Source organism: Cibotium barometz, chromosome 27 (assembly GCF_041138505.1).
Source record: "Cibotium barometz isolate CiBa-2024 chromosome 27, ASM4113850v1, whole genome shotgun sequence".
Lineage (NCBI taxonomy): Eukaryota > Viridiplantae > Streptophyta > Polypodiopsida > Cyatheales > Cibotiaceae > Cibotium > Cibotium barometz.
The window spans coordinates 51,135,566-51,205,996 of record NC_141072.1 but is presented as its reverse complement, the minus strand read 5'-3'; the positions used below and the strand labels follow the sequence as shown (position 1 = coordinate 51,205,996).

General features: G+C 42.2%; 2 protein-coding genes across 8 annotated transcripts; both read right to left on the bottom strand.

Annotated features, from left to right (window-relative positions):
• Positions 1 to 15,227: 15,227 nt before the first annotated feature.
• On the bottom strand, positions 15,228 to 21,076 carry LOC147623497 (uncharacterized). The gene is made up of 2 exons (XM_086821781.1): positions 20,474 to 21,076; positions 15,228 to 15,874 (listed from the first exon to the last, which is right to left on the bottom strand). Exons 1-2 carry the CDS (start codon positions 21,074 to 21,076, stop codon positions 15,479 to 15,481), a joined length of 999 nt encoding a protein of 332 aa, XP_086677907.1. The 3' UTR covers positions 15,228 to 15,478.
• Positions 21,077 to 33,982: 12,906 nt separating this feature from the next.
• On the bottom strand, positions 33,983 to 40,372 carry LOC147623496 (uncharacterized). Of its 7 annotated transcripts, XR_015269389.1 has the most exons (7): positions 40,166 to 40,372; positions 39,915 to 40,073; positions 39,712 to 39,831; positions 39,532 to 39,612; positions 39,373 to 39,444; positions 34,495 to 34,548; positions 34,236 to 34,362 (listed from the first exon to the last, which is right to left on the bottom strand). XR_015269389.1 is itself a non-coding variant. In XM_086821666.1 (6 exons), exons 2-6 carry the CDS (start codon positions 40,028 to 40,030, stop codon positions 34,214 to 34,216), a joined length of 537 nt encoding a protein of 178 aa, XP_086677792.1. In that variant the 5' UTR covers positions 40,031 to 40,073; positions 40,166 to 40,371; the 3' UTR covers positions 33,983 to 34,213. The 7 variants fall into 7 exon arrangements, 6 of the variants coding, with proteins under 6 accessions (XP_086677792.1, XP_086677793.1, XP_086677794.1 ...); XM_086821666.1 differs by lacking the exon at positions 34,495 to 34,548 and having other exon boundaries at positions 33,983 to 34,427; positions 39,712 to 39,765; positions 40,166 to 40,371; XM_086821667.1 differs by lacking the exon at positions 34,495 to 34,548 and having other exon boundaries at positions 33,983 to 34,427; positions 39,712 to 39,765; positions 39,915 to 39,998; positions 40,166 to 40,371.
• Between the last annotated feature and the right edge of the window lie 30,059 nt (positions 40,373 to 70,431).

The window sequence follows — 70,431 nt, the reverse complement described above, 5'->3', positions numbered from 1 at the left end:
CCTTACACACGTGAACGCGCCCTTAAGGTAAAAAATGGTTTTTTGAGGGGTTCTATGCCTGTAAAAAATGGTTTTTTGAGGGGTTCTATGCCTGTAAAAATGACCCTAGTGAGTCGGGGAGGTAGGCCATAAGCATCACTAAAGATTTGGAAATTTTAAAAAGTTTAAATTGTTTTCAGGGAAGGTACGTCCATACGCTTAGGTTGGTACGGCCGTACACTTAGGTTGGTATAGCCGTATGCTTAGGAAAGTACGACCGTGGCAATGTTTTATTAATTTTTTTGAAAAAAAAAGTTTTTTTTAGGTTGGTACGGTCGTACGCTTAGAAGCGTACGTATGCCCATGGCCTTAGGTGTGAACGGCCTTGGGGCAATTTTGAAATTTGAGATTTAAATTTGAATTTCAAATTTCGAGAGAAGTGAGTGGGAGACAACTAAGTTCCCCTCATTAATGCAAGGTAGGTGGGAAAAGGCTAAAGCTAATGGCTATCTCTAAATTAGTGGGTTTCGACTAATTTAGAGGTACTTTAACTTAACTAATGATTAATCTTCTTAATCCAATTGTTAATCACCTTTTAACCCTCTTCTTTGCCCACTAATTATTTACTCCTAAATGGTGAGGAGTTTAGGGATGGAGATTTGATAGGTAGATTAGCAATGTTTAGACTCCTAATTAATCTTTATAATTAGGTCTCTAATTAACCCTCTCAAAAAAATTAGATAAATTAGACTTAATTAATACTAATTCTTGCTAATTAAGGTCTAATGGGAGTGGACTAAACATAGATTTGGGTCAAGGCAAGTGTTTAGAACTCTAATGCCACTCCAATTAGTCTAATTACAAGAAACCAAGCTTAATTTTTAAGTTTTTTGCTCTCTTTAAGTTCACTAATCACACTAACCCCAATAGATTAGTGATAATTAGTAAAAATTAAGAGAGTTTATAAATTTTAGGGATTTTTTGATGGATTAGAGTTCCATCTAACAATGCTAACCTACCTATACAATGATGGATTAGGGTTCCATCTAACAATGCTAACCTACCTTTACAAAGTAATTAAGCAAAAGGAATTAGGGTTCTATCTAACAATGCTAACCTACCTATACAAAGTAATTAAGCAAAAAGGAACAAGATTAAGCTAAAAATTAAGAAAATAAACCCTCTTGATTAGGCTCTCTAATCACCCAAATGTCAAGGTTTTTCACTCAAACAAGTAGTAATCCTACTCTAGACACAAAACTATGCAGAAATCCCAACAAAAACATAAAAACCAACCATACAAAACATTAAAAAAAAACCAGACAAAACATAAAAAAAACCAAAAAACCGCATGCCAAAGAGCTTACTTGGCATCTAGCTATGGAGACTCCATCAGATTCGAATCAAAGATGGCTTTGACAAGTGGATTAGCGCCGCTGCCGTTAGCGCTCCTGGACAGTGGCGCCAAAGATGTTAAGGAAACCCTACCCTAACGTGTTGTGGGGGAATTTGCTTGTTTGCCAAGCTCGAGCAAGGCTTAAGAGCTCCACTGTAGCTGCTCATCACCACCGTCCTCCTGCACTTGTTGTAGCCCCAAGGCGGTTGCTCTAATCCAATGGGTGATGTAACCTCTCTCGCAAAGATCATGTGGAATCTTTGTAGAAGATGATCACATGGGTAGCCTAATTACTCAAGCAAGAGAGAAGCATGAGGAAACAAGTGATTAGCACTAATCACTTGTTAGCAAGAGGAAAGCATGAGGAAATAAGTGATTAGCACTAATCACTTGTTAGCAAGAGGGAAGCATGAGGAAATAAGTGATTAGCACTAATCACTCCCAAACCCTAATCCTAAGCACACCACACATGCTAGATTAGAGTTGCAAAAGAGAGGGAGAGAGAGACAAGTGATTAGCACTAATCACTCCCAAACCCTAACTTTAACCACACCACACATGCTAGATTAGAGTTTCAAGGCTCAAGAGCTCCACCATAGCTGCTCGTCACCATCGTCCTCCCCGCACTCATTGTCACCCCAAGGTGGTTGCTCTAATCCAACGGGTGATGCAACCTCTCTCACAAAGATTGTGTGGGATCTCCACATAAGATGATCATGTTGGTAGCCTAATCACTCAAGCAAGAGGGAGAGAAGAAGCAAGTGGGAAGCTTGAGGAAACAAGTGGTTAGCACTAATCACTCCCAAACCCTAACCCTACGCACACCACACATGCTAGATTAGAGTTACAAGAGAGAGGAGGAGAGATAACACTCCACTTCTATTGCAAAAATGGGAGAATGGGTTGCAACAAACAAGAGAAATTGGCTTTTATAGTTCCAAGCCTTTTTCCACTAGGCTGCCTGGGAGTAAGTGATCTGGGGCTCCCAAAACAAGGCTTTTCTCTATGGTTTGGCCAACCGACAAAGATTCTCTTATCTCTCTTTCGAAGCTCAATACTTGGGAGCGTCTTTAGGACGTTTCCCTCATCAAATGACGGGATTTACAATATAGTATGGGTGCCCATTACATAAGTGTGCGGCGGACATAGTTTTCGTAGGAATGTGTTATCCAATCCGCTCATTGTAGTCTGTGAGACGTCAAAATACTCTTCCATGGCTTCCACCTATTTCTCCACAGCCTCGCCCAGGTTCTCCCCTTCTCCTTTGAAGGGTCCTGGCGGCGGCTGAGTCCTATGAAGGGTCCTGGCTGAGTCCTATGTGAAGAGCCTTGCAAACATCAGGGTCAAGCTCGTCATCTTCAGAGAGAGGGTCTGACTGACAGCCACGGTTTCCTCGTCTCATGATTCTTCCAAAAATTTATATATTATGGAATTTTTATTTTGATATCATCCACGAGATCCTAAGACTTAAGAGGCTCGAAAAATAATTTCTTTAAACAAGACAATGATCTTATTGGAGATCTATGACATGTCTGATAACATATTTTTCTTTATCAGATCGTCCAATAAACAATCACTTATACAACAGGGAATTTTTCTCCGGAAAACATTTCTTTATTTATATAAAAGTTGCAATATGTACATAGAGCAGCTCGGCTCTAGAATTCAAAATCTCCTCGGGAGACGTATAAGAGGACGGTACTGGGCCATAGTCATGCCCTGTTACATAAGTTCTCTAATTGCGAAGGGAGCTATTATTTTCTCCTTAGGGATAAATCAACTAAGGAGTCTATAAATTCGGCATGAAAGTCTGAAATTCCGAGGTGTGGAATGATATAGAATGACACCACGTGTCATTTTCAGCTTTATCAAAATCATGGCCAATGAGAGGTTCTGCCTCAGCATTGCACGCCGGTCGCAAGAGGCATGGACAAATTGCCCTGCAAACCACTTATGTTGTCGTCTCTCCGCTGGGTTGTCAGGAAAATATAAATCCTCGAAATGGCGTGCGAGTCTTGCTCGGCTTGTTCGAGTTGAAGCGGAAGAGATGAGATGTTCAAAGGCGAACGCAGTCATATCTTGAGTCTGGGTGAGGTCGGAAATACCAGATAAATAGGGAACTTCTATCTATAAAAACAATTTCTTTGATTGAAAATTCTTCATTAAAGAAGCTTACGAAATGAAAATACATTATGAAAAATGCTTTTTATGAGTTTTTATTATCAATTTTTGATAAGAATTTGTAAGGTTCCCCCTTCTAAAATAGGAGAAACACTTAAGATAGTCCACTAAGTCTTAACTTGGAGAAAATTTTGTATTTATCGACACCTTGACCATGTAGAGATTCAAGGATACAATTCATAGGTAAGGCCTAGTCCTATCCCACAGGGGAAGCGTGATCTTCTAAAAGTCAAATCACCCATAGGGTAATTTATCATAAATTGGGCAACTACTAGACTTGATTTCTAGAGGCAACGCTTTTTTCCTCATCCATGCAAGGCACAGGGGAAGCGTGATCTTCTAAAAGTCAAATCACCCATAGGGTAATTTATCATAAATTGGGCAACTACTAGACTTGATTTCTAGAGGCAACGCTTTTTTCCGCTGACCTAGTCTTCTAGAACAGAGTTGCCCAAGAACCTAATTATCTAGCGTAGGGCTTTTACTTAATCTGTTGGAAAGCTACCCGACTAATCGGGTCCACCCGTCCATAGGATGGTGCCATCGGGGCATTCCATCCTCCCACTTTCCACCTTACTCACGCGTCAATTTGTTTTCTAATTAATCCTACCACACTGTTTGACATAAATAAACATGTTCCTTAATTACGGCCCTTTTCACAAGGTTTATTAAAATAGCCTTTTTACACAATACAATCATGCCAAAGACAAGATATATATATAAAAGTTGATACATGAATCAATTCCATACAAGCCAAATTGGCTATCTTATTCTTTTCCTTTATTCTGTCGATGATCTAGAATTCGGCCTTCCAGCCTCTACATGCTAGGCAAAACCCTACGGGACCATACACCTCATCGTCGGCCGCTGGCGAGGACTTAAGCCGACCTGTCGCCCTCTCAGGCTCCATCGCTCGATCCTCCCGCCCCTCAGAGGGATGTCTGCACACTAGGGTGGGCTTATTCACCGCACTAGCCTGGGCCCTCAGAACTAGGCAACATCATAACCTCTCGCCTCAATTGGCGAACCTTATTCTCCCAATGGTATGAGGGATACCTTGGGCCAATCCCGGGCTTTGCTAACGACGTCGCCCGAATACACAAGCACGGAACGGAGTTAGCGTTGAAGCCAGGAAAACTTGCACTCTTTAAAGATAACAATTTCAATGCAATTTATTAAATACAGCATCACACAATTTGTAACTTCATACAATTTTATGTCATTATTTCAAAAAGAAAAAGATACACATTTATTAGCAATATATTTTAAAAAAAACTTTTCTTTAAAATATAACCAAGCTAACCTGGCCACCATTTCCTTGAGGAGCTTGAAGAGGGAGGGTTGGAGCTGCATCGGGAGCATCTTCCCTAATTTCGTTGTTGCGTGCTCCTCTCAGGGCAATATTCTGATGTTTCCGGGATGGGGCCATCTTGGACGTCGACTTGTAGGACTCGCTGTCGCGATCGAAACGCTTCAGTCGGATCTCAATTCTGAGATCGTTTGCTCATCGTTGAGCAAACGACTATAGCGTATGAACCCTTTCTAAAGGTAAAAATCCCTTATTAAAGTCTACGCAAATGGGGGGGGGAATTGTGAGATGTCCTTAAGACCAACAACGTGGAGGAGGGCTGTGAGGGCTGCTGTAAGTCTATTCACACGGGGGGGAGAAGAGTTAAGGACACTGCCTCCTAGCAACAAGAGGGGGGTGGAGGAAAATTGGCTTATCTGAAAAGAGGCAAATGAGGGATTGTGAGAGGGGTGGCTGCAAGGGCGGCTGTACTGCAGCAAGTACGCTACACAGGGATGGACGGCGGTACGGACGACGGTACAATAGGTCATACACTACACAGAAATGCATGCTGCCTATGGAGCACCCCGAGGGTTTATATAGCTGAGGGGTGAGGGTACGGGCGCTGCGCAAAGCAAGGACGAAAGGACGGTGTACCATCAAAGGCTATGGATCAGTGGCCTACATGGGTCTAGGGGAAAGATACGGTGCCGGTTACCAGGGAAAGGAGTGGTACGCATGTACCTTATCTGGTCTGGGGCAGCATGTGTCCACGTAAGGGTACGTGTGGACCACACAATGGGCGACCGTCCTTTGGTTCTTGGACGGCCATCGTACGAGCGCCCTAGTAAGTGTGTACGGCCTAAATTTTGGGATGAGGTATCCAAATTTGGAACGCTCGCCTCGATTTGCGTGTCGAACCGTCCCGAGGGGCGGGATTTTTTTTTGTCCGGGAGGTTCTCCTGGTCGTTGGGGTTCAGATCGTTCGTCAATCGGACACCCGGTCATGCATTTATTAAGGTTTAAATAATAAATGGTACACATGATTGCTATATATGTAGGTACATATCCTTAAATGAGATAGATCCTACATCCATTGAGATAGCTTGTCTCAATGCTATTGAGGCAGCGTGTATGATTGAGAAGAAAAACTTTCCTAGAACGATTCTCATTAGCCAATAACATCTTGTGGTACATTTGGTTGATGAAGTGGCGATTTTTGGTGTTGTGCATGTTCGATGGATGTTTTTTCTTCAATGGTTCATGAAAACCTTAAAGGACTTTGTGAGATAAAGAGCAAGGCTAAAAGCAAACATGGCAAATGGATGGTTGATGCAAGAGTCTCTTGTGTATATCTCAAAACATCTCTCTCACATAGATTCTTTCATGCCACGATTGTGGAGCAATGAGAAGGACAACCGACTAATCACTAATGTACCACGGAAAAGGAAGGCAACGAAGATTGGATGAAGCATTAGACCAAAAGGTGAATTCATTTTGTATTCTAAATAGTCCCATCATGGATAAGTGGATTGGGAGATACAAGTATACAATCAATAGATGAAATAATGAGAGAAGATCTTTTAGAAGAGCAAATAGACGCTTGCCATTCCCGCCTAGCTTAGAACCTCTACCAAATGTGATCAATATAGAATGGCTTCGTATGGCAATATCGATGGCATCATCCTAATTAACTAGATAATGGGCTCATAAACTTGATGGATTCTAGGCTTGGCTCTGATGCCATGTTAAGATTACAGCAATGTGATGAGCTATGGTGGATCAAATGCTAGAATCAATATCATTAACAAAGAGATTAAATGATAATTAAAATTAGTGAGAGTAATTAACTAATAGCTTAAAGTAGGCATGGATAATCAAAAACCAACAAATTCTCATTAGGCCAATGCCTCAATTTATAGAGTTTACATCCAAGCATCTAATCCCACTGATTTCTCCTTGATTCACTCCACCTCTTTTGCTTGATTCTCTCCACCTCTCCCAGAATATCTCCACACTTCCTAAATCTTCTCATGCTACCCTTTATTCTCTCCCAGTAGATTCTTCTCACCTTTTCACAAGTTCTCTCACATTTACACATTCTCTTTTACAGCCTCTATCCAAGGGCTTGTTCTCGCACACACCCTATTCACTTGTGTATTTCAACATAAGCCCACCCTAGTGCGCAGACATCCCTTTGAGGGGCGGGAGGATCGAGCGACGGAGCCTAAGAGGACGACAGGCCGGCTTAAGTCCTCGCCAGACCGATGATGAGGTGTATGGTCCCGTAGGGTTTTGCCCAGCATATAGAGGCTGGAAGGCCGAATTCTAGATCATCGACATTATAAAGGAAAAGAATAAGAGAGCCGGTTTGGCTTGTATGGAATTGATTCATGTATAAACTTTTTTTATAAATCTTGTCTTTGGCATTATTGTACTGTGGAAAAAGGCTGTTTTAGCAAACTTTGTGCAAACTTTGTGAAAAAGGCTTTAATTAAGGAACATGTTTATTTATGTCAAATAGTGTAGTATAATTAATTAGAAAACAAAATTGACGCGTGAGTAGGGTGGAAAGTGGGAGGATGGAATGCCCCGATGGCACCATCCTATGGATGGGTGGACCCGATTAGTCGGGTAGTTTTCCAACAGATTAAGTGAAAGTCCTATGCTAGATAAATAGGTTCTCGGGCAATTCTATTCTAGAAGACTAGGCTAGCAGTTGTGCCTTGCATGGATGAGGAAAAAAGCACTGTCTCTCTGAGAATAAAGACTAGTAGTTGCCCAAATTATGATCAATTACCCTATGGGTGATTTGATTTTTAGAAGATCATGCTCCCCCTGTGGTCTTACCTATGAATCGTATCCTTGAATCTCTTTATGGTGGTTAAGGTGTCGATGAATAGGAAATTTTCTCCAAGTTAAGACTTAGTGGACTATCTTAAGTGTTTCCTCTATTTTGGAAGGGAGGAACCTTACAAGGGTGTGCTGTAAACAAATGAGTGGCTTGGCAGAAAAAGGAGGTGCTAAGAAGAGGAGGATAAAGCTAGCTCAAAATGTTGTTGAAAATGTAGTAGGTTACAATCTTCAAGATGCCAATGATAGAATTGTTATGCTTAAATCTTCAATGAAAAACTCTGATTTCCTTAATTTGCTTAAGCTTTTAAATAGTGAATACCCTCAAAGGATGGTTGTTAAAGAAGTTTTACAAGATATGAATGGGTAGGTCAAGCTAGGTGATAGAGGCTTGTGATACAATTGGCGTGAGTAGGAGAGGGTATTGTGCTATCTCCAAGCTTTATTTCAAAGGTCTTTGGCCCCATCGGCTACTATAGGTATTTGGTCTACCATGCCCATATAGTGTCAGCAGCATCAAGGTAAGACATTAATAAAACTTGGCTATTCCTAGCCTAATAGGTGAATATAAATACATTGAGGGACCTATGCCACTATAAAAGGCTAAAAAGAAGAATTTCATATTCGAATATAATACATATAATAATATCTTTGTAAACATGCAAAGAGTTCATGTTGCCATAGTAAAGTATTACTAAATGATGTTACTGAGTGCAATAATGGAAAGCCAATCTTTGTCCTTAAGCTTGATGAGGCTCAGGTCCTTAAGCACCAAAAGATGAAAGGGATTAGTATTAGTTTGATGAATAGAGCTTTGGATTACTCCAAAGGCAAGATAGATGCTCCAGGTTATAGTGTACATTAAAAAATGAAACTATGATGGATAGGGTCACCTCAGGTCCTAAATGAAAGTCAAGCAAATCTCAAATGGTTATTCTCACACACTAAAATTCCATCACTTATTACTGCACATAATAGGAGCTTCTTCATGTGGAAGATGTTGGCTCCTTCATTATAGAGTGGCATCTGAGTGTAGATTTGAAGGCATTGAAATGCATGCATGGAATATGTGGTGGTGCAAATACAATACACCCATGCTTGTATTGCATGGAAAGCATGAATATAGTCGATTCGTACGGGCCTATTCTTGCTATAGATAGATCTCCAATTGGAGATAAGGTGAAGATTGGTGCACCCTTATACTTGCTCTAGATAAACCTGCAACAACAAGAGGTAAGGTGAAGAAAGTAGAGTTAGAGAGAAAGAATTCAAAGAGCAGAGGCAAATCAAAGAACATGAAGCAATCGCAACCAGAGCTTGTACCTGAAGATCCTGATTTGTTTACAATATTACCTATAAATCTAGAGAGAGTGCACATTTGTACATTACATGCAGAGCTAAGGATACTTGATAAGATACTATAGCTTCATCTTGATGATGCGTATTCTATAAAGACATCAAAGTTATCCAATATATACATTGGATAATATGAAACTCTACTCTTAAGCATGGGATTACATGATGGGGGACATGTGTAGTTGAAGATGGATGAAAAGAAATCAAGAACCACAAGGAATGTACTAGTAGATGTATTAATGGGAGAAGAAAAAGCTAGAAGATTTCTCTCTAAGTATGATAGCAAGCAAATGACAACTATGGAAATGTTGGAAACCTTTATGCAAGCACATAGCCAATCAAGCAAGCAATCCAAAGATGGCCAATCTACGAATGGAAGTATGGGTGGAACTTGATAACTTCATCAAGCTCTTAATAAAGCTAAGAGCTGAAGAAACTATATAGATGATTGCACAATCACCCCATCAAGAAGCTAATACTAGCTATTGTGGAGGCATGGAGAGTTAAAGGCATAACATATTATTTGGTAAAATTAATTATATGTTGCATTTGATAAAAATGAATATAACATCACTAATGTATATCCTTTTTGTTTATGAAGCACATTCTTTATGCGCATGGACCATATTTTGTCAAGGAGAGAGGATCGCTAGCTGTATCGAACACACAAGGCATGGAGAGATCACACTGTCAAGCACAAACTTCATATTTCCAATCTACAAGGCATGGTGGTGGAAAAACAAGAAGCAATCCATTGCGAGAATTATTTAATTAATTTTATAAATGCATGGTCCAAAGGATCAAGGCACAATCGAAGAGATTTTAGTTCAACCATGTAATGAATATCTTTTTCTTCTAATGAAATTTGTTTTATCATATTTTTTTAACCACATGTTGATAACTTTTATTAGAAAGAGTAGTTTAGATCGTCACAAGTTGCTTTAAAAATATTAAAAGCTAAAAGTTTTTTTTAAAAAAGCAAGACAAATGAACAATGTTATACATATATCAAAAACATATTGGCAAACAGAGTTGTAGCAAAAACTGGACTATCTCATATTAAAATGTTTCACAAGCTTGAATCTATTAGGCATCTTTCTTTTTGTGCCCAAGTGCCCCCTGCTGGAGCTCTAGCCTGTAACCGCTGAAAAAGAAGCTCCTTCCAAGGCTCAACGCCTGGAAGCAGCCCCCGAACAATAAGCTTCCCCAACAAGGCTCTACTCTGATCAGCTGGATCTATAATGCCCAAGCCCCCCTGGGCCAGCGGAAGAGTAATAACTACCCAAGCAACCTTAGCCCGGGCTGGCTGACCATCCCGTCCCCCAGACCAAAGAAAGTTCCTGATCAGCCTCTGTACCTGGCTGACGCAAGAGCTCGAGAAAATCCAACAAGACGTGATATACCACATAGTCGCTAAAAGCACCTGATTTGTCACCACCACCCTCCCAGCCAAGGAAAGCCGAGCTTTACTCCAATATAAAAGCTTCTTTCGAATGCTCAGAAGAAGCGGGGCGATCTGCTACTCAGGTGACAAATCAAGTCCAATCTGGCATTCCAGATACCGCACTGCTATGCTAGGAGGAATCCATCTAAAACCCGAGTCTGGGCTCCATGCCGGAGCGGGGGCGCTACTATTGATCCAAAAAGCCACTGTATTGCGCCAATTGATCAATGCTCCCAAAGCCACACCAAAAACCTGTAGAGATTTGTAATCTCCAAGTAGCTCACACGGTGAGAAAACTCAACTGCATGTGTCTACAAAATACTAAGAGCAAGATCCAGAGTCCACTCCCGGTCGCGAGTGCCACAAAGAGGGAAGGAGAAGGCCACCGCTGAATTAAGTGCCTCCTCCCCTCGGGCCGGAAGTATCACCACATGAACTCTGATAAGTGCTAGCTCATGGGGGCCCTCCGCTCCAAATAGGCGTGTAAAGGAGTAGTCGAAAGCCTCCGAGCGCTGTCTAGTGTCGAGACTACTCAGCTGATTGCGGATAGAGGATATCCGTGAAGCACGAATCGACATGGTAGGTCTCCTCTCTGCGGTACACGAGCAAGGTCGGTGCTCAGTGCCCGCCGGGGACTGCAGGTGAGCGCCAGGGCACTGCCAGTGTCTCCCGGGGAGTTGAGATGAGCAGAGGGGGAGGGTGAGCCAGCAAGTCACTTCTTGGGTGCAGCAAACAGCCAGAGCCTGAGTTGGAGGTTCCCAACAAGCAAACCTCCGGGTAGGTGTCAGAGTCAAGTTTGTTAAAAGCTCGGCCTAAACTTCAATTTCAAGATAATGTAACAATTGTTACTGATGGGTTGCAGCCAGATCAGCGGGGTTCCCACACAGGATAAGCCAATTTTGGATGATGCAGTTCAGGAAAATGATGAATGGGCGGGCTTGTTAGAAGCCCCTCTACAAATTAAATTGGGGCAATTACTGAAGCTGGTTCCTAATTTCCATAAAGCATTACTCTCTACAGAGAATAGCAGTGTGATTGCCAAGGACACTGCGAAGCAATCCGTGCAAGCGGCACATCTGGATGCAGTTTCTGCTGTTCCCGTGTGTGACGGATAGTCGTATACCAAAAATAACTGTCAAATTCAAAGGGCTACCAATCGACCAAGTGTTCAATTGATGGAGGGTTTGGAGTGAATATTGCTACTACGGAAGACACTTGTCGTCGCAAGGGGTGGCTTGAATGGGACCCAGGTCCATTTTTGGTCCGTAGAGCTGATCAAAGGCGAGTTCGCCCTTTGGGCATCCTCAAAGGAGTGATAATCGAAGTGGCCGGCATACTGTTTGTGATGTCATTTGTGGTCCTTTGCATGGAAGATTCTGCCGAAGAATACAATTTGTTACTGGGTAGACCCTGGTTGCGCCAGGCCAAGGTCAGACACAATTGGGAATATAATCAAATGACTATCCACCACCGTGGCCGCAGGAAAGTCAAGTTTACTTTGCGAAAGCATCGTCAGTTGAGTAATCCTGTTTGGCCAGTCATTGCGGAGACAGTAAACATGGCCAAGGGATGAGATGATGATGAAGAAGAAAAATTCCTTCGGGACAATGCAGTACGCTTCCATTTTGCTATGTGGATGTCGCCTGTATCGTGGCTGAATATGTGATGCCTACCATGGGAGTAGGCCCATGAATCCAAGGAAGAACTTTGGAAAACAAGAGCTGCGCACAGAGGAATATGCCCCCGATGATGATTTGGGCACTATCCTAGTCAAGGAAAGGGAGTTTGAGGCACAAATGTCTCGCATCACCAGAGTAAAAGAGGACGTTTTGGAAACAATCTTTCTCAGTGAAGATAAAAAGTCACAGCCTGTCAAGGTCAGCATGCTGTTAGAGCCCGCATTCAGACTGGAGTTGGTCCAACTATTGTGGGAATTCAAGGATGTTTTTGCCTGGGATTATGCAGATATGAAGGGATTGGATCCTAAGTTTTATCAACATCACATCTATTTGCGGCGGCTAGATGCGATTCCCTCTCGGCAGCAGAGCAGAGGTATCGTATGAATCCACATGTAGCTAAACAAGTCAAGGAGGAGCTCGACCACCTGCTGCGAGTGGGGTTTATTGCTCCTATTGAGAATCCTAATTGGATCTCCCCTATTGTCATCGTCCCCCCAAAAAAAATAAAAAACTCCGCATTTATGTGGACTATAGGAAGCTGAATGCGGCTACAATTCCAGATCCTTTTCCTTTGCCTTACATGGATTCAATTCTGGATGAGGTTGCTGGAAATGAAATATACTCCTTTCTGGATGGATTCAATGGGTACAATCAAATTCAGATGGCACCTAAAGATCAGGCTAAGATGGCATTCACTGCATGGGGGGTATTTGTCTGTGTACGGTCATGTGGTTCAGCTTGAGGAATGCCCCTTCAACTTTTCAGGGGGATATGTATGAAATTTTTGGCCCTTTTCTTACGGATTTCATGTGCATCTTCTTGGATGATTTGTCTGTGCTCAGCTGCATCAGGCATTTGCGGCTTTGCTTTTAGAGCTGTGTCGGGAAGTATCTTTCAGCTTGAACCCACTTAAAACTGTGTTCGCGGTGCACAGTGGCAAGTTGCTTGGTCATGTCATTTCCAAGGAAGGCATCACAGTGGACCCAGACAAAGTTGCGGCAATTATGCAAGCACCAACTCCTATGGACCCAAAGGGTTGTATGCGTTTTTGGGGCTAGATTCGTTGGCATGGTCGCCATTTGTAGTTTCGGCACATCTTGCAATCCCTTTGAATGCGGCCGCTCATGTTGATCGCAACAAATTTCAATGGTCAGAAGATTGCAATTTCGTCGACTGTCTACTACGGAGAAAAACTATTTAGTTACAGAGTGGGAATGATTTATTCAGTGCGAAAATTTTAGCATTATCTACTGGGTCGTAGATTCTTTTTTCATGTCGACCATTCGGCCTTGCTGTACTTGGTACGACAACAGCATTTAACAGGCCGGTTAGCTCGCTGGGTGCTTCTATTACAAGAATTTGATTTTGAGGTCATTCATCGCCCTGGCACAGAGCATGTGGTGGCCGACTATCTTTCATGCCTTGATTCAGGAGAACCAGGGATTGGCGTAGATGATGAATTTCCAGATGCAGCTCTGTTTGCGGTTCAGTCAGAAGAGACGGGCGGGGAGCAGGATCAGCAAGCTGTAGCCCTTCCTGGTCTTCCATGGACTTGGTATGAAGAGATGTTTTCTGTTATTTCCACTAGGGAAATGCTTGCTCACTTAACTGGAGATCAACGGAGACGCCTCGCCTTGCGGAGTCGGTGATTTGTAGTTTGCATTGGTGAGCTATACTATTGCAATATTGCGGATGTGCTATTGCGGTGTGTACTGCCCCAAGATTAGGAAGCAGTATTATGGGAAGTTCATTGCGGGGTTGTGGGCGGCGGTCACTTTTCAGGCAAACTTACTGCAAAGATTATCTTACAGAGTGGTTTATGGTGGCCTTCGGTTCATAGGGATGCTCAACAGTTTGTTTTGCATTGCGATGTTTGTCAGAGGATGGGCCAGCCTTCGCAGCGGGGATCGCATGCCTCTACATGACATTCTTCCATTAGAGCCATTTCAAAAATAGGGGTTAGATTTTATTGGTCCGATTAAACCAACAGAGCAGCCAAAACTTGCCAATCGGTATATCCTCACAGAGGCTACGGATTACTGCACAAAGTGGGTAGAAGCTTGGGCTTTGAGAGATAATATTGCGAATTCTGTCGCACAATGTCTTTTTAAGGATGTGTTTACCAGGTTTGGCTGTCTGGTAGAATTAGTCAGTGATCGGGGCGGCCATTTCATTAACAAAGTCATTAAGTGCATGACGGGGTTTTATATGGTGCTTCATCGCAAGTCGTCCCCATATTACCCTCAAGCGAATGGCCAGGCAGAGTCTTCAAACAAGCAGATAGTCTGTATCTTAACCAAAGTGGTAAGTCTTCACCACACACGGATTGGGATGAGAAGTTGCCAGCAGCACTCTGGGCTTACCGCACGGCATTTAAAGTAGCAACGCGGTTAACACCCTTTAAGCTGGCCTTTGGTATGGAGGCAATCACTCCGGCGGAATTTGTGGTTTCTAGTTGGCGGGGGCTTGCGATTGCGGATCTCGGCTACTTCCAGAAGATTCTCTCACATATCGCTTAGAGGCTATTCAAGAATTAGATGAAGACCGGATGAAAAGATTTCACTGGGCACAGGAAATACAAAGTCGCAGAAAGAAATAGGTTGATCGGCATTCACGGAAGCGCCTTTACACAAGGGGGCAGTTGGTCCTGATTTTTATGACCCGCATGTTTAAGAAGCCTGCCAAGTTAACAGTGCGTTGGAGTGGTCCATTTTGGGTGTATGCTCCTTCCGGTCCCACTTCCTATTTCTTGGCCAATCTGAAAGGTGAAGTGCTGTCATCTTCAGTTAATGCATTTCGTATGCGGCACTATCATGCGGCGGCACCTATTCAATGCCCCTTTCCAACTTCTGAGGCAACTGCACTCCCGGTCATGATGTTTGCATCAATTTTAATATTGACTTAAGTTTAGGAATCAATTCTTTGACACCTATCATACAGGCATGCATCGAAAAGGGTGCACGGATTTAAATTTTACATGCGCAATGGGGCTCATTCTGATTTTTGCCCTTCCTGCGCTCTTCTTTGCTGTCAGAGCTTCTTTTTTTTTTTTTAAGTTAAAACGGTGGAATATATTAGAAAAAAATATGGTTACAAGATCCCATGTGGAAGGTCCATGGGGAGACACTACGACCTGATGAAACCTTCAGCAAAAGAGGGTAAAAACCCTGAAACAAAATCAGAAACTGTACTAAATCATATCATGAACTGTTCGGCCAGCCAGCACCAGTAAAGGTAAAGATCTTCAGAAAAGGAATAACAGAAAATCCTGATGTATCAGTTCACGGCGGCCAGCCCCTCTTCTAATCCGTGAGAGAGGATGATGAAACATAATGAGCATAACAATTTTGATGCACCAGTTTGACAGACAAATCCTGAATCACAGACTGAGGCACTAGGCAGTGGCCAGCCAGCCCCAGTGGAGCTAGCCTGAGAGGATGGTAGAATATCATGAGCAGAAAATTGAGGCCATGAGGGCTTAAAGAACCCCACAGAAGCTCTCTGAAGCCTGGACGTAGAACTCGGAATTCTACAGCCTTCTTTGACATTCCAGATGGAGCCCTTGTAACATAACTTCCTTTGATTGGCAATGCGAGGAGACATGGAATCTCTTCCATTTCCTCCAAGGTAGGTCTTGCCACCGGTCCACCTCCATGGGAACACCACTCGGCTGGAGTTGATGGATAAGCTTGAGTACACTGTCAAGAAAAACATAAAAGTGGTGATTAGTTTTAATTTCATATAGCGCTTCATTACGTTGCTTCCATACATGCCAAAGAAACAAAATTCTGACGGACTGCCACGTTAAGGGGTCCATAGAGTGGCATTCTCCTAGGAGGATTTCTTTCCAACTCAAAGGGATTTTCCTAATTTTCTTAAAGGCCTTGTTCAGAACATCCAAGAATTGCCTAGTGTCTAGGCAAGAGAAGAAGAGATGGGGGACAGTTTCTAGCTTGGTATTACAGCGGGGACAAAGGCCGTTCCCATGTCCAAACTTCAGGGCCTTCTCAAGGGTCCAGGTCGCTTTGTGCATGACCAGCCAGGCCAAAATGGCGTGTTTCCTTTCATGAGCGAAGGCCCAAATAAGCTTAAATCAGAAGGCCCATTGATGTTTGTTCCAGGCCAAGGACCATCTCTTATTGAGCTTAAGAATCAGATTCTTTGCATGAAAAGTGTTAGGTAACTTGACAAGATTACTGGAGTCGCCCCACCGGATGGCTTTGGAAAAGGTAATACAGTCACAAATCAGCCCCGGGGGAATGGAGACCTTAAGAGCATTACACCTCTGAATGACCAACTCAACTCCACCACGGGATAAGATGAATTTATTGCAGAGTTGTTCCCTATTTAATATGCCAGTTGAGTCACATAAGTCACCCCAAACCTTTATACCAGAGCTTTGAAACAAGAAAGACTGGTCTGGACCTGTTCATTGGAGATCGGAGATACGAGATGCCCAAACCACACAGAGTCAGCAGCATAGGCATACCTACCTCTCTTAGTAAAGGTTTGGAAGCAGAAGAGCTTTTTGTATTTCATCCAAGACTCCCACATCCTACAGCACAGTTTGCTGCCTATAGGGGAGAGATAGGCCTTTGAGAACAAAACATCATTGAGAGAGAAACCCTTCCAAGATCTTTTACCTTTGAGCCAAAATTTATTAATATCCCTTTTGAGTAAGTCTGCCCAGACATCATTAGACAAGATGGCTCTATGCACCCATTTAGCTGCAAGCTTCTCAGCAAGCAAACCAATGTTGATGATGCCAAGACCCCCTTGCTCTTTTTCCAAGCAACATGTCTGAAAAGCTACTTTGCTGATCCTCTTACTTCCCAGAGATCCCCCCCACAGATAATTCCCCATGATCGAGTTAAGGGATTGGAGTTGGGTCTCAGAGGGTCTCCAACAGGCCAGGAAGTAAACAACAGAGGGGATAATGAAGTGATTGAGGACAAAGGCTCTTGAAGCCACCCCTGTGTTGATGTGACTCCATTTCTTGACCTGATTCTTGAGTTTATCAAGCACATAGTCCCACCTTTGTTTGGAAGAGATGTTAAAGCCCATGGGGATTCCTAGAAGCCTGAACACAACACCATCCTGGATACTCTTACAACCAGCGGACAGGATCGAGGGGGGGGGGCACCCCTTCAAAGACTCTGAAGCTCGTCTTGGAGTGGTTAACCTGCGAGCCACTGGCAAGGCAGAAGGTCTCCAGGCAGGACATAAAGTGGGCAGCAGTCTGCACATCGTTCCGGAGCAGCACATTCGTGTCATCAGCAAAAAGCTGCAGACATAAAGGATCAGTCCTGTTGGGGATCTCAATACCCTTGATATTATTATCAGTTATATCCTTGTTAACAAGCCATCCCAGAGCATCCGCAACAATAGCAAAAAGAAGAGGGGACAGGGGACAGCCTTGCCTTATAGATTTCCTCAGAGGAAAGGCACCAGTGAGAGACCCATTGACGGCCACCTTGGAAGAAGCATTTCCAAGCAAGGTTTGGACATACTTTATGAATTTCCTATTGAGACCAATATCTTGAAGGGATTGGAAGAGGAATGACCAGTCTATTCTATCATAGGCTTTATCAAAGTCTATTTTGAGGAAGATGTAGTTCTGACCAGAGTTTTCAGCATGCTCCATACCCTCCCAAAGACTAATGATAGCATCAAGAATATACCTTCCCTTTATAAAGCCCTTTTTCTCCTTGAGGATCCACTCATCCATATAGGGGTTGATTCTGCTAGTCAGGATATGAGCAAAAACTTTGTAAAGGGACGAGAGACATGTTATGGGTCTCCAATTACCAAGATCTTCTTTCTCATCCTTTTTGTGAATCAGCTTGATAACTCCCATATTTGTCTTTTCAGCTAAACCTCCCTTCCTCATGGCTTCCCTCCAGATGTCAAGGATGTGAGGGGACAGTTCATCTTTGAAAACAAGAAAGAATTCGTTGGGAATCCCATCTTCCCCCGGAGATTTGCATTTTTTGAGATGAGAGATAGCCTCCTTGACCTCCTTTTCAGTGAAGGGGGAGTCAAGCTTAAGGGCTAAAGCGGGGTTAACAACCTTTCTCCTAATGCTGGCAATTTTGGCCCTAGCAGCAGAAACTTCGTGAGAGGGAGGGAGGGCTGTGGAGAACAAGTTAAAAAAGTGGTCCTTAATAACCTGCAAGTTTTCCACATCATCTAAAGCAAGGTGACCATTGGGCTTCTTAACCATAGGGATGAGATCTCTACCTTTTTTCCTTTTAAGGAGCGCAAACATCTTAGGGTGAGGAGTATCAATTTTCCCAGCCCAAACCTCCCTGAACCACAATCTAGTGGCCTTAGCCGCTAACAACTCCTCGAGTCTGAGCTGGTTCTTTAGCTCAATCAAAGAGTGGTTAACAGCACCATTTTTAGACAGATAAATGTCTTGAATCTGGTTCCTGATTTGAACTCTACGATTCAGACGGATCGTAGAAACTTGCAGCTTATACTCCTTGTAGATAGAATGAACCTTATTCACCAGACTTTCCCATCCCTTGGATGGGGAAACGAATTGATTGAAAGCATCCGCAATGGAGGCTTTGATCATCTGTTGGATGCAAGGGAGACGGAAGAGGGAGGGGTCAAGATGGGGCCATCCAGCCCTACCTTTGGCCTGGCCTAAGGACAGGTTGCAGATCAAAGGGATGTGATCTGAGATGGTTAGGGAGGGGTCCGTAGTAACTTTGGTTTTTAAGAACATATCAATCAAACTCCCCGAGGCATACAGTCTGTCCAATCTGGCAGCTCTGTGAGACAGGAGCCTTTTTGATTGTTAGACCAAGAGAAACCAGTTTTCGAAGAAAGATCAAAGAGATCTTTCTCCCCCTTTAACCCATCCCATTTAACCTTTTCATAACCACTAATGGTACTGCCCAGAAGTCTGCTTCTGTCAACCTGGGCCTCTACCATGTTAAAGTCACCAATGAGAAAGATGGGTCCCACAATCTGAGTGATAGACTGCCAGGTAGTGGCTCTCAAGCTAGCCAAGCAGGGGGCATACACCGAAACCAAAGTGAAATTGAAGGGGTTGCCCATCCTAACAGCGGTCCAAGAGTGGTTCACATCAGACCAAGCATCTAAAATGGCGTGTTCCCACTTCATGTGGATGCCAATCGCCGCCCCACCTTTCCCAGAGTGGTGATTGGTAAAAAACCACCGAGAATTCCTAGAGATTTTTTGAAGGTTCATATGAAGCTGCTGGCCCCCGATTTTGAGCTCTTGAAGACTGATAAGGTCAAATTCAAAAGTAGAGTCCCTTAACCACATATTAATAGCCACAGCCCTCTCCGGGTTGGTGAGCCCTTTACAATTGAACGAGAGAAGGTTCAGAGAATTCATTTCTTACTCGTTTTTGAAGGTTTCCCCGTAGATACAGAGGTTCTTAGGACATCTTGGCTTTTTTCCTTTTTCCTCTTCATTTTCGAACCCATAAGAAGGGGAGAGAAGTCCTCCTCATCATGCTGTTTCATTGGTGAGAGGGACATCCTCTTCATCAAAGAAGCATCTTCTTCGTCCAGTTGGGCTTTGAAAACTTCATCAACACGCTGGGTTTTGTCAATGAAATCCTCATCTGATTCCATCGGGGAATCAAGATCTTGACTAACTAAAACACGGTCCTTGTTGGGGACCCTTCCCGGGGATGGTTGATCAGCCCCTATAAGGGCTGAGCAGCCAGCCTCTTTGGCCTGAAATTGCACTTCTAGACCGTCTTGTACCTCAGCTAAGAGGGGGGCATATCTGTTGGCTGGGATATGCCAATTAGATTTGTTGTTTTTAGCCTTGGACACATGTTTTCTCTGAGGCAGGACAAAAGCCTCCTCTTTGGCTGGGGTTTTATCATTAGAAGCTGGTTGATGGAGATCAGGGCAATCTCTAATGAGATGCCCTTGTTTATTGCAATTAAAGCAGGCGTTCGGGAGGTTCTTGTAGGTCAAAATTTGCTCATAGATAATCTGCCCCTCTCTGTTTTTCAGGGGAACTTTCTCTTTGAGGGGTTTAGAGGTGTCAACCTCAATGAGCATTTGATGAGCCCATTGAGGATTAACGACTTGAAAAGGTTTTTGACCTAGAACCTTGCCTACAGCACCCCCTATCCTCTTAGCCCATATAGAAAACTTGGTGGGCATATCTGTAAATTCTACCCAGACAGGGATTTTGGTGGGTTTGGGTCCTTTGGGGTCAAACGAATCGTACCATCTAAAAAAAGAAATGGGGGTATTTCTGATAATCCACTGTCCGCTGTTTATGACAGAAGAGGCGCTTACCTGATCTTCAAAAAGGAACATATAGTACGCATTAGGCAGATGTTGAACAGAGGCAACTTTGATTCCCTTTTGTTCCCAATTAGATCTAATCCAGAATTTCAGGGTGTCTACAGGCGGTCTCGCACCATGACAGAGACCAATCAGGGCGTGGGAAGACAGATGGTCCTGCCACGCTGCCAATTCTTCATCATCGCAAATTACAGCACCATCATTGTCAACATCAAAATCACTAGTTTTTTCCTCAAAGGTAGGGTTCTGTGACAGATTAATCATTGGATTATCAACTGCTTTAGGGGGAAAAGATGGAACAACATGACCTGATAAAGGCAGACGAACAGCTTCCGCGAAAGAAGTCGGGGGAGACGAGCGTGCCTGGCCAGCATGGCCCTGTGGGGGGCCGTCGAGAAGGGACCCCCGAGAACCTTCAGAAACGCCCAGTCCTCCCGGTCCTTTGTGCTGACGAGAGAAAGGAGCAGTAGCCTTGAGTGTAGCGAGCGAGCCCTCCAGAGGCCTTGATGGCACCTGAATGCAGGACCAGAGACGGAGGAATAGCTGCTTCGCGAGTGGAATATGAGGAAGACGAGGTCCCAGCAAGAACAACATCCTGCAGGGACATCCTTGAACAGAGTTCCCCCCTCTCGGGGGGGAGGAGGAATAGCGCCAGGATGCTCAGCAGGAAGACTGACGAGGGAATCAGGGCAAAGTCGAAAGGGGTTTAGCATGCAGACGGAGAGGGCATGGACGACACCTGGTGTCGAACGACAGGAGAGCAGAGGACCGTTGCATGCGAGCTTCCCTAAGCTTCTCGATTTTCTTTTCTTTTTTGATATTGTTGTGCTGTCAGAGCTTCTTGCGTTCTTACTTTCTGCGACAACCATGACGACTTCTCCTGTGCAATTTCAGCCTCTCACGCCTATTTCCCATCTGGATCAGCCAGCCCTATTGATGCATGGCTTATGGATAAGCACATCAGGATATATTCAAACCTCCATTGGGAGCGTGTGCCTGTGCACCCTCAAGCACTTTCTTTATTGTGCCAACTCGCTGTGGGGGATTCTGTGCAGATACAAGATGAGGAGCAGGTATTATCTGAGGAGCGCATCCAGCAGCGTCTACAGTTACCTACGGATGGGGCCTTTGTGGCCAACAAGACTGTTGCTGTCAACACTGCTGAGATGGAGGCGTTTGGGGTGAAAGTCAGTGGAGAATATAAGCTTTCTAGATGTACAGATGCAGCTGTCAAAGAATGCTATCGATGGTTTTTGGATTCCATTTGGCTGCAGGCCAAAACCTATACTCTCTCTGTGAGAATTAAACATTTACTTAAGACAGCAGAGATAGAATCTGTCTCCTAGGCCCACATCCTGAAAGATAGAATTAGGGGGGAGGTGCAGCGGGTTTGTGTCCAGGTGCAACGTGGCCAATCTGTTCACTACTCCAAAGTGGGCCAAATATTGCAGATTCTATTTCCTCTGATGACAAATAGCTTTCTGGTTTCCTTGCAGCCCTCTTGTCATTTTTCTACACCACTTTCTTCAAGTGTTGCAGTGCAGATTTTGGTTCTTCTGATGGTGAGAGAATTGCCAGTGGTTCGGGCAGGAGTTCGAAGAGGTCTCGTCTCTGGAGGTGCCTATGGATGCTCAAGATAGGGATGTTTCAGTGGGAGAGATTACGCCTACGGTATCACTTATTGCACCTATACGTCCATCAGTGGGTGTTTCACCACAGGCAGTGTCTGCGCTGATGGGCAGGTGGCGTCAACAAATTCAAAGCCGAATGCTTATCCCGTCTTCTGGACTGTCGACCTCTGCTAGCCCTGTTCTTGATGTTTCTGAAGGCACTCCCCAGATTACTTCGCCTTTGGCTTCCACTGTAGACACTACGATCGCTACTGATGCAGTCATTACAACTACAGTCCCCTTTCCTTGTTGGGATGCTCCAGATTATGAGGTCCGGCCTGCACATTTGGAGAGTGTGATGCGGTTGCTACAGCACACCTGCACATTTGGAGAGTGTGATGCGGTTGCTACAGCATACCGCAAATTTTTACCGTGACACTCCGCAATCAAGTCAATAGGGCGACAAGGATTGCAGATTTGGAGGCTCAGGTGTGGCACAGCTACAAGCACAGAATCAGGCGTTGCAAAATGAATCTAGGGATAATGTAAACTTGCGCCAACGCATTTCTGTTTTGGAGCAGAGTTTGCAATTATCTGAATGCTCTGAGGAGGCAACTAAAGAGCTATAGGAAACCTTCTGTCGCACCACATCAATGATGAGCTTGCTCGCCACATCGCACTAATAATGCCTTGGCTAATTACTTGAGCCTGAATCAAGGGGATATTTTAGTAAATCTAGATGATATAGAGGCACTAGCTCTTACCCTCAGTTTGGAGGTTGCTCGCCAATGGGAAGAGCACATAAATTTGTGGAAAGGAAGTTGGCAACAAGTGCGTTTACAAGAAGAAAGCTATCAACCACCTGTACTGCCTGTTTCTGGCCAGTACCCACTCTTATAAGGGCAAAGCGCGGATGGATGAGGGGTCTGTGTCCCAGCAGGTTCAGGATGCAACAATCTTGTTGGATGCCGAGGTGGCTAAAATTGTGCGTGAAAGAGATGAAGCTCTACAGGCCATGGCAGTGCAAGAGGAGGAAGGCCCATGCACTGGTAATCAAGTAGAAGGAGCATATCTAATGACTCTACTTCTGGCTCGAACAGACTGCACACTCCTTTCCTTTAAGCTTACCTCCTCGCCCTCCATTTTGGCAAGCGGCAGATGAATTTTTGAGCCGCTATGATAGGCATGTGCCATTTGTTCAGCTGCCTGCACTGCCTGCAGAGTGTATTGATATGAGGGAGCCTACTGCGGAGGAGCGTGAACAGGGGCAGATGGATTTTATTTCTCAATTCGTTCCTCATTCGCAGTGGCCAGAGCCGAGGCCTGTTCAGCCTCAATGCTATGAGGCTTTGCTTCAGAAAATTACAGATTTATACAGGGCTCGTACCCCTTCATCAACTAGACCACAAAATGCAAATGTGGCAGCACCGGCTTCTGTGTCAATGAGTGCGTTGGCATTACCATCATTGTCTTCCTCATCATCACTATGAACATAGTGAAGTTGTCTACCTCTTTGGTTGGCATTAGAGGTAGTGCCATTGCCGCCATTGTTGCCGCCTTTGTTGTTGCCGTTGTGCCGCCATTGTTGTTGCCGCGTTGCCGCTTTTACAAAATTGGGGTGAATGCCCAATCTTGCAACACTTCACACATTTCTTAATTTTAAAGCAATTGCTGGAAGCATGATTGGTTTTCCCACAATGTTTACATGGTTTGAAATTTTTAGAGGTAGATACATAAAGTGCTTGATTTGAAGTAACCTCATTGTGAGTGTGCTTATTATCCTCTTCTTGAAGAGAATGTATGATTCTCTCAAGAGAAGGAATAGGCTCCTTTTCTTTGAGAACGGTCACTACGTTTTCATATTGCATAGGTAGTGACTTGAGTAGTACGGCAATCTTATCATCTTCATCAATATTGCATTCTATATATGCTAATTGCATCTTAAGTGAAATTTTAGAGTGCTTACTCTTAGCCCCAAATGTGCTTTCAAGTGTATCCCATGCCCTTTTGGCGGTTGTAGCTTGATCCAAGTGATGGACAATATCATCGGCTACACTAGTGAGAAGAATACCTAAGGCTTTCTCATCCTTCACTTGATGCTCACGTTGTTGAGCGGCGGTTAAGTTTTCCCCTTCCGTTGTGATAATGCTCCATAGCCCCTTTTTCATTAAATACCCTTTTAATTTGACTTGCCAAGTATGGAAGCCAACCCCGCTAAACATAGCAATGTCCACTATTTCCCATAATGCTTAAGTGAGTGACTAATGCAAGCAATAAGTGGCTAATGCAAGCAAAGGGGGTCCTATTTCGAGACTCTCGAAATGGTGTCTTACCCTTGTACAATTGCAAAATAGCAACTAGAATGATGCGGAAATGAAAAATAGGGTAAAAGAGATGCACAAATTGACTAGATTTGTTAAAAGTTAGACCAATAGGAGCTCTGATACCAGTTGATGGGATGTAAGGGGGATAAATGCTAGAGCCATTCATATTTGAATAAATGAATAAAAATGAAGAGACACATAGCTTAGATTGTATTAGAAAATGAGATATGAAATACATGAAAGAGTGCCTTCTTATATAGGCTTAGGGATAGAATTCTAGAGAGTTCTAGGGATTGTTCCCGCACGGCTAAGGTGAGAGAGTAAGCATGGTGTTTACTCAACACTAAACTCTTGGCAAATTCGAGTCCTAATTTTGCAGATTTTGAACAAAAAATTTTGGCCGCATTTCGTAAAGTGCCAAATTTCTTTTCATTCTTTGAACAATTGTGCTCATTCAAACAACAGCCTCAAGAGAGCATTGAACAATCCGCTACCAGGTTTAGGAATTTTGTGGATTAGTATACTATCACCTTCAATATTGATCCACTCACCATTATGGAATCATTTCTCAGGGGATTACACCCTAGTATCCAAATTTTGGTGAGGGCACTAGCACCGCAAAACCTAGATGCTGCTATCACCTTAGCATCAATGTCGAGAGTTCTTATAGATGTGCTTTTGAACCGAAGTCAGTCCCTATCATATTATCCATGGTTAGCATCGCATTCCCCTACCACTTCCACTCCTACTTTACCCTTGCCTCTGCTCCATCTTATGTGGCCCACCAACTTCCACTAGCACTAGCACTTCAATTTTAGCCTACATCACCACCTCAATTCCAAGTAGCACCATCACCCTTTATGCTGCTCACACCTCATGTGCCCATTCCTATTGTCACCTATCCTGCCTCCTCTTCAATCTCACTCACCACACATCACATCATATGGGTGGGGATGGTTATGAGAGCACGACATCTAGCATTGGGGACTTAAAAGATATGATGACTAATTATATGAACCAGCTTAATGAAAATGTGAAATCTTTAACACTTGATGTGAACTTCTTGAAGTTGCAACAAAACTCATTATTTTTTGCCCTGATCCTAACTCTGCTAAGATTGTGTGTAGAGCTTGTAATGTAGTCGGGCACCCTATTGTGGTTTGCACCTATGAGAGGTGTTTATGATGAAGAGGGCATACTGAGGATATGTGCTATGTTAAGATGCATCACATGATGAATAGAAATAATGCTTTACCACCTCCTGGTCTTATTAACCATCGAATGGATAATGTGAGACCTCAAGGCCTTGGTTGGACTCTTCTTCAAAGGGGGGCTCCTAGTTCCAGTGGTCACTTCATCTAGTTCAACACCTGTTATGGCGAAGGACCCTACTATTAACATGATTGATCTAGTTTTACCACCAGTGAGAGCCATTACACGACGTAAGGGCAAAGAGAAAGTTAAGGAGGGGAGAGACCCTGCACCAATTGTTCTACCCACCTACCCACTCATGTTGAGGAGCCTATTCATGAATCTTTACCTAAGCCTCATCATACCCAACCTCGTCCTACTCCAAGTAAGTTGTTTCCATCTATTGCTTCATATGATTTTGTTGCTACACTTAATAGCGTGGAGTTGACCATGTCACTACCACAATACCTTCTCACATCTCCGGCTAGCTGTTCCCTTTTGAGGAGGTAGTACAGAGTGCTCGGTTCTTCATAGAGATTGGGCAGTGTTCTTCCTTCTGTGTAGAAGGTGGATTCCCTTCTTGCAGAGAGAGAGTGTCCCAGAGTGGAGTGTATGATCCACCAGGTGGTTGTTATCCCTCATGCCATTATTGAGGGGGGTTTGGGAGTTAATGTTTTGAGTTATTCCACCTTTACAAATTTAGGGTTATCCTGTAATGGAGTCCCTATTGCTAGTTTGTAGACGGGTGATCACATCGATCAGTGACTATTGAGGGTTTTATTTAGGGCCTATCGGTTATAGTGATCGGCAAGATAGTGGAAATATACTGTTATGTTTTGTGGTTGAGTCCAGGACCTAGCCAGTACCAACTTCTTTTGGGTAGACCTTGGATATGGAGGACGGAGGTTGCTATTTGGCAGAGGTTCTTCACGAGTTACCATTCCAGCATATCCTTCTTCTATTATGAGTCAGGGAGTTACTACGAAGGTTGAGAGTGATGCAGATGATGACCAAAGTTTGACTTCATCCTTCTCATAGCACTTATTATATCTATCCTGATTTTGTTGAGATTACCCTTGATGAGGATGAGGAGACCCCACCTTTGGCAAAAGGGAGGAGAATACTATGCGGGTACCTATTAAAAGGGAGGATAAAGTTGTGCTTTTGGGAGCTTCTTTGGAACCATCTTTTAGGGATCAACTTATTCATTTAAGCAGGGAGTATTAGGATATCTTTACTTGGGATTACACTGAGTTGAAAGGTTTCCGACCTGAGTTGGTTATGCATCACATTCCCCTTACGCCAAGAGCGATACCTGCTCATCAACGTCAGAGGAGATTACCTGAGCATTATTGAGAGGGGGTTATTAATGTGGAGATCCAAAAGCTCTTAGAGGCTGGGTTGACTTTTCCTGTTGATAATATGGAGTGTGTTTCCACTATTGTGGTAGTCCCTAAGAAAAATAAGGAGCTTCGTATATGTGTTTTATAAGAAGCTCAATAAGGCCACAGTTAAGGACTACTATACTTTTCCTTTCATTGATCAAATTTTAGACTCTTTAGCTGCTGGGAGGGAAATTTATGCCTTTATGGATTGCTTTTCAAGGTATAATTAGATGGCCATTGCTGATGAAGACAAGCTTAAAACCACTTTCATCTCTATCTTTGGGACTTATGCATATCATGTCATGCCTTTTGGTTTGTGCAATGCACCATCTTCACATTAGCATTACAAGCATGATTATTTTAGGGATGATCTCATTGACTTTCTGAAGATCTTCATGGATGACATTGGAGTGGGGACTACCCAAGATGCATTTCTTAGAGCTATCCATTATGTGTTTCAAAAATGCCAGGAAAAATCCATTGCATTGAATGCTAAAAAGTATGTGTTTGGGGTCTCCTATGGGATTTTGTTGGGACGTCTAATTAGTGAGCACAACATTGCTATGGACCATAAAAAGATTGAAGCCATCCTTGCATTTCCAACACCTACTATAGTTTGCCAAGTTAGGGGTTTTCTTGGGGCTGCTAAACATTATAGCCATTTTATTAAAGACATGGCACATCTCATTTTACCTCTCAATGCTCTTCTAAGGGTTTGTTGTTTGGGGGGAACCTCAAGAGGCTTCTTTCTCTTCTCTTAAGAGTGCATTTACCACTGCACCAATTCTTAAGCCACATGATGCATCTATGCCTTTTCATCTCTTTATTGCATGCTCTCATCTAGTTATATCCGCTTATGTTGCACAACTCTATGATAAAAAATGCATCCGATTGCATATTATAGCCGCAAGTTAAAAGATGTCGAGACACACTATACATGGGTAGAGTGGGCATGTTGAGGGAGCCAAGAAGTTTCACACATCTTTAGCCACCCACCATACTATTATCTTTATCCACCATACTATTATCTATGTGTCTAAGGATTCATTATGCCTTATGATGAATAAGCTTGAGCCTCCCAAGCGCATTAGGACATGGGTTGTTGAGTTGCAAACATTTGACTATGAGCTTAAGTCTAAACCACCTATTTTACAAAAGCTTGCTTGGCTGATATACCTCCATGTGTTGATGAACCTATAGCACCTAATCCAGTGTTGTTTCACATTGAGTCTTCTAGGGAGTGGTATGATTAGATTTCTCATTATTTGTCTACACTCGAGTTTCCTCCGGACATGAATAAAGCTGCTATGAATAGATTAGCTACCCATGCTCAAAAGTTCACTATTATTAATGGGACTTTATACCATAAGGGTTTTGAGGGCATATATAGACGGATGTGTTGAACAAGGGGAGATACCTCATATTTTGAAGGAGTCATGATAGTGCATGGCGGGGTCATTTTGTTAGGAATCTCACTACTTTGAAAATTTTGTGAGCAGGATATTGGTGGCCGACCCTTTTTAAGGATTCCTTTGAGTGGTGTAAGAGATGTGACATTTGCCAGAGAGCCACCCGTCTTGAGAATCGTTTGAGACCTAAAAACCCTATTATAGTTGCCCTAACTTTTGAGAAGTGGGGGATCAACTATGTGGGTCCCATTACACCTACCTCTTAGCATGGAAAGTCTTATATCATAGCTGCTACTGACTACTTGACCAAATGGAGTGAGGCTAGAGCTATGAGGAGAGATGATGCGTGCACTATAGTTAGATTCTTGATCGAGCATATTATTTGTCGTTTTGGGGCACCTGCTTATTGAGTTGGTATTAGATTTACCACTTATTTTAATATTCGTTCATGATAAAACTACTCCATATACACCTTCTACTAATGGGCAAGTTGAGAGCACTAGTCACAATTCTTAGGAAAACTATTAATAATGAACATAAGAGGGATTGCGATGAGAAATTGCCAGCAGAGCTTAGTGGGCTTATAACACTGCTTTTAAGGAGGCCATGAGTTTTACTCCTTTCTCTTTAGTTTATGGCCAGGAATGTGTGTTGCCTATTGAACATGAGTTGGCAAGCTTGAACATTTTGCATGAGCATACTTACCACTTGAGGAAAGTTTGTAGGAGAGTTTGGGTACTTTGGAGCATCTAGATGAGTGGATATTGAGAGCCTATCTACACCAAGAGGTTGATAAGAAATGCCAAACTAATTAGAGGACTAAGAAAGCTAAGAAATATTCCTTTGAAGTGGGGCAGTTGGTTCTCCTATATATGATACACATCATGAGCTTTTTCCAAGGAAGTTGAGCCATTTATGGTGGGGCCTTGTATTGCGAATGTTCATCCTAGGAATAAGGTCCAACTTACTTACAGAGATGAATGGGACATGGTTTTCCACAAAAACCAATTTTGATAAAATTAAGCCTTATTGGATGTGATATGATCTTCTTCATCATTTCAGATGTTGGTGAGTCTTCTACTTCTCTTTGGTCTCTCTACTTTGATGGAGAATGTCGAGGGAAAGAGATGGTTGGCACTTGTGGCATAGTCATTTATCTGCCTGAAGGGAGTGATATTCTTTTGGGAGTTCATTTGGGAGATCACCTGAGTAATAATGTGAATCAAAGCACTTATGATTGGTTTGAGGGCATTACTTCTATTGGGCATAGCTGATGTTCACGTCTATGGAGATTACCTGAGTAATAATATTGCAGAGTACCAGGCACTTCTGATTGGCTTGAGGGCATTACTTCTATTGGGTGCAGGTGATGTTCATGTCTATGGAGATTCATAGCTTGTGGTTCACCAGTTCCATGGTCAAGCCTGTACCCTCCACCCTTTGATGCACTTCTATATACTTAAAGCTCGTGACCTTCTTGCCCATTTTACCTCTTCCACTTTGACCTTTTTACCTTGCCATAAAAATCATGTCACTGATTACTTATCTTTAATGGCTTTATCTGGATCTTTTGCTCATAATTTTGACAATTCATTAATCACTTCCTTTTCCTTACATGATGATCCTTGGGATACCATATAGAATTTGTAATGCTTGGGAGTAGAAGGGTTGTGCACCCAGCTTAGATGTCTGAGATCTTCTAACCCATCTTTATTTGATTCTCTTTGTTGAGACAGTGAGCCTAGGGCTCTTATAATCTATAATTGAAGAAGTGGGTTGAATTGTTAAACAATCCAACCCTATGGCCAATGGTCCAAGAAGAGGAAGATGACCGCCACTAGAGTTAGCTACTGGGAGAGATTTATGGATTTGGACCCTATCCTCTCCTACTACTATGCTCTAGCACATCAAGTCATAGAGAGAGAGATTTAAGGATGGACCCCTGGTAGGATTGTCTTGAGAGAGGGTGGTTGGGCCACAGAAGCTTGACTTGACAGATGACCACCTATCTAAAATCATGCATGGCATCATGGAATGTGGCATCAATCTCTGATGGGGAGTGGTGGGAAGTCGTGGTAGAAGGGGAAGGACAATCCATAGAAGTGGCCAAAGGTGGCTTGTCTAGGGTGGGACGGTAGGCCAGGGACTAACCTTTGTGCTCTAATGAAAACTACAAAAGTGGTGGCTAGATTAGAGGGAGGTGTTGAGAGAGAAAACTAGGTAATAGGGGGAGAGCTCACCAAGAAATCATATGGTGAGTCGAAAAAGTGAAATCTGAGGATGGATATGGGGATGAAGAAGAAGCGCGCACCTTGGGGCAATCCCTTGTATAGTGGTCCTTGGCTTCAGGGCCATGCTAGCATGGTAGGGATCCTTCAAGTAAGGGACAATGGCCCTAATAGTGCCCATACTCCCCACATAAGATGCCAATTTGGAGGATGATTGGAGGAAGGACGAGGATATCTTGGTGGAGGGATGGCCATTTGAGTCGAAGGGGCTACAAGAGTCAAGGAACTAGCTAGTTGTGAGGGGTTAGGGACTCAGAAGGGGAGGAAGAGGGGAATCACACTAGAAGTAGGGTGGGTGAGAAGTTGGTCATCATAAGGTGGTCATACAAGGCTACAGGGTGAGAGAGTGATGAAGGTTGGTAGCCATAGGGTGCTGTCAATTGAGAAGTTGGGTCGCATGAAGCACTAGGCGATTGGACCAAAAGTTGATGTATTTGACTTGGACCCTTGAGATAGTAACAGTCCTTGTTGTCTTGGTGGCCACTTTTCTCACAGAAGTGACAATAGGCCTTCTGAGGGCAATTCTGAGAAGTATGCCAACCGATTTGACAAGTGCACTAGAGATTATTTTTGGCTTCTTGTTGGGTGCAAAGCTCCTCCAGTTCCTTTTGGAGTTTTGCTAGGACTCCATCATTGGAGGGCTTCTGCAGACGAAGTGAAGTTATATCAGCTTGGAGATCTCATTGGAGCTTGAGGACCTCGAGCTCTTGTCAAAGCAAAGCCAAAGGATCTGCGGAATCCACAGAGTGCGTCGAAGCCGTCGGGATGTCATGTGTAGTCTCTGTGGACAAGAGATGAGCATCTTCTAACGGAGTTGCTGTGACCACAAAATATTCCAGGGTGGCATCGAGTCAAAGGATTTCTCTCAACTTTCTCCAGGGTGCAAGTCAACTTTCTCAACTTTTGGAGCTCCAAGTTCTCTAGTTGGTCAAGAAGTAGCTCCCTATAGTCTTGGACAAAAAGTAGCACAGTAGGTTGTTTGCATGGTTGCCCAAGTCTGGAAGTGATCTGGAGTGAACTGGCTGAACCACTTGGCCACAAGGCTATCTAGAGTGGAGGGAAAAAGGATGAGGTATGTGTCTTCCCGATTGAGCCCCCATCCCCAACACAAAGACAAGAATTGTTGGATGTGGTCATCTGCATCCTCTGTAGATTGCCCCTTAAGAGTAGGGAACTTGATGTTCACTCAAGCTAAGATAGCGGTAAGGTCGTCTTGCTGTGTCCAATGTCGTCCTCCACCAGTGGGTTTACTTGGTTAGTAGGAGGAAGTGGCAAGTGACCTAGAGGGAGAGGAAGTTGTGGAGGAGGATGAGGAGGTGGAGTGTACTAGTAACGCCTCATGTGATACTACTACTACATGGGATTCTTGAGGGGACTCACCCAAACCTAGTGTTGGGCATGCATGTAGTCTAAGCCCTAGTATATACTCTTGGAAGCTAGTGGTAGACAATCCAAGCTATGGGCTACTACCTTCTTAGACTAAAACTGATGAGGGACTGACTATATTGTATTGGATAGGTAGACTGGACTATATTGTATTGGATAGGTAGACTGGACTATGGAATGACTATGATGAGAGGGTCCCACTGGGCACGCCAAAAAATAAGTCCACTTGTACCCGAAGAGTTGACCAAGGTGTACTACCAATGACTATGGGCTCCCTTAGAGGCAGTATGGTAGGAGGTCACAGCCTATAGTCTACCAAACATGAAACCCTAAAAGCATAATAGACAATGTGGTGAGGTGCTTTGTGCAAAACAGTGTGCCAGAGCGCTCAAGGTGCTCAGTGAACCACATACATAGCATACTGAAATAAACAAGACGATGATAGAGCCAACACGAATCAACTATATATCAAGAGTACATAATGTCACCGCCTGCACACACACAGCGCCAAGGACTAGTGTAGTATAAACCAAGAGATACAATGGATTGGGAAAGGCTAGACCAAGCTGGAGGACAGTGATATACTTAGGTGAGTAATTATCTAAGCTCAAGGACGAAGTGATTGTCTAAACTCAAGGACAACTATGATAGACTAAGATACTATGACTAGAGCTATATTTATGGAAAAACGCACACTCAATGAGTCCTCTTCCTCCATATGTAGTGATCCTCCAACTGGTAGTCTGTAGAATAAGTGAAGACAATTGGTGGTAGGTAGCCCGCTTGGTAGGTGGTCGCTCATCCAAGTGGTTGACAAAAGCGGCTACTGGTAGGTGGCCGCTCGTCCAAGTTGACAAAAGAGGCTAGTCCATGTGATAGACAACTATGGTAGACAAAAGTGACCCACAGGCCCATGATGGTTGTCCACATAGGATCATCTCTCATCTCTTTGGAGTGCTTCCCCATCATCAAAGATCGACCACCCGGCTACAATTCCAATCCCATATTGAATAGATCAATGTATATATATAGATTTATATATTCTTCCACACCCTCTTTTCTTTCTATATGTCTATCCCATCTCTCTTTCTTTATCTCTCATATGAACCTTCATCTATTTCCTCTCTCTCTCTCTCTCTCTCTCTCTCTCTTTATATATTCTTCCACACCCTCTTTATATATATTTATATATTCTTCCACACCCTCTTTTCTTTCTATATGTCTATCCCATCTCTCTTTCTTTCTCTCTCATACGAACCTTCATCTATTTCCTCTCTCTCTCTCTCTCTCTCTCTCTCTCTCTCTCTCAGATTCATTTTCCCCTGACTCATCCTCTTTACATCTACTCTGTATTGCTCTTGCCCCCTTTCTTTGATGTCGAGGACTACGAATTGAAGTGCCTTGGAATGTGGTCGAAAATAAACTTATACAGACTACCTAACCACTGTGTCCATCGTCATGGTAGCCTAATGACTTGTATGCATGACATGGGATAATGATTCCAGCGTTAGTGTTAAGGCTTGGAAGCCAGAGAGACATTTTTCTAAAGGGTTGTTGGCTGGCTAGAGTTGCGAGAAAAGATAATTTAAGTTGTTGACAACTTGATCGAAATGTGGCATCCCACACACTCACAAACTGCTCCATTTTCGCTCTAAGGTGTATGCGCCAGCTTGGTTTCTCTTTGTGTAACAAGGGCCTAAACATTTATTTATTTTATTTACAAACACATACGTAAAAATATATGCGTACATATATGCACACGATTATCACACGCATAAGTAATATACTGTTGATATAACACGCACACACACGAAAACAATGTTGCTCTCTCTTCTTTCTCTCTCTCTCTCTCTCTCTCTCTCATACGTGCAATGCAACACTCTCTCCCTTACAAACACATTAACTCATTTGAAGAACTCAATTTGGAATGTGTATTCAAATACACTATATAAATCATTACATTTACTTATGTATTCAAATACACAATTATATACATCATTACAATTATTTGTGCAATTTGTAAAGGCGTACAATGGGTTACTACATCCTGAATATTTTCTACCTACTTGTTGCAAGCAATTCAGTGGGCCATTCTTTCATTTGTAAAAGATTTGTCCATCACTTATACTCTACTCCATTCAAATCAAACCGTTACCAAGAGGGTCTTCCACAGATTGTTCATCAGCACTTTCTTTAGCATTGGGCTTCATCACAATTCGGCTTGCATTCCGAAATTCCAAAAGAGGCGTTATTAAATCAACTTTGCCGATCAATTTAGAGCCTTCCTCTGCACATTTGCAAACCAGTTCATATCTCCGCGCACAAAAGTCGCGTCGCTCGTCTGGACATAACCTAAACAATGGAGACATAAAAGATCTTATAACAAATCCATAAATCAATCTTTGAGACATATACATACCTTCGAGACATATTCATAGAAGTGCCCTTTATAACAACATAAAATGCCATTTACCTACCATGCATAAAAAACAATTGTCTATCAACCATTTTGTTTGAACCATGGACTAACTACTACAAAAATACCCCCCATATCGTAGCAGATCAACAATTACAGCACGACCATCTCCTAAAAATACTAATTGTGCAACTAGAAATACTAGTGCAGCTGAGGTGAGCATCCCAATTATTATTCACCACATTTCTACGGACCAACAAAGAAACGCTAGTATATCATAAAATAGTTGATGCCAATTGAAACTAGTAAATGCGAGCAAGATAACGTCCTTTATGTTGCTGCACATCAGCAACTAGACCTTTATTGCCAAAACATGTATGCACACACAGACCATTGCACAAGATGACATGAGCATGAGGTTTGTACAGTGTACATTTTTGTTTTCCATTCACATTCCGATGTAACTACTCTCGCACTTTCCTGGTCTGACCTCTTGCAAATGAATTAATTAAACTTTCCTTCTTTGTTTCTTTCTCTCATTCACACACACAAACATTTGTCTAACAATCTGTACTCTAAAGAATCAAAAACACACAAGCCCATATACTGACGAGACCGCTCTACTCTTAAAGTATTAGGCAGCAGCAAAGGGATCAAAGTTTGACCACACATACACACACCATATGACACAAACAAAGAGAAAAACTGACCAAAAATTCGCTCTTCTTTGAATAGCACAAATAGTGATGTCTATGACAGCTGTTAGAATACGCAGCGGAGATGATGACCAGATCTGGGAACACGAGCAAAAGCAAAAAACGCAGGCAGAAAAACAGCACAAGAGAGAGAGAGATGTAGGCGTGTAACTCTGCTCTGATATACACAAGAAGATCCCGAGGAATGATACAAATGAGGTATGGGGGCTGGGGTCCTATATATACCCCCCTAGAGGGCAGTCGGCCAGCATCAAGAGTGCCCACGACTGATAAAAAAGACCCACGACTGCATAAATGCAGTTGGCCAGCTATCTGGTGCCAAAACCTGATCAAAACCAGTCGGCCAGCAGCAAGAGTGCCCACGACTGATAAACATCTAGTCCGCCAGCATTGTACTGCTCCTGGCACCCTCTGGCAGCCCTCCCAAGCCTCAGAAAAATGGGAAAAAATAGGGGAAAAATGCGGAGAGTGGGGGGAAAAATGGGAAAACACCTCATAAGGGCGGGCACACCCACAACAAAGGCCCTGGTGTATAAAACTAGACAGGAGATGACTTCTAACACCCCCTCTCAGCTCCTGGCTGTGTAACCAACCACTGGGAGCTGGGGTGCTGCCTGAGCAAATCCTGAGAGCGACTTCGTGAAGAGGTCCACCGTACTGTCCTCCGTCGAACAGAACTCCAGCAAGATGTCATCAGCAACGATCTGTTCACGAACAAAGTGCCTCTGGATGACCATGGGTTCCTCCAGTGGAAGCCCAAACCTGCCATGCAACCTCCTCCTGCTCCGTAAAACTGCTCCCGGGCCATAAGTAGATCCCCTCGTGTCCGAATCTCCCCAAACCGAGTCACTCCAACCGCGGAGTCGGACTCCATCCAGCAATCCCCCTCCTGTGTACAAGAGTCCATGATCCTTCGCATGTCGCAGAAACCACAGGAAATGCAATCCTGCCTCCCAAAGAGACATCTGCAACCAAGAGCTCAACTGCCTCATCAGGAAGCTCCCGTCCAATCCGGTGTCCATCAACCAGATCAATGAACCATACAGCTTCTGAATCACAGAGACATCACACTGCTCACAAGGATCAACACCTGTTACGGTGAACAAGCAAGTCCTGGAAACCTTCTGAAGACCATGCAAGGCCTTCTGAAACCTGTCAACCACCCCCTCTGAATCCAGAACCACAAAGCCTGGAGAAACCACCTCCTTCTGCAAGTAAGCACCTGTCACCTGCCTGGCTTTCCGAAAGGTCCCCGTGGAAAGAACATCCTCAACTACTGGAAGTTCTATGTCCCGAACACTACGAGACATCAGTGCATAAGTGACCTGTTCAACTTCCTCTGACTCACGAACACAAGAACTACCAACATCAGTACTGGAAAGTTCCTCCCAACTGCTGCCATCTACTGGCAAGCTATCCACCACCTGGTCTCGGAAAGCCCGCACCTGCAGCGTATCCACACTTGAGTAAGCCATTACTAGACTGCCACTCATCACAATCCTGAGGACCTGGGAGAGAGAGTGCTGAAAGCCTGTAGACTCCATTCTCCACTCCACCTTCCCAAACCACTTGGCCTGTTGCTTTGTCCCGGAGAGCAACAAAATGCTCATCAAACTCCACCCGTACGCCTGATGCACTGACAACAGATGAAAACCGAGTGCCGGAACATACAACACCTGGGAGGAATGCTTCCCCCCTCTGCCATCGGGAACTATCTCCATCATGCCCTCACTGTGAACTGGGATAGTGGACGTATCCCCAGTAAGAATATGACCAGAAAGCCTGCAGAGATCCTGTAAACCGGAATGGGAAGGAGTCATGTGCCTGGAAGCACCACTATCGAGAATCCACTCCCTAGTATCCGTTGCAGAGAATCCTCCAATCTCCTCCCTGCCAGAAGAAAATGAAGCATCGGTGTCCATCACCTCCAGGTGCACAAAAGCCGGAGTCTTCATGATTGCTGAGGAGTCTTCACCCTTCTCGGTCTTCCGCTTGGGACACTGTCTCCAGTAGTGGCCTTTCTCGCCACAATCATTACAGGTCCTCTCTGCCTTCAGCTTCTCGCAGTCAGCGTCGGACTTCTTCTCAGAAGACTTCTCCGATGAAGCCTTCCCTTTGCCCGAGTTACGGCCTTTCGACCGTTGGCCAGTAAAGGCCTCCGAACCTCCACCCTGAGGAGGGTTCGTGAATCGTTCCTCCTGGTCCAAGACCATGGGCACAAGCTCCTCCCACGTGATGGTGCTGAGCCTGCCACTGGTAATCAACGACGAGTAGAATGCTGAGTACGAAGAGGGCAAATGTGACAGCAACGTGATGGCCATGTCCTCTGACGATATCTCCTTCCCAGCCTGAAGAACTTCCTGCTGAAGAGCCTGCAGCTTGTTAATATGCTCCCGCATCGTCGACGACTTTGCAGGGCTCATAACCCGCATCTGTACTTCCAAGGAAATCCTCTTCATGGACGATACCCTGTTGTAAAGTGAGGCCAAATGCTGCCATATACCTCTGGCCAACGTCATGTGCTTGACATGATTGATTACCTACGGTGTGCAGTTGAGGAAAATAAACGAACGGACCCTGGCGATGACACGATCCCACATCTGTGTCTGGGCCTCCCGGTCCTTTCGGGTTGACGGTAACTCCCCTTCCTCTACTTCCGACCGTGGAATACCAACGACGACGAAATCGGCGAGATCGTAGGACTCCAGAACGGATTCCATCATCACCTTCCATATGCCGTAGTTGCTCCCGTCCAACTGACGGTCCACCGGAAACGTGGGGAGTGTCGGGATCTTCACATGTCTCTCGGCCATCTCTAACAGATCTGCCATAGCGGGAATGTACTCTGAAAAGGGTGGGTGGGTGGGAACAAAGAAGAACTGATACCTGCAAGTGGCTGTCCAGCAAATCAGCCAGCCTTCCTCTTGCTTCTCCTCTTCTCGAACAGTCCAAAACAGTCCACCAATCAGCCACAAAACAGTCCCCCTCTTGCTCACACAAATCCCAAGACCTATCTAGAGCCTAGGGCTCTAATACCATGTCAGAATATGCAGCGGAGATGATGACCAGATCTGGGAACACAAGAGCAAAAGCAAAAAACGCAGGCAGAAAAACAACACAAGAGAGAGAGAGATGTAGGCGTGTAACTCTGCTCTGATATACACAAGAAGATCCCGAGGAATGATACAAATGAGGTATGGGGGCTGGGGTCCTATATATACCCCCCTAGAGGGCAGTCGGCCAACATCAGGAGTGCCCACGACTGATAAAAAAGACCCACGACTGCATAAATGCAGTCGGCCAGCTATCTGGTGCCAAAACCTGATCAAAACCAGTCGGCCAGCAGCAAGAGTGCCCACGACTGATAAACATCCAGTCGGCCAGCACTGTACTGCTACTGGCACCCTCTGGCAGCCCTCCCAAGCCTCAGAAAAATGAGAAAAAATAGGAAAAAAATGCGGAGAGTGGGGAAAAATGGGAAAACACCTCATAAGGGCGGGCACACCCACAACAAAGGCCCTGGTGTATAAAACTAGACAGGAGATGACTTCTAACAACAGCAACAAACATATGGCGATCATTCTAAACACAGTGATGTGTGCATGTGGACATAATTGTATTCAAACACATCTATATGTTCAGCCATATCTCCATAGCAATTACCAACAAGAAAGTACAAGAACAATATGACCAGACTGCAATACGCGAACAGAGGTCCTATGCAAGGTTAGAACTGTGCAACCATTTCTCTATTAAGACGTTACTATTTACGTGCACCTGCGCTTTTTAGTAGACATACAATCAAAACACGCGTGTCTCAAAATGTAAACTATTTGCAGTCAAGGGAGTAAACTATTGCAAGGGACATATTGGAGGAAATAAGCAATCATCACAGTAGCATGACCATCTGCTAAAAATACTAATCATGCAGCTATAAAATAGTTGTAGTGCAACTGAGGTGAAAATTCCAGCTACTATACATCACATTGCTCCGATTGAAACTAGTAAATCAGTGCAAGATAACATCCGTTATGTTGGCTTTATAATAGATCCATAAACATTACACAAATAAAATTTCAGCTACTTTTTTTCAAGAAAATCCACAAAATAAACTATAACATCAAAACCTTGCTTCAAGCGGGCTTCAAGCTGAGAACTAACTTACATGGAAGGTCCAAAATCGGGAGTCCGATGTCGTAGTCCGTCCAAATGCATAGCAAATTCCTCATCACTCAGACTTGCAAAACATAAACAGAAAACCAAATTAGTAGTCACTTCCATGATTGTTGCTACTTAGAAACACAAAACCAAATAGAACAAATACCTAAGCCAAGATATATCCGTTTTGATGCCCGAGTTTCTTGATTCAATATCTTCTGGCAAGATCTCAATACCAAACAGTTCCCTGGTAAAAAAGAAAGGTAAAATGGAACATGTCCATTTAACACTGAGAACGCCTTGCAAAAAAAGTCAACAATCCTAATGAATTCTTGTGCATGCTTACCGTGCACTAGCTGAAGGTTGTGAATGGGCAAAGGAGGACAAACAATAGATGCGGCTGGAAAGAGGACGAATGCAGACAAATGAAGGAAGCTTAGAACTTGATGAGAGAACAACTCCTCTTCTGCAATACGCATCAGTAATAGATTCAAGTAAAGAACCATGACAATGAAACGCGCAACCAAAGCCACTTGGAAGAAAACTCACCGCGAGGGCGCACAACAAATGGAAGGAAAAGGGTGGCCTATGGAGCCAACCGCCATCTCCACAAAGCTTCTATGAAGATGTTTGCTACAAGAAGAGTTCGTGAGAAGACTAGCCATGTCTCTATGCCTTGAAGCGTCTCTGTGTGCTTCGTGAACAACCCTAAATTGTAGGAAAAAAACCAAGAAGTGGACTAAAAGAAAGCCACAGAGAGAGAGAGAGAGAGAGAGAGAGAGAGAGAGAGAGATGCGTACCACTTGATCCTACTCCCGATGGTTTCAGAGAGAAGGCGGGGGCGGCTTTCGCGTAGTCCTTCGTCTCCTCTCTGCTGCCGGGATCTGTGAGTACAACCGCACTAGGGTATAGATGAAGCTTAGGTTAGAGCCGCAGTGGTGTGTGTGCGTTCGAAACTTCTGGCTGGTAAAAAGCTTAAAGTGAGCATTTCAAAAAAATCCAAGCTTCCAACAAGGGGATCAATGGTACCCAAATCTAGTTCTCTTTTTTTTTTCAATTAGGTGTGATTTTTTTTTAAAAAATTTTCTTTTTTAAAAGTTTGGCATTATAAACGCACCAGCAGTGGGGGATCCCATGGGTACTTCATTTTAATTTTTCAATTAGGTGTGATTTTCTTTTTAAAACCAAACCTTATTCCTCTGTGTGTGTGGCCCTACCCACCATATTCCTCTCTCTCTCTCTCTCTCTCTCTCTCTCTCTCTCTCTCTCTCTCTCTCTCACACAGCACAACATTCCCCTTCTCTCTACACAATGTTTCCTCTCTCTCACTATGTATGCTCTTTGAGCCTCAAGCTCAAGCTCTCTCTCTCTCTCTCTCTCTCTCTCTCTCTCTCTCTCTCTCTCTCTGTCTGTGCGATTGATTGCTCTAGATTTAAACACATGTTCGTATATGTACGTATGTACATATATTTACTTATAAACTCTCTCTCTCTCTCTCTCTCTCTCTCTCTCTCTCTCTCTCTCTCAAACATATATATCAATTAATTTAAATTTTATATATCCATTTTTCTCTTTATAATTATTAAATATATGAATGTACACATGTATGTATTAATACATATTATATCTATCAATAGGTGTGTGTGTGTGTGTGTGTGTTGACAATATACCTCTCTCCACTTGTGTGTGTGTGTGTGTGTGTGTGTGTGTGTGTGTATGCACGCGCTTGCATTCATGTATGTGTGTGTGTGTGTGTGTGCGTGTGTGTGTGTGTGTGTGTGTGCATGTTGGTGTGTGTAGTGACCTACTCGCCTGGCTCGTCTGCTCCCTCGACCTGCTCGCTGCTGCTGCTGGTCTGCTCGACCTGCTCGCCCCTTGTGTGTGAGCACGTCTGGTAAGGCGCGCCTGCTTCCTGGTTTGCATCGGGCCTGCAGCCCTCTTCGCCACAATCTGAGGGTCCCTTCTTAGCGCACAGAAACACTGTGTTCTCATGGTCAATCTGCCCTATCTTCCTCTCTTCTGCGACCTGTCTGCGTGTGTAGGAGTGTGTGTGTGTGTGTGCGGGTGTGTGTGGGTATGTGTGTGCGCCTCGCTAACAGGTCTCTATATTCCCTTCTGTGTAAGATAGTTTTCCAATAGCTTGTCCCCCTTTTTTATGATCTCTGTCTTCCTGCTGAATCGTGTCTTCCTGCTGAATCGAATAGTCTCCATGGCAGAAACAAGCAAGTATTATGTCAAGAGAGCTCTTTCTCCTGAACCTAAAAGACAATCAAGGGAAACTCTGCCCCCCATAGCTCCTTCATCTGAAGATGCTTCCTATGTGTTTGACATGTTGAATGAGGATTTTCAACAAAGTAGAAGAGAATGGATACTACCTGCTCCGGAACTCACTTACAAGATGAAGTTGCCTTCTCTTGTGCATCCTCTGAAGAAGCTTTCTCAAACTACAGTCATCATCTTTTTTCCAGGTAAAATACCCTCGGCTAATGATGTGGGACAATGGGTGAATTCTCTCCTAGGTGGATGCTATGTAGAAGGAGTCTATTTTGCCTCCAGAGGATTTTATGAGGTTCATCTCTTGGATGCATTGACAAAACAAAAGATGCTGGAAATGTCCCCTTTATTTTTTGGTCGTCAAATGGTGCACATCATGCCTTGGTCTCCTAATAAGGATTATCACAGTCTCATTAAACATCACTGCCCTATATGGGTTGAAGTCGTTGATTTTCCAGATTACATGAGAACAGAGCTTCTAGGCTTAGCGATGACATTGGGACAAGTGATCTGTCCCCCTCGTCCCACAGGTAATAAAAATCGCTTTTGCATCTTATGGGATACTGATAGACCAACCCCCTCTTCTATTGCAGTTGAGATTGAGGGTGTTAATTTGGGAAAGAAATATTTTACTTTGAAATGGGGCATTTTTGCTGGAGCTTGTTTCTCTTGTCACAAGTTCGGGCATCTACCTTCTGAGTGTCCCTCAATCCTTCATCCGCCTCCTCCAGCTGCCATTCCTCAGTCATCTAATAAAGGAGGTCAAAAGACTTATGTGGAAAAGACTGAAGCTAAAGGAGCAAAGCCTTCAGTTCATAAAGGGAACCAAGCCAATTCAGCTCAAAACAAGGATAAAGGAAAAAGCAAGCTAGTGGAAAATAATTCATCTTCTCACGAGGGTTGGCAGAATGCAAAGAAGACGGTGCCTCTCAAACAAAGACCTCTCCAATCTCGTAATTGGGATGCTTCTGCTCCATCTCCTGGTCAACCTTCTACCTCTTCGGACAGCCCCATCTCAAAGGCATGGGTCAATGCAGTTAAGAAGGGTATTCCACTTTGTGAAGAAGATGATCTAGTCAGGGAATTGGATTTTGAGGGTCAGCAAGACCCTATGGCAATGGGGCGGAGGCCTGATGCCTCCCTTTCTCTTTGAGGACTGCTCATCTCTTGTACATATTTTCATGCGTACTTCTCTTAAATGTTTTTCTTATAACATACAGGGCCTCTACAATCAGCATAAATGGAGGCTCCTATGGCATTATATAAATAATACTCATCTAGACGTGTGTCTGCAAGAGCATAATCAGCATTCTTTTGCTAGCCAGCATGGGTTCTTTTCAGGATATGATATATTTTATGCAGGATCTGGACAATTCTCTAGGTTGTTTATTTTAGCCAGACATGATCTGCAGCCCTGTGTAGCATATAATGATCTTTGTGGCCGATGGATGATTATCCAATGTATGATCAATGGAGAGATTTTTGAAATAGGCTCCTTGTATGCCTCTCAAATTTCAGCTTCCAGAGCTCAAATGTGGGACTCCATAAACCAATATCCTTGGTCCTCAAATGCTCTTCTTTGTGGTGACTTTAATAATTCTCCTCACTGGAAGGACAATACCACACATAAATCCCATATGCTTCCCTCTGAAATCCAGCAATGGGAACATATGACTTCATCACTTCATACTGCAGATTTATGGACAGCAATGGGAAATCCAGCAATGGGAACATATGACTTCATCACTTCATACTGCAGATTTATGGACAGCAACTCACCCTTCGGTTTTGGGATTCACATATCATCATAATGCTTTTACAGAATATTGGGCCAGGCTTGATAGATGGTATCTTATTCATGCTCAGCAATATGATGATTATACATGTCAAATGTGGACTGATTATTCTCAACAACTATCTGATCACACTCCACTTTGGCTCAACCTTTCATTTGGTATGCCTCTGGATGATATTCAGCTTTCTTTAGTCAGACATTTGCAGGTTAATCAATTATATCTTTCTCATGAAAAATTCCAGCAAATGATCAGATTGGCTTGTAAGCCATTGTTATCCCATGCTCAGGAGGATCTGGATTTTGCTTGGAACTCTTTTTTACATCGTATTCAAAATGTCATTAAGGAATATGGAAGATGGTACATGGCAAAAACCAGACAGCATATCCAGTGGGCAAAATCATACAAGCAGTCCTTGGTACAGATTAGCCATCAAAGGTCTCTTTCTGCTTCTGAACAGAATTCATTGTCTTGTGCTTCTTCCATAATTGATGTTAATGATAAACGCAAGCATTCCAAATGGCAGACAAGGGCTAGAGTTAAACCTATGCTAGATAAGGGTTGCTCCTCGAAATCTTTCTTTCGAAATTTACACACGTATAGACAAAGTCAAGCTATCATGAGAGTCAGGAAACCCGATGGTCTTTGGACCCAGACTTTATCGCAGCTAGAAAAACAATGTCTGGATCATTTCCGGCTTCTTTTTTCTCTACCATCTTCTTCTACACCTCAGGCTGCATTGGCTCGGAGCAGATTTGAGCTTGTTTCTCCTATTGTTTCTTTGCAAAAAGCTTCAATGCTGGAAATGTCCTTTTCAGATACTGAATTGGATGAAGCCCTCAAGCATTTGGGTAAACATAAATCCCCAGGCTGGGATGGTTTGACGGTTGAATTTTTTGTAGCCTTTTGGGCTGAATTGAAGGGTCCAATCTTGAAGCTCATTAATGTAGCCTGGCAGCATCAACATCTTCCCTCAGCTTGGAAGCATGGTCTGGTTAATAAGCTTCTGCCCAAAAAACCTCTGTGTGAGACAATGGATGACTGGAGGCCTATCACTTTGATGCCTGTTATATATAAACTTATTGCTAAAATGTTGGAACATCGGATAAAGGATATCCTTCATGATGGACTTCATCCCAGGCAATATGGTTTTGTTCCAAGAAGGCATATACATGATAATATCTCCAGTGGGATTATGTTTCTCAAATCATGTCTAAACTTGGTTTTGGGCCAAAGCTAGTTAATGTCATATATTGGCTTTACTCAAATTCCACTGCTCAATGCTTTATAGGGAAACATTTGTCAGAGTCTTGGACTCTAGAACGATCAGTTCGACAGGGATGCCCTCTCAGTGCTTTGTTCTATGCTAGTGCTTCACATCCTTTGCTTCTTTATATGGATCATCTGGTTGATACTAGACAGTTAGAGGGGCTTCAGATTTCTGGTTCACGGCCTTTCATTGCACAGGCTTATGCAGATGATTCATTCTTCATGCCAAAGAACAGTCCTCTGGAGCTTCGCCTATTGATGGATACTCTTTCAGATTTCGGGTTGGCAGCTGGTCTAAAAATTAATTTTCAGAAATCAAAACTTTTACCTCTCAAGCATTGTGACTGGCATGCTATCCTGTGGCCTGGCCAGATTATTTATCCGGAAAGCATAGTAAGACATTTGGGTTATCCCATTGGCTGGAAAATCAGAAATAAGCAACAAATATCTTGGGTGCTAAACAAAATTCAGGACAAATTAGAATATTGGAAGATCTCCACTTGGCCATTACACGTACGGCTTCGAATTGTTCAGTCCATTGTTCTGCCTTATGTCCAGTTCTACCTTCCTCTCTTACATTTGTCATCTCGAGATCTTTCTTCTTTTATGTCTCAAGCCTTGGAGATTTTTTGGAAAACTAAGCTTCATAAAAAAGCTTTAAGGTTGCTCAAAATGGACCTGCTTTGCTCACCAAGAATGCATGGTGGTTTGAATATTATAAACATCAAATTTCATGTGCTGGCAAGAAAGATCACTATGCTCAAAACCTTTTTTCAACAAGAGCAGCCTTGGTCTATCATGTTGGCAATTTTGTGTGGTCAGATGCGCACAAATGCATATGGTCGTTGGTTAGTTGATCCATCGGAAGTAGTACTTGGCAAATTTCAAGGTAAAATCCCTGGTTGTCCATTTTCCACTTCCTTGATTCAGGATTGGAAGAAAGTGCTCTCTCGCATCAAATGGTCTCCCCATCCTGCCTCTATAGCTTCCTCGCTTCAAATGGAAAGCATACATTGGAGTGCTGTTTTTTACTCTCCCCTTGCTGTACAACAACCAATCAGAGCTTACAATCTTATGAAGCTGGGCATCCGGTTCATTGACGACGTGGTAGATACTCGAGGGCAAATTCTTTCTTTTTCGGCAGCATGCCAACAATACAATCTTGGGATGCATCATAGATCTATATGGAAAGCTTGCAGATCTCTTACACCCTTTCATTCCGATTCCAACATTGGATGTAAGAGACAGGCTTCAAGATTGGCCTCTTCAGTCTTCAAGTTCAAGATTATCCTCTCAGCCTTTGCATCTATTGACTTCTATACAGGCTTATCGATTGATATTACCTCCTCCATGGATTGCTCATTATGCTAATTCTCTTTGGCATCTGGATAAGTCTTTAGCTTGGTGGAAAGGAAAACTGACATTGATATGGAAGTTGAAAATGCCATTGAAGCAGAGACTCTTTCTTTGGAGATGCATTGTCGGCATTTTTCCAGTGGGAGTGAAATTGGCTCAAAGAAGGATTGCCTCTCCTCTTTGTCCAAGATGTCGTCATACTACTGAGAGTATTCCGCATTTATTGTGGTCTTGTTCATATTCCAGAGACCTTCTGGACAAGATCTCCTATTTTTTATCTCTCAGATTTCTTGCACACAGGTTCTACAGGTTTTTCTGGATGTTTGGCACGTTATCAGCTTCTTTGTCACAGTATTCTCTTTTCTTCCATTGGATCAGATACTGGGCCTTATGGACCCTCTGGCTACAGCGAAATCATGCATATCTGAATTCACCCCTTCAGCACTGCGAAATCATGCATATCTGAATTCACCCCTTCAGCACCCTTATGAGTTCTTCCGAGCCTCTTTGCGGCTTATATGATGCTGTACATGAGGAAGATTTGGATGTTTCTTGTGTTCAGCTTTTCTTTTACTGTTTCTGATGGATAGGGCATAGGCTCTTTTCTTGAGCACTGCCCTATTCTTGCATAGAACTTTTTTACTACTGTTTTTAAGTTCTAGGGTTTAGACATCCTCTTGATGTCAAACCCTTTTGTACATTTACGATATAATGCAATTTCAATGGTTTTACAAAAAAAAAAAGTGTGTGTGTGTGTGTGTGTGTGTGCATTTATTTATTTATTTATATTTATATTTATATATTGATAGCTTTCCACCCTTTCCCCGTTCCAATAAGCATCAGCAATAGATTCAAGTAAAGAACCTATATTTGTCTCTTCTCTCTCTCTCTCTCTCTCTCTCTCTCTCTCTCTCTCTCTCTCTCTCTCTCTCTCTCTCTCTCTCTCTCTCTCTCTTTATATATATATATACATATATATTTGTCTCCTACTCCCACCCTTCCCCCGTTCCAACCACTCTCACTTGTTGTCCTCTGCATTTGCAAAATCTCTCTCTCTCTCTCTCTCTCTCTCTCTCTCTCTCTCTCTCTCTCTCTCTCTCTCTCTCTCTCTCTCTCTCGTGTATTTGTATATGTATGTATGTGTGTGTAGAGAGCGAAAGAACAGAATCGCTTGCAGCAAGGTACACAAGAAAAGCAGAGAAGATAACGACACGTTATTGGGTGCAATCTCCCCCCATGCATGAGTAATCACCTTCCTCACACATATATTTATGGATTTCATTCTTAGTGCTCAAAATAGCAAAAAGTTACATTCCACTTTGGGCAGATTGTCATGGATATTTACAATGCCTATGTAATTGGGTAATCAATTAAATTTCAAAATATCTTCAAAAAAAATTGACCATGCCTTAGGTTACAAAATTGGTATAGAATCACCACTATTGATTGAACCGCACACTATCGACGCATAATCAAAATTCGAAGGCGTGGTATCTTCATTCCTTCTACTCCTCTACTCCTGCCACTGATTATCTACTCACCAAAAACACAAACCACATTAAACCTTGCCTATCTGCCTAGCATGATGCGACCAATGCCACCTGCTTACACATGTGACAAGTCACTACCATGCGACGAATAGAAATACATCCACATAAAAATAAGATATTAATAAATATTAATTTTCACAACATGCCTCGAGGTTGAGAAGCAATTGCCCTCAGTTGAATAAAAGAAACAAAGTAGCATGGGTGATCAGCCACATGCTAGTGTATCCCACGAGTGGAAACAAACTATGGATCCTCATAGACACTGCCTCTAGCGGGCAGATCTGTATCTAACCAAGACTTTAATGTAATTATGAGTGGTATGTAGTAATCAAGTGGTCGTATGTGGGAGTAAGGGATGATTTTTAAATCCATTGAGATTCCTCAATTGAATGATTTTGATATTTAACTAAATAACGAAGATACTCAAGACCAGTACGAGTGGTAGTCTTATCATGATCAAGGATAGATTCTGGAATTAGGATTCTCATATCATCTTCAAGTAAAGGAGGAGCGGCAACAACAGGGGTGATGGGTGGAGTACCTTTGAATGGTTTCAATAAACTTATGTGAAAAGAATTATGTACTTGCCAATGTGCAGGAATGCCCAAGCGGAATGCATTTTCATTTATCTTATCAACAATCTTGAAAGGTCCATAGTATCTTGGAGCTAACTTAATTTTTGGGTAACTTGAAATATTTTTTAGTCTTCTCTTTTCAACTCTTAGCCAAACTAAGTCATTTTCTTGAAATTGCATAGGATGTGCAGGAATGCCCAAGCGGAATGCATTTTCATTTATCTTATCAACAATCTTGAAAGGTCCATAGTATCTTGGAGCTAACTTAATTTTTGGGTAACTTGAAATATTTTTTAGTCTTCTCTTTTCAACTCTTAGCCAAACTAAGTCATTTTCTTGAAATTGCATAGGATGTCTCTTTTTATTAGCTTGTTTAGCATAACGCATTTGAGATTGGTGGATCTTATCAGCCACTTCTAAAATTTTAACATGGTCAGACGCGAAAGAGTCAGCAGCAGCTAGAACATCTATAGTAATAGTAGTCATAGGGACTGGAAGTTTCCTACCATAGACTATTTCAAAAGGAGCTCGACCTGTAGCCGAGTGAGGGGAGTTATTATAGGCGAACTGGAGAAGAAGTAAATGTTGATCCCAGTTTCCTGGTCTATCTAATGTGTAAGATCTAAGAAGATCCAAAAGGGTACTATTGGTAGCTTCACTTTGACCATTGCTTTCAGGATGAAAAGCAGATGTGAAATCCATTTTTGTCCCGAGATTCTTGAAATGAGAAACCCAAAAATGGTTACAAAATTACCATCACGGTCTGAGAGCATTACGTTAGGAAAGCCATGGTGAGGAAACATGGTCTTAATAAATAACTTAGCAGCCTAGGGAGCAAACAAGGTCTTTTGTAAGGAATAAAATAGGCGTATTTACTAAACCTATCAACTATAGTCCAAATCATATCATTCTTAGAAGAAGTTAAGGGAAAGCCAGTAATAAAGTCCATAGAAATTTGTTCCCAAGGTCCATTAGGTATGGGTAAAGGCATTTAATATAGCGATCAAAAATCAAAGACTGGGTCAATAAATGCTTGATGGCTTGCTGGTCAGTTTTAATGAGAACTTCAGATCCCATGAGGTAATGTTTCCAAATATAGGTAATTAGATATATTTAAACAATTGTTTATATTTAAAGAGCCGTATACATAGAGAGAGTAGTCACTTGTATGTGTGGGTTTCAAAGATTCATTTAAATATACTAGTGTACATGTTATCAATTAACCACATCACCTCAAATTTACACTCATTACCACTTTGAAATTGAAAGAAATACCTTGATGTAAATTCCTCTACTCTGGAATGATGACATGTGACTGTTTCTGACACTTCTACAGCCTTTTTGGAATCTTCTGACTGCAATGGAGCTTTATGGTGGTTGACCACGGATGGTTCAAACATCTCATGCTCCTCGAAGACATAATCGATGCCTTCTTTTTTCCAATGTACTTTGCAATCATATGTTCTTTGCCATGGCTGTCCTAAAATGACCGGATCAACCTGTTGCCCTGGCTTAAGAACATAACACTCATGCACAAGGTTCAATCCATTTACATGTATTGGCAATTGTAATACACCTTGTGCAACATCAGATTCGCCTGTAAAACTTGAAAGTATGACACTTGTGGGTGTCAATGTCGGCTTACCTAATGCTATCCAGGTTTCATGGTTTAACGTGTTTAAGTCAGCACCAGTGTCAACTAGAGTGACTTCCCAGATTAATGTTTTCCCTAAACCCACTTCAATACAAGGTTTTCAAAACAACATTCGGTGCACAGCTTGTTTGTTGGCCCTATTTCTGGCGTCTTTATGTTTTTGTGCACATTCTTTGCCCTCTTTGGTTTGATGGCTGCTTGTTTTTCTTTAGTTTCCTTTTCCCGGTTTGAAGAGGTGGTAGGAAGTAATTCTACCTCTTTTCCTCCTTTTAAACGTAGTTTGATTTTCTCATTCTCAGGGATTTCACTATTGAACTCCTCAAGTTCATCTGAAGCGTCATAATACACCTCATCCCTGTTTTCTTCGTTTTCTTCATCACTTAAATCTCTTATGGAGACTTTGTCATGAACACCCAATTGTCTAAGCGTTGTTTCAACGTTTGTTTCCTCAGATGGTTGGGGTTCTGTTTCCGTGTTGTTTTGTTCACTTTCAGGGATTACCCGTATCATTTGGAAGGGTGCTAAGTCATAGCCTTCTTCATCACAAAAGACGGTGGGAGTTACGTCGTTCACACACACATCTAGAGTGGCCAGGATGTCTCTCCATCCGGATGGCTCTAACTCTGCTTCTAGGAATGGCTCTGGAATGTATGCCTCATCGCATTCATATGTGTCCAATTCCTTTTCTGAGCCTACTTCTTTCGAAGCTCCACACATCCAAATTTCTTTGTGAGGGGATATCCAAGGACTTTGCCCTTGTGGTTGCTGACTCAAAATCTTCTACAGGTGTTCGAGCCACATCTCTGTAAGAGTGATTCGCAAGATTTATTCTTGTAATTGCTTCCTGTTGCCGTAGATAAATATAGTTAATGCCCCAATCTTGTATCATCTTAAGCTGCCGTATAAACGGTCTTCCAAGAATGATATCATAATTCGAACTCTTCCCAAAATCCACCACTGCAAAGGTGTGCTCGTATTCAACTCCACAAGAGGTGACTACAACCTTTTCTAAAAGACCTATGGGTCTCTGTATATAGTCGTCAGTTAACTACAATTTCAATCGCGTTTTTCTTAGGGCTGGTTTTCCCCACATTTCCCATACTTTTGTCGTAGCAATGGCAATGCCTGCTCCGCTATCTAGGATAGCTAGCGTGCTATGCCCATCATACTCCACCGATAGGGTTGTGTTTCCATCTTCCCCTTCACAGCAGTACTCACCGACTTTGTTCAGTGGCACCGGTTTAAAGACCTTTCTTCCTTGATCTTCCTTGATAGTAGGTATGCTATCAGAGACAGGCACCATGATCCCCATCTTCCTTAAGCATTTGCCCACATCTTTCCAAAGATCTGGTCTTACCTTAAGGACATCAGCCAATGGTAGCGTGCGCTGGATGGGTGTAGCCATCAAAGCTAATAGGTTTGCCACATCTAGCATTGGAGGTGCTTCTAATTTTAGAGATGGTAGTTTTTGAATGTCTGAATGAGCTTCATAGTCACCTAAGAAGGACGGTAATGTCCTCAGGGTTTTCGCTTTGCTACTCAGATCCTGCATCCCCATATTCTGTTCGCACTTCCAATTCAATCACTTTGGGATCGAAGTCGATTTCTTCGATTGGAGGCTTCTCTGAAGGTGTTGTATCCAGTTTAGTTTTCTGGATAGCTTCCCAAAGCTTATTACCCCATTCCTCGTTCACCTCGGGTACATGCGACATTGGCTCTAGCATACTTTCTATTTCCCTGTCCATGTCAACTATGTTTCCCATTTCGTCTTCTAGTTCTTCAGGTATCGTAGGCAATCCCATGTCCAACATCGGCTTTGATGTTTCATTTGTCTCATTTAGCTCTTTTGTCGGTTTTGGTTTCAACTGATTCGCTAGAGCTTGCGTGGCTTCTATGACTTTTCTGTACATCTCAAGTTGCCTAGTTTCTTGCACCGGATCAGGGTAAGTTCTCCATCTTTCCTCTAGGGTTTCCAAGGGTTTTAGTCTAGCTTCATAGGCTTTTAATAAGCCCTCTAATGGTTCAAAGTGTTTGTCTGCTAGAACTGACCCTCCTGAACTCTTTTCCTTTTCTTCTTCTAGAGGTTTAGGTTCTTTTGGCTCCCCATGAGCTGATTTTTCTTTTCCTTTGTTCTCGTTTTGTGTTTCTTTCATTTTTGCTGGAGCAGCTTGCTCCTTTTCTCTTTGTTTTAGCTTAGCGGCTACTCTCCTAGCTCTTCTGGCTTTCCGGCTCCGCGTGGTTCGTTTGCTACCCTCGCTAGGCGCATCACTCTTCTCTTTATCTGCATTTTCAGGATCCTTTTCCTTGGCTTGAGCTTGTGCACGGGTTATAACTTTCAATGGCACAACAAGCTCAGACTCTGATGAACTCGATGAACTAGTGGATGGCAGTACCTCAACATAGTTAAGAGTAGTCTTGCCCTTGACTTCTGGGTTTGCCGGACAATCTTTCACTAGATGCTTTACTCCACAGTCGACACAAAATCTAGCCATGTATGGTATTACTGGCTGTTTACCTTCTCGTAGTGGAACTTCCTCATTCTTATGTGGGCAGTCTCGGACCCAATGATCTTCCCCACACTTATAGCATGGTCCCTTAGGGGTTGCCCAAGGCAGATAATCCCGTGGGTGGATGAGATCTCGGTGGTGGTCCTTGTGGTCTAATCATTCCATTCGCTATGAACCAAAGCGTATTGTGATCCATTTGATACAATCTTTCGGAATCAACATTAGAGCTATTGGCTACTGAAGCGTAAGGTTATACTGGCTCTGGAACTGTATCCATGCCTTCTTCGTAGTAGTTCGTGATGGGCACTAATGCTCCCTCATAAACTGGTTCATCTGGTTGTACTAGCCTTACGGCTGCAGCACCTGGAAAAGGAGGTTGATTTCCCAAGACAGGTTTAGCCCTTTCTGCTCCTGGATGGTTTCCTGCTCTCTGGTATTGCGGTGCACCACCCAAGTTTTGGTTCATTCCTTGCTCCCTCAGATAGATCTTTATCTAACCCACCCACAAATTATGGGGTCAAGAACCCGTTTTTGTGGAAAGATCTGCTCTTGAGAACGAAGGCTTTATCAAAAAGAAGCATACAAGAAGCACTTGGCCAAATAACCGCTATTGCCTCATCTACTACTAAAGCTGAAAGAGCTAAAAAGGTAAGAACAGAAGAAAGACAGCTGGACCTTGAACAAGAAAGAGAAGAAGAGGACATTGTTCCTTCCATTTCTAATCCAATGTCTTAAGAAAGGACGGAAGAGGCTATGCCTGCAAGAACAAATTTTGGAAGAAAACAAGGGCAAAGAAAAAGTTATTGTAGACGAACTAGTGGAAGAGCCGCAACAACAACAAGAAATGGCACAAGTTGAAGAGCAACAAGAACAGTGTAAGGACCACATGTTTGGAAGGATTCAAATATTGTGTGCAGAGTTTTGAAGACCATGGAATGCAAGTTGAGCATTTGGGTAAATGCTTTATGCAATGGACATAGATGGTATAATTTAGGGTGCTATGTGGATCTCCAAAGTGCCCCCACCAAGTTTTGATGTGGTTTGGATTGAGTATTTGGATGCCAATGCAACATGGCATATGTTGTGATTCACAAGCTCTATAAGAACATCAAGGTGCTATGGGATACACACATCATGGTTTTAGGGCCTAGGCAAGCATGTATACACATTGTCACCATCCCAAACCACAACCATGAAGATAAAGATGAAAGAGACAATTCACAAAAAAAGTGAAGAGGACTTCATGATCAAGGCAACGTTCATTAGAAGAAGACAAAGCTACATCTCAAGAGGGAGGCAAATGAAGCTATATCTCAAGAGGGAGGCAACGAAGCAAAGATAAAGAAGATTTTGGAAGTGGTAAGAGCCAGTACTTATGGTCATAGTTAGCAAGCTAATGTTGTCACACTTCAAGAAGAGACTACATCAGCATGCACATATTTCTATCTTATACCTCTACTGTGGAATGATGACATGTGGCTATATGAAAGACATACTTGCAGCAGCCAGTCGGCTCTCAAGTGCCAAGTGGACTAGTCACCCACTCTGGAAGGATGTCTAGGGGCTAAAAGGGATCCTCTGCCCAAAAGGAACATGGAATTAGTAATGGCTTATCTCTCTACACCATAGTCGAGGACGACTATGATTTTCAAGAGAGAGGTAATGTCATAATTTTCCTTGACTTTCCTAAATGATTTTCCTTATCTTAAACTGGCCACTTAAGAGGGGAAGATGCCAGGAAAAAGAGTTGAGGATTATATGCTAATGATTATACCTTAGTCAAAATGAAGAAGACACAATGAAGGTATAATCTATGTAAAAAAAAGGGGAATCTCTGTAAGGATTCCAATGAAGCACAATGGCTTAATAGCATGCTTCATTATGCCACCAAAGGACTGTACAAAAGTTACACCAAAGAAGGTTTATTAAGGTAATAAAAAGTAGTGTCACCACTTAAAAGACATTTGAGTTTATTTAATCATAAGCTAAAAGGATGGCATTCGGGATCTAGATCTATGACCTTTAGGCTAAGGTAGTGCTAGCCACAATACATAAGAGACGTAGTTCATAAACCTTTACTAGGATGATTTATTTAGGTTTAAAGGCTGAAGTGTACCTCGCATGGGAACAACCTCTTAACCTTTACTAGGATGATTTATTTAGGTTTAAAGGCTGAAGTGTACCTCGCATGGGAACAACCTCTTAACCAAAAATAGCAGGTTTGACTCTTGAGTTAAATCACACTTATCTCTCTAAAGTCTAAGGTAGCTCTAAGGTATGCCTCAACCCTTTGAACACTTGTCACAATGCTACACCACCTGCTATAGCTATAGTACATAACCATTGACTAGCTAACTTTATGAGCCAGTAAGAATTAAATCTTTTGTTACTAAGGATATAAATACATTAATGAAACCTCTAAGGCTCCAAGACGACTCCAGGACACATGTCATGATCCTCATTGCCTTGCCTTGCCTCATAAAGAGAATCGCTCTCATTGGCTAGACCCTTTTCTAGCCAATAGCAATCAACCATTCTATTTTCTTCTTTCCAACCAAGAGGATTTGAAGGATTAGCTTTGGGAAAAGAGATCACATTGTCCAAATAAAGAAAGTGGACACATGTCACAATGCTCACACTCTAGCCTTAATTGGGCCAAGAGCTTCCATTGGCCAGTTGACACTTGAACCAATGAACATAAAGTTACTTTATATGAGACCATTCGAGTGCTTTTCCTCTCTCTCAAGGCATGGGAAGTTTACCAATATAGTAAGTTTACACATGGCTTAATGCTCACACACTTGCTTTATGTAGAGTGGACACATGTCACAATGCTCACACTCTAGCCTTAATTGGGCCAAGAGCTTTGGGCCAAGAGCTTCCATTGGGCCAGTTGACACTTGAACCAATGAACATAAAGTTACTTTATATGAGACCATTCGAGTGCTTTTCCTCTCTCTCAAGGCATGGGAAGTTTACCAATATAGTAAGTTTACACATGGCTTAATGCTCACACACTTGCTTTATGTAGAAAGGATTTTCATTGGCCAGTGTAAAATCTCAACCAATAGCATTAAGAAATGCTATTCTCAAAGCAAAAGGAAGGTGGATTCGATGAAGGGAGGCCTACATAAGCGTGGAAAGAAGAGAAGAAAGAAGGAGAAGTATCACTTTCTCTCAAGGGTGAGAAAAGAAGAGAAGCCTACATCAACACTCTTGTGTGCGGAGTGCAAATCCAACCAAAAGACATGCTCTCATGCAAGCTATGCTCTCTCATGCTTTCTCATTATCTAAGTATTATGCTATGCTATGCTCTAAGAAGAGATATCAAGTGAGGGGTTAATTCTTTCTTGTAAGCTACATCTTTTTCCTCTCATTGGTATCAAAGCCTCTTCCAAGTCAAGTCTAGCACATGTGATTTTCCATATCCATGTTGCTAAATGTCTTTGGTGTATGTACAAAAAGTGCATTGTAGTGATCTCTTCCTTATGGAAGAAGAAATAATGCAAAGCCTCTTTGGAGGGGGGGCCGGCTCCAAGTAAATCTGGTCCTCAACAGTGTCTTTTTGTGTTTGGTTTGTGGATCGTGTGTGTATATGATTATGGTGTTGCAATTGTGTGATTAGAAGTGTTATTTGCTACCCCCCACACAACAATAATTTTGCAACTATATTCTCTTTCTCTTCTATTTCATTCTCTCCTTCTCTAGTAATGTGTTTAGAGAGTTCTCTTCTCTCTTTCTTTCACATAAAATTTGCTGCAAATAAAAGGAATAAGTGCAATACTTTGACACTCTGCCAGTTGAGTTGAGTGTTTAAGCCCATCACCTAGGGCAAACTATCAAAGCAATCTGCCGATTGAGCTAAAGCTCCATGTTTAAAACTAGAGCTTCTTCATTAAGTTTTTAATTGCAAGTTACTGCACGTGCAGTAGCTCGACACTAAATGTTCAAAACTAGGGCTTTTATCAAATTTTTAATAGCAAGTTAGTGCACTTCCAATACCTCAATGCTGGTTTTTTGAGTATGTGCTAAAATGTGTTTGTTTTTGTGTAAAGTGATGACACTAAGCAATCACATCCTTTGTCTTCCATGCAAAAAAAATAAGACATCGTGGTCACCATAAAACATGTTTTGACTTGGGGGCGTTTCGGTTCGTATTTTGGTTGGCACTTGTCTAGAGGTGAAATGTTTCAAGGTTAACAATACCAACCGAAATATGTCCAGTGGTGATGCTAAAAGACATATTTGGCACCCAAAGGACACTTGGTTATAAAGAGAGATATATGACCCCCTTTGAGTTAATCAACCTTTCTCTAGGGAGAGGTACTCTTCCAACTATTCCCATATTTGAAGGGTGGATACTCGAGAGCCAGATATGTGAAGAAAATATGTGTGCATGTTTTGCATTGGGGGACCTTGCCCATGTAGTATGTGTGTGTATGTTTTAGATGACTTAAAAGAGGAGAAGAAGAGTTCTTTTCTTGGCTTTCTAGAAGCATTGTTTTCCCAAAGAGTAATGATGCAATGGAAGCCATTATTATCATATAATCTAGAAAATTATGCCAAATTGATACTAACTTTGTGACATACCTGAATCTTAAAATCCTATGTTTACACAAATTTGGTTGGGAAAAATTTCCACATATCCCACACTTCATGGACAAAAACCTAAAGCACCGACCTACACTATCTCTAGGCTATCTCATACAATAAGAAGGGGCAAGAGCCAAAGAAGTGGCATGTAGTGCCAATGCTCTCTCTAGGATATCTCATACAATAGGAGGGGGGGAAGCCAAAGAGGTGGCATGTAGTGCCAGTGTACAATGTTGTGCTTGCCCCCCTTCCAGGTCCATAGAAAGGCCTCTCATCATCTCTTCATCCCATCCAAGATTCCTTGTAATCAAGAAAGCCACGCATAGTATATATGAGCTCATACCATATATCTCTCATTGTTTTAGTAGGTGGCACAACTTGGCCCTTGAAGATCATCATGTAGTAGGCTCTCCATATGAACTAAGTGGTAAGGTTATGTATCACTTCCCATGTCTGACATCCTTCCCTGCTCCACTGGTGAGTGGGAAAGTCTAAAATAGGAGTAGAAGATTGTCATCCTCAATTTTATAACCCATAGTTGGTGGACCCAAATGAGCCCTCCTCTGCTTTGGTAGTCACCCTCTGAAGTCTATCCACCTCAAAGTGCACATAACCAAGGGTGCCCCTCAATGCCTCATGTGGGCCCCACACATGCTCAAAATTGCATCCAATCGCCTAGGCATGAAGCTAAGTGGGTGAAAGTACTTGTGTTGTGGGTCCTAGGACAGGGTCTGGTGAATAGAATTTTAGGGCCTCTCGACGTAAGCTTCAAGAGGTAGTTGTCCTCAAACCATTTAGGAATGTACTTCTACCAAAAGAAGATGTATTCATGTGTCCCATATCCCCCCATGCTTGGGGCTTATTTTTGAAACCTATGAAGAAGCAACTCCTATGACTCCCCACCACAAGGAAGAAGGCTGCGAATGATGAGTTTCCCCAAGAGGGCCTTTCTTTGACATTCTATCCACAATACCAAGCACCCCCTAAGAATATAGGGGATGAATAATGACAGGCCAAGCCACCATTGCCCAAATGAAGAAAATAGCAAGCTTCTCCCATCAAAATTGGGCTAGTGTTGACCCCCCCAAAATGTGACTTGATATTAGCAAGGATGTTTCAATCCTTAGGACATAGGTCCTAGATAGTTGGTGAGATACTTGGGGTGTCCATTAGGACTAGGGCTGAATGCTTTGGATGGATGTAGATGAGAATAGACAAAGTAAGGCACAACTTATGCTCAGTCTTGCTACCAATGCTTTGGATGGATGTAGATGAGAATAGACAAAGGCACAACTTATGCTCAGTCTTGCTACCAAATTGGTAGCTTTGAAACATATCCTAGTTGCATTACTAATTTACATTACTAAACTAATCAAGTTTTCAAATGCAAATATGCAAATTGAGGAAGTCTTAAAAAAAGTTGTTTAGGAACTTTCACTGGACATTTGCAAACAGTAGATCTCGGATGAGTGTTTCATGGTATGCCTAAGACAGGATGGTGGAGGATGAGGAATCCTAGTAGATCTAATGGATAAGGCTAACCACTTCTTGCCAACTGGATTGGCAAATTGGATCAAATAATCCATGGGCATGTATAACTGAATACAAAATTATAAATTGGTGGTGCTTGTCAATAGATCCACTAGATGGACACGCTCATCTTCCTTGCACCCTTAAGATCAAAAGATCTAATGTGGCGCACCCAAGTCACCAAGACTTAGGCACGTTGATAGACAACCAAAGGTTGACTCAATCCCACACAAATACTTTCCAAACCCCCGTTGGATGCTAGAAAGCGAGTGCATAGGAGAACCTTGGTCCTATCTCGCAAGGAAAACATTGAAACCTAACAGCCTTATAGTCTCAGAATAGCCGAATATCCCGTAAATGATCCTTGGTTCATAAAACTCATCGCCTTTTTCCCCACATTTAAGAGGCACGGCCAAGAGTTTCTTCCCCTAAGATGATCCTTGGTTCATAAAACTCATCGCCTTTTTCCCCACGTTTAAGAGGCACGGCTGAGAGTTTCTTCCCCTAAGATCGAGTAAAATCTATCTAATAGAAAAATATATAGGAAAGTTTACCTAAGTGATTGGGTCTACCCTGCCATAGAACGGGGCCGTCGGGGCGACCGTTATCCCACTTTCCTTTAATCAGATAAAATTAACTAATTACTACCACGCTGTTTACATGTAAAACAAGTTCCTTTATTAAATCCTTAGAATTTTGACACTTCCTTAACGGCAAACAATTGAAAACCAATGTATACTCTCCTGCAAATACTTTTCGTGAATCAAGTATCTTGCATATGTATATTTACCATTACTAGGCCTCTAGAATCCTAGTCTTCTGCCTCTTGCAGAAACCCATGGGCACCCATCCCTTCCAATTCTGGGCAGACAGGATCTTCATATCCGGACCCCTACCAGAGTGCCCTTCCCCTATGAAAGGTTCGTAACCTCATGGTCGGCATACTCGCTTCTGCGTCCCTTGCCAAGCGGACCGGATAGCTCATCCACCAAGGCATCCAGTTCAACCTTGTTGTGGGTATCCTCGATAGGCTTTGGGGCAAGCTTTTGCCAAGTCCATTTCAAGTAATGGGCTTTTATCCACACGACGTCCGGCTATAAAAGCCCACAAGACCCGTATTAAAACCTTAATACAAGTCCAATTTCGGCCATTAGGCCAAGACAGTTTCACGGACCAGGGAATCACCTAATTTGTTCATACTCTTGTCCCATACCAAGAGTATAGTCAAATGTTATAACGGTTTATTTTACCCCCCTTTTTAAACATGATTTGTCAAACATAATGCATGGCCAACCCATGTAACATCACTATTACCATGGTGGCAAGGTGTGATAACCATGAACATGCACAAAATACAAGGTGTGTCCAAGGGATATGGCGTACCCATTTACAACCATAATGAAATCCCTTACGTTTAGTGGATGAATTCAACACTTGAATTCAACCTTTACGTCGCTCTTGACATTAGCTAACTTTAATTTACCATAAACACAACACACTATTGACCTAAATCTTTCGCTAGCTACATAAGCAAAAATTCTACCATTCCTTATGTAAACCATAAAAAATATAAAGAGGTTAGACCACCAACCACATTTCATGCTTGTACTTCACCGTTCACTTGCGTAGTCGCTAAGGGTGCATCCATTGGAAGCGTATCCGCGACGATACGAACTCGACGCGCTTGCTTAGGTGCCATCTTTGATTTTTCACCAAAATAGAGAAAAATCAAGGTAATTAAAGCATTATTATTAACTCTAGATACTTTAAATCCATCTCTGAATTTTTTTTTGAATTCTGAATTTTTTGGTTTTTCCCTATTTTTTAACTGTTTTATTTTTTAAAAAATACAAAAAATGACATTTTTAAGCCTAAAAAATGCAAAAATTCTTTTTTTTTATTTTGAAAATTCATAGAATTCATATTTTCAGCAATGAAATTATTTAATAAAAAATCAATTTTTTTCTATAAAAATAGCTAAAAAGTGTAAAAAATGGGCCTAAATTGGCCCTAAATCGTCACTAAAAATTTTCCTAAGAAATTTGAAGTGATTAAAATGTTATTCTAAGTGAGACTAATGTTTCATAATTATCTAAGCAAAATGCAACATATTGAACTATTTTTCCCTTAAGAAAATATTTAAAAATAACTTATTTTATGCATTTAATATGTCCAAATATAACTAATTTTCCTTGGGAAGATTACTATGCATTCCTTAAGACTAGGAGCTTTTCTTTATCTAATTAAATGCATAAGAGAATTAAACATGTAATTATGGCTAATTTCCTAAAGAAATTTTACCATGATTTTGCTACTTTTTAATAATTAAGTAATCCAAATTTAAAATTTGTCATTACCTATGCGTAATAGGGTATCCAACTATAATTATCATGAAGATAAAAAATTAATATCCATAACCAATATAAAATCCCAATTAATATAAGGATTTCATATATTATTTATGTGATAATTAAATAATTAAGCATAATATGGAAATTATACTTATGAGGGAGTATGCATACATAAGAGTAGCATAACTTAGGATAATAATAATATGATGTTAGTAAAATTAATTAAAAAAACTTAAATTCTATGATAAGATTACCCCCACTTAGTATTTTGCGTGTAGGGAAAACAACTCCTTTACTTTCCCGCGTGTAGGGAAAACAACTCCTTTACTTTTTTGCGTTTAGTATTCTATTTTTGCGTGTAGGGAAAACAACTCCTTTACTTTCCCGCGTAGGTGATGGCCTTCCTTCAAGCTTGGGGTTGGATTCAAGCTATCAAAAAAATAAGTGTGGGGGAAGGCCTATTTATAGGAAAAATTTGACCCCTGTGAGACTGGACCGTCTACTAGGATTGCCACTAGGCAATCCTAGTAAGCAATCCTGTGACTGGACCGTCTACTAGGATTGCCACTAGGCAAGTTGGGTACACTTGGCAGAGTGACTAAGCTAATGAGCACATGTGGCAGGCCAACGGGACAAGAAAAAAGGCTACATTTAGCAACAAAATTTGGTAACCCCCTATTTATCCCTAATTAAGTTTGCTAATTACCCTCATTATCCACCTTCTAAAATGGCCAATGTCAAGCTACCTAATGACCTTTCCTTTTTTGCTAATTAACTTTCCCTTCCTAGCCCACACTAGCCACTTTTCTGGCCAATCATCTTCAGGATAAGGAAGACTTCCCTTACTTGTCCACATGCTTCCACATCCATCTAGGACCTTCTAGATCTTTCCAGGACTTTCTAGAAACTTCTAGAACCTTCTAGAATATTCTAGCACCTATTGAAATGCTTGAGCACCTTGGAGATGTACTCAGCTTGAGACAAATAAAGCAATTTCTTAGCTTCCACTCTTGCAGTTATTCACTTACAATTGTGTGCACAAACTTGCACGGGGTACATATTTTGACAAGGTGTATTGCAAAAAGACTAATCTTATTCATATGTGTATATGTACATGACGTGAAGATTAGGATATACATGGCATAGTAATGGGGACATTACATCTAAATATTTACAAACACATGTTTCGATCTAGAAAGTCATGTAATGTGATGCCACATGGAGAGATAGTGCCAGAGTATACTTTTGCCCATGACATCTATCTCTATAGTGCAACTATACAATAAACCTCTTATATTTCAGAAGAAGCAACTTGCACACACTAGAAAATTAGTGAGAAGGGATTGAAGTAGTTTAAGGATACATGGGACAATGCCAATCAATGGTGGTCAATTTCTCAGGCTAGCTGGCATCACTTAATAGGAAGGAATAGTTTTTCATGCCAAACACTTTGAGAAAAATCAAGGAGAAATAGCCTATTGCTCCACTTTTTAATCAATCCATACCTACCCCAAATGGTGCTTGGGTTTGGGCTATGGAGGCTTCCTTAACAAAGCTACATTACATGAGAACTCACATGAGAAGGCACTACTACTCCTATCCCAAAACTAGCAACTATGGCACCTTAAGCTCTAGCCCTTGCTTACTCTACTTGGCTCTTGGCATTTGGTTCTTGGCATTGCCCCCCCAATTCACAAAGAATAGGGCCTTTATATAGTTTGGAAAAAAGGAGGAATGATGTGCTAGACAAGATTGTCATAGCTCCCACATGTGGAATGGGCCACATGCAAGAGACATGATGGAGGAGGGAAAGGTATTATTAGGGAAAAAAAGAATGGGACCAAGAGTGTAATATAGGGTGTTTATACAAGGTTTAAAAAGAGGAATTCGACGGAGAGGATAGACCTGCACTCCAACAGCAGCAACATTGACTTTTTACCATGCTTTTCATGCTCACGATAGCCATGCCTTTTACGGGCATGGTGATACAAATGGAAGGTAGAAACTTCCAAATGCAAGACTACCCCCAATTGGAGTGGGAGTAATTTTATGCTAAGGGAAACATCCATATACACTTATACATGTGTATATACATAGTGACATTTTCAAAAAAAAAGAAAATGTGATGTGGGAGAGTGCATAGAGGTGCTTTTGAGAGGGTGAAAAGGTGGAAAAGGGTGGGTGAATAGGTGTATTGAGCTAGTGTGTGTGGGTGTGTGAAAGGGAACTTGAGAGTGAGTGTGAATATGGGCCTCATAATTTTTTCATTTTTTTCTCTTTTATTTTCCTTTTTTTTCAAGAGATGGGTGTGTGTGTGTGTAAATGGAAAAATGCCCATAATGCTTATGTGAAAGTGAGAAGGTGGTTGCGAGTGAAACCAACCGTCAGGTGGGCCGGTGTTGGGGCTCACCGTGGAGAGGGCCCTGCGAACAGGTTGCTGCCGGGCGCCGCCGGCCATGAGGCCGATGGGAAAGGGGTGAGAGAGGGAGAGTATATGAGCACCGGCGTCGGAGAGTGAGCCACTGGCCCATGAGGCCAGTGGGAATGAGAGAGAGTGTGTGAGCGCCAACAGTTGTCGCCGGCGCTCATGCCGCCATGAAGGAGCCGCCGTGAAGGGGTCACCTGGGGAAGAGAGAGTGAGCGAGAGAGAGTGCCGGCAAGTGTCGCCGGCGCTCCCGCCGACGAGGGAGCCGCCGTGAAGGAGGGTCGCCACGAAGGAGCGCTGGGAGAGCCGCCGGCCATGAGGCCGGTGAGTCGCCCCGCGAGGGGGGGGGCGCTGCGAAGGGGCCGCCTGTGGGAGAGAGAGAGAGCCATCGCTGCTCTCAGGGAGAGAGGGAGAGAGAGCGAGTGTGTGTGTATGAGAGAGAGAGCGAGTGTGTGCGTATGAGAGAGTGTGGGTGTGTGTGAAAGGGTGTGTGTGTGTGAAGGTGAGAGAGAGATGGAGTGTGTGTGTATGTGTGAGAGAGAGATAAAGTGTGTGTGTAAGTGTGTGAAGCCTGAGAGTGAGGGAGTGAGTGTGTGTGAGAGAGAGATAAGAGAGAGAGATGATGAGAGAGAAGAAAATAATAATAAAAATAAAAGGTGATCATCAGAAAAATTGGACCCGGCCACAAGCCTTTGTAAGGTTATAAGTCCATTTGTAAGACCTTTCTTTAAGGGGGTGGTCCTGCGGTGGAAGCTCTTCCTTACATGTATATATACATTACAAATGCTTATCTATAGATGGAAAAATAGCTTCATAAAATACATAATATATTAACCCATAGGATAAATGGTTCATGAGCATGTAATAGCTAAATAGATATAAACTTGTGGGAATACATAAATAAATCATAAATGATTTGATTCATAGGGAAAATATGCACATGCAAAGATCTAAGGCCTGACAAGATTCCATGAGGGCAATCATAGGGGGGGTGGACTTCTTTACTCAAGGTGAGGTGGCCCAAATTATGGTGAGAGATCCTAGGATCTAGTGATGTAAGTGCCACTCAAGTGTATTTGGCCTTGGCTATTTTGTCAATCCCTAATCACCCCTTACCCCTAGTAGAAACAAGTGTGACTTTTCCCCTGCACTTTAGCTTGGAATCTTCAAAAATACCATTCACCCTCACACCACATGGTTTACTTTGGTAGCTAGAGCTTGTTCCCACCCTCAATGGCAAAATGTTCTTAGATCACCTCAGTCGCCCAAGATATGCACCCACCTCCATAGTAATAAAGAATGTCACTTAGGGAGAGAGACACCCTGTCCTTTGTGATACAAATCCTCACCCATAAGTTGTTAAGGTATTACCTTGGCCACCAGTCGATGCTTTTGGACCTTATCCAAGTGTTGCGGGCACTCCCCGATGAGTAGGAAGTGTCTGATGTCTTGCAGTTCTTCAGCCCCTTGCATCTTAGGCTCTTGAAATTTTATGCCTCCCAATATCACTTCATCCACCTTTTGATTTGCCAATGAATCCGCTTCTTTGTTAAGCTCCCTTGGGACGTGCTGGATCTGAACAACTTTGAATTCCTCCATTAGCTGTTTCACCTGCTTAAGCCAAGCTATTAAATTCTCACTTTTGCAAGACCATACGCCCCTGATTTGCTTTATGATGAGAAGAGCATCTCCCTTCACCATCATCCTCTTGATATCTTGATTTATGCACAGCTCCAGACCCATCTTGAGTGCAACATACTCTGCTTCATTGTTAGAGTGCACGTCCTCCAGCTTTCTCCCTTCTTTTAGGACCACCTCTTTGTCGGGGTCGAGGATGAGTATTCCCCCTCCTGCAAATCCTGTCTTCTTCTTGTAAGCACCATAAAAAAACAGCGTGAAAGCATCTTGTAGTGGTGTAGGTGCACTTTCCTCTACTTCCTTATGGCTGTCTCCTGGAGTGATCTTCTTCTCTAGATGTCTATAAGTCAGGATATCAGCTAGGCTTGCCCTAGTGCTTTCTTCTACAGCAAAAATATAATCGAATTGAAATGCAACATCACTTAAATGTCAAACATATATTCATTAGACTTTAGATTACACTTTAAAATCATACTATAGTGTCCAGATTATAGTGGTACTATATCTAACAAGCATCACTGCTATGTTAGATATAAGAACGATTGCACTTCTTCTTCATTCAACAAAAAGAGATGCATCAAAAGGCATGAGAAGGAGTCTATTAAAACTACAAACCCTCATGACCATTTGCATTACAAAAGATACCTCTTGGGTTCTAAAAATAAGAATAAGGTTCAAAAGACCTAAATAAGCAAGGTGTAACCTCTAGATAACAATGTATTATGTACTTCTACTTTCAATATGTATTAGGTACTTTAGTAGTTGTTGAGGGCTCATAACAATACCTTAATCCACTAGGTACTTGGTGATAGTATATTAGTACTTTAAGTATGTATTAGGTACTTTAGAAGTACCTTAAAATAGTGATTGGGTAGGCTTAAGCTTATCAAGGCACTCTACTACACTATTTAGATACTTCAAAATATATTTGAGGTATTTTTAAATTTCCTAAAATTTATACTTTAAATATGTATTAGGTGCTTGAATCTTAGTTGATACTTCAAAATTCCATTGTCTAGGTACCTCTAGTGAAAGTGTATTGGCAGTTTGAGTATCTATTAGGTGCTTCAAAAGTGCCTTAAAATGGTGAGACTAGGTAGGTTTAAGCTTATCAAGGTACTTTAATCTAGTGTTTATAGGTACTTCTGGGTTACCTAAAATGGTTAAAATTGATACTGTATAAATGGATTAGGTACTTCAAAAGTACCATAAAATGATGAGTGAGAAGGTTTAAGCTTATTAGGGTACTTTAATCCAATGTTTAAGTGCTTCAAATATATCTAAAGTACTTATAATGGTTAGAATTATTTTTTTTAAATTTGTATTAGGTACTTCTAAAGTACCTAAAACTATTTACAACAATTCCTAAAGATGTACCTTAATCCACTATTTAGGTACCTATAATTCACTAATTGATAGTGTATATATATATATAGTGTATATATGTATTAGGTGCTTCAAAAAAAAGCTCCTAAACATGGGTAGGTGTATGCTTATCAAGGTACTTTAATTCACTATTTAGATACCTAAAATTTATCTATTGGTGATGATTGGGTACTTTCATCCACTATTTAAGAACGTGAAATTGGTGATGGCATTTTAAATGTGTTCTAGTGTTGTGTAGAGGATTGTGATTTGCTACAAATTGAGCTACAAGAGGCCAATGCCAATTTTGAGTTTATTAAAGTGATGGTTTGATGATGCCTTGAAGGGAGAAAGGTTCACGTTATATTCTCGACCACATGTGCATGAAACTAATATGGTCTATGTTGGAGGAGATTATGTTTCTTGTGGGGAGTGACTTGACTCAAAATTTAGAGGTGGCTCTTCAAAGTTTGCATGCCAACACCTTTACCATCCATTTTGTTGTGCTTGTATGGTGACCACAAAGGAGGTTTGTGTGAAACTTGGGTGTATAAAGCCCATACCATACCTATAATGGCCAAGAACTGGGTTTTGGGCATGCCATTATATGTAAAGCATGAGAAGAGTAAGTATATTTCATATGTTAAGTTGCTCTGAACTAGATTTCTTTTTAGTGTTTAGTAAAATTGTTTAATGTTGTAGAGGATGACATCCTTTTTGAGTGTGGAGGAGTGATGAAGGACTCCTCGCATGTTTTGCTCATAATACTTAAGAAAAGTAGGCATGTGGAAGGTGTGTCAAATATATTTTTTTTCAACATGTTACAAAGGGTTTATTTTCTCAATGTAGTTAAACTACATGGTAGGCCTTTTGATTATGTGTTGAAAATTTCTTTAAGAAGCTTGCTACTGGTATTGTTGATGATGCTCCTCTAGTATGGGAGTCAAGTAAACATGTTGAATGTTCAGAGGTTCTAGGTGCTAAAGACATTTTTGAGAAGCATGCTACTATTTCCAGCGTTGAAGTAGAGCCTGATGAAGCTTCATGAGTACACGATTCTACAAAAAGACTCTAAGAAACAGAATGAACGTGTAGAGGCTATTGGTGCTAAAGAAATCTCACAGAGGCTTGTTGCTATACCTGTTGAAGTAGAGAATGATGAAAATCCTCCAACAACACAAGAGTTTGTTGTAGTAGACCTTGATCCTAGAAATGATGAAGCTCCTTTAGTAAAGGTATTTGGTGGGAAGGGACTAAAGTGTTATGGTTCCAAGGTGACTGTTTGAATTGTATATGTTTTTATGGTCTTGTTACTACCTGGTATGTCACTAAAGAGTGTTTCTTTATAGTACATACCTCTAGAAAATAAAAAAATTCAAAGAAGGATGTTGACAAAGAGATGCATTAAGACTAGGAAATAGAGAGCAATGTTTCACCAGATTCTACAAAGCCAAAGGTTGTGGGCGAAAACCGTCTCACTTGTATATAAAAATCCCTTCAATTTTGTAATTCAAGGGCTATTACGGCTTCCAATTTATAAATATGAGCTAGATTAGGAGCCTCTGATAGTGTAAGGATGATATACTTTGAGCTAACATTGTTGGGTATATAAACTGGCACTTTGTAATTTGAAACCACCATTCTCTTGTGTAAGTTTTGAGAGAAGTAAAGAGTTGAGCTCGTCAAAAGTTTGCGGCGGTGATCTTCTAACGCATCTTACGCGCAACTGAGTGAGTATTTTTCATTGAGCTTTTATGTATGTGTTCTTTTATGTGTATGCTTGACATTGATGTGCTTCATGCATCGTATGAGTATGTGTGTGCATCGTAGTTGTCGTGTGTGTGTGGGAACTACTATGCTTGTTGACATTGGACACATGCAACATGTGTAGAGTGCTACACTTTGGCCTATGAGCTACAACAAAAGAACCCTTGGTGATTTTCCAAGAACTATCACCAAACACACTAGTGTAGCCTACATCATCCAACTGTCTCGTGCTCACCGAACTCTTAGTAAGTTTGGGTACATGCCTCATATTCTTGAGAAGAAATGAAGAGCCATTTTGAAACTTCAGCCACTTACATATCACCCATGCCCATGATCTCACAAGCATGATCATTCCCAAGTTGAACAAAGCCCTTGCGAGATCCTTGTATGAAGCAAACCACTCTCTATGAGGATTCACATGGAAGGATGCACCTAAATCAATGATCCAATCTTTCACATCCTAACCATCTGATGCAACTAGCTATGCAATATTCAGATTCAACATTAACATCACATCAAAATCTTCATTCTCATCAGAATCTTCATCCTCAATGCATGTAGCAGTGATCTCTTCAATCTTCACTATCACTTTGGAATTTTTTGTACTCTTCTCATCCTTGTCCTTTACCTTATCAGGTTTCCACTTGTAACAGTCTTTCTTCGTGTGGCCCTTATTTTTGCAGTAATAGCACTCAATGTCCTTCTTGCTATTGTTGCGACCACATGATTTTGCGAGACTAATTTCTCTCTATAGAATTTCCCCTTGCATGGGATCTCCCCTTTACCATGGGGGCATTGGAACCCTGGCAGGTTCCACGTTCTTTCTATTTACTTCCTATGTTAGCAAATTGCCTTCAACATTTGCACTCATAAGATCATCAATAGGGGTAGAATTACTAAGAGCAATACGAAAAGTGTCCCAACTTTCCGATAATGTGACCAACAAGAACATAACTTTCACAGAGTCATTAAACATGGATGCCTTGTGCTAACAGCAACTGACTTAAAATAGTGTTGAACTCATTATTGAACTCATTAAGATGATTGGACATGAATGTCCCTTCATCTTCAAATCAACCAATTGTTTTAGCCAGTAAACCCGAGAATCTCCATTCTACTTCTCATATAGGTCACAAAATTTCTACCATAAATCATAACTGCTGGTCTTGTCTTTGACATTGAAGTAAACAGATTTTAATAGTGTTAGCCTGATGGTAGACCTGGTGAGCTAATCCAAATCTTGCCATTCCTCTTATGACATATCTTCTGGTTTGACTACTTTCAGCTTGATAGGCTTAATCTACCTTTTTTGCACCAAGACATTATAGATCTGCTCTTTCCAGAATGGGAAGTTAGTGCCATCTAACTTCTCGATGTTGAACAATGTATTCTCCAAAGAGGATGCCATCTTTAACCCTCCTTTAACCTTGGAATAGTTCACGTGCAAATTTTTGTGTAGCCCAAAATTCTATGTAATCAAATTCTGGTTAAATTTCGGCGACAAAGTTTTTGCTATATTTGGATATCACAAAACCAAAGCAAACTGCAGCATGGAATATATAATTGCTGAGAACACTACTCAACTAATGCATAAATCAATTGAGAATACCACTCAGCAAATGCATATACACAACAAAGTGATATTGCGATGCAATCGTAATAAAGTGATATTGCGGTACAATCGCTGTGGGACTGACTACCACATGTCCATATATAGGTACAACTTTAAGGGGTTTGTCGAGGGATCACTCCAAAAAATGTGCATCATTGATCTATCCGAGAATCTCTTAGCTAAATAAAACCTCACCTCGACCCTTACAAAAGGTTGCATTCCATCTTTGTAACAAAGATACGTTCCATAGTTTCATACATAGGGCAAACCACAAGCCAAGTAAGTATACATTGTTACAGTGCCTATTAGTGCACTTGTTACACATATTCAGCAATGCCCAAATATGTGTAACAAGCACACTAGCAGGCACTATAACAATGTATAAACAACATCACACTGTGTCTTCCAAGATTTATTGTACCAATGACTCAATTCTAAGCCACAAATCTTGACTCCAACTAACGAAATAACAACACCTAAAATCTACAATCTGCAACAATGACGACTTGTAAGAGACGTAACCTGTATTTCTATGACTTGCAACTTATAAATATGAACCAATATGCTTGGTTCTTGCCACCTACAACCTATCTTTCACATAGAAAGACCAAATCTACAAAAACTGTGCAGAAAAATAATCTACTACTGCAAAAATGATGAAAATGCCTATGCAGCAGGCAGTTACAATGTCAAAACAGAGCTGAAAATGACCTCATATGTGATTTTGGAGGAGATCGAAGGCTTTGCACTTTCTTGAAGTGTATGTCAACCTCATTGTGCTCATCAAAGGGCGTCTTGGTTTGAGAA

Excerpts from the sequence above, each read along its gene's own strand:
- LOC147623497 (XM_086821781.1), bottom strand. The coding sequence starts at position 21,076 with ATGTTGTTCTTGCTGGGACCTCGTCTTCCTCATATTCCACTCGCGAAG. Across the intron at positions 15,875-20,473 it reads TGTTCCTTTTTGAAGATCAG|TGTACTCAAGCTTATCCATC; the intron begins GTAAGCGCCTCT and ends TTTTCTTGACAG.
- LOC147623496 (XM_086821662.1), bottom strand. The coding sequence starts at position 40,030 with ATGGCTAGTCTTCTCACGAACTCTTCTTGTAGCAAACATCTTCATAGA. Across the intron at positions 39,832-39,914 it reads ATTTGTTGTGCGCCCTCGCG|AAGAGGAGTTGTTCTCTCAT; the intron begins GTGAGTTTTCTT and ends TGCGTATTGCAG. Across the intron at positions 39,613-39,711 it reads CAACCTTCAGCTAGTGCACG|GGAACTGTTTGGTATTGAGA; the intron begins GTAAGCATGCAC and ends CTTTTTTACCAG.